The 71,726-nt window shown below is 47.0% G+C and overlaps 1 protein-coding gene across 1 annotated transcript; it reads left to right on the forward strand.

Moving 5' to 3' along the window:
• Positions 1 to 27,097: 27,097 nt before the first annotated feature.
• LOC142741994 (kelch-like protein 35) lies at positions 27,098 to 53,716 on the forward strand. The gene is made up of 7 exons (XM_075851332.1): positions 27,098 to 27,359; positions 36,752 to 37,642; positions 46,345 to 46,529; positions 47,420 to 47,538; positions 47,947 to 48,135; positions 49,739 to 49,927; positions 51,199 to 53,716. Exons 1-7 carry the CDS (start codon positions 27,100 to 27,102, stop codon positions 51,385 to 51,387), a joined length of 2,022 nt encoding a protein of 673 aa, XP_075707447.1. The 5' UTR covers positions 27,098 to 27,099; the 3' UTR covers positions 51,388 to 53,716.
• Positions 53,717 to 71,726: the final 18,010 nt, after the last annotated feature.

Below are 71,726 nucleotides of genomic sequence, written 5' to 3' on the forward strand. Positions count from 1 at the left end.
AACAGTATGGGGGTATTATTCAGTCACTATGTGGTTATGGTGTGGTGGTATTATTCAGTAACAGTATGGGGGTATTATTCAGTCACTATGTGGTTATGGTGTGGGGGTATTATTCAGTAACAGTATGGTGGTATTATTCAGTCACTATGTGGTTATGGTGTGATGGTATTATTCAGTAACAGTATGGGTGTATTATTCAGTCACTATGTGGTTATGGTGTGGAGGTATTATTCAGTAACAGTATGGGGATATTATTCAGTCACTACGTGTTTATGATGTGGTGGTATTATTCATTAACAGTATGGGGATATTATTCAGTCACTATGTGTTTATGGTGTGGCGGTATTATTCAGTAACAGTATGGGGGTATTATTCAGTCACTATGTGTTTATGATGTGGTGGTATTATTCATTAACAGTATGGGGGTATTATTCAGTCACTATGTAGTTATGGTGTGGCGGTATTATTCAGTAACAGTATGGGGATATTATTCAGTCACTACGTGTTTATGATGTGGTGGTATTATTCATTAACAGTATGGGGGTATTATTCAGTCACTATGTAGTTATGGTGTGGCGGTATTATTCAGTAACACTATGGTAATATTATTCAGTAACAGTATGGGGGTATTATTCAGTCACTATGTGGTTATGGTGTGGAGGTATTATTCAGTAACAGTACGGGGGTATTATTCAGTCACTATGTAGTTATTGTGTGGTGGTATTATTATTCAGTAACAGTATGGGGGTATTATTCAGTCACTATGTGGTTATGGTGTGGCGGTATTATTCAGTAACAGTATGGGGGTATTATTCAGTCACTATGTGGTCATGGTGTGGCGGTATTATTCAGTAACAGTATGGAGGTATTATTCAGTCACTATGTGGTTATGGTGTGGGGGTATTATTCAGTAACAGTATGGGGGTATTATTCAGTCACTATGTGGTTATGGTGTGGCGGTATTATTCAGTAACAGTACGGGGGTATTATTCAGTCACTATGTGGTTATGGTGTGGTGGTATTATTCAGTAACAGTATGGGGGTATTATTCAGTCACTATGTGGTTATGGTGTGGCGGTATTATTCAGTAACAGTATGGGGGTATTATTCAGTCACTATGTGGTTATGGTGTGGGGGTATTATTCAGTAACAGTATGGGGGTATTATTCAGTCACTATGTGGTTATGGTGTGGAGGTATTATTCAGTAACAGTATGGGGGTATTATTCAGTCACTATGTGATTATGGTGTGGAGGTATTATTCAGTAACAGTATGGGGGTATTATTCAGTCACTATGTGGTTATGGTGTGGAGGTATTATTCAGTAACAGTATGGGGGTATTATTCAGTCACTATGTGGTTATGGTGTGGAGGTATTATTCAGTAACAGTATGGGGGTATTATTTAGTCACTATGTGGTTATGGTGTGACTGTATTACTCCCTGCTGTACATGCTCCCTGGTTGCTTAAAACCTGACAGTTTCTGCACGGTCTAGTAGCTGCACTGCTACATAGGTTATGATCTGGTGGTATTATTCAGTATCAGTATAGTAATATTATTCAGTCACTATGTGGTTATGGTGTGGCAGTATTAGGCTGGGTTCACACGTGGCGGAATTTCACTTAAATTCCGCTGCGGACACTCCGCAGCGTTAATCCGCAGCGGAGCCGTTTGTCCATTGACTTACACTTTAATTTAGCAGTGTTCGTTTACACGATGCGTACAATTCCGCTGCGGAGCATAGGCTGCGGAGCGGAATTTGGTGTCCGCAGCATGCTCTGTCTGTTGCGGAGCAGTGGCGGACTCATGGCGGAATTTCTCCATTGACTTCAATGGAGATTCTAATTTCCGCAATGAAGTCCGCAGCTGTCATGCACATGTTATGTGTGCTGCGGATCCGTCTTGCTTTTTTAACTTGACATTTCTTCATTCTGGCTGGACCTATGTATTTCTAGGTCTACAGCCAGACTGAGGAAGTCAATGGGGCTCCCGTAATGACGGGAGCGTTGCTAGGAGACGTCAGTAAATAGTCACTGTCCAGGGTGCTGAAAGAGTTAAGCGATCGGCAGTAACTGTTTCTGCACCCGGGACAGTGACTACCGATCCCAATAAACATGTATCTGTAAAAAAAAATGAAGTTCATACTTACCGAGAACTCCCTGCTTCTGTCTCCATTCCGGCCTCCCAGGATGACGTTTCAGTCTAAGTGACGGCTACAGCCAATCACAGGCTAATAACAGGCTGCAGCGGTCACATGGACTGCCGCGTCATCCAGGGAGATCGGGCTGGATGCCGAAGGAGGGACGCGTCACCAAGACAACTGGCGGTAAGTATGAATTTCTTTGACTTTCACAAGGGAAAGTGCTGTCCCTTTTCTCTATCCTGCACTGAATAGGGAGAAGGGAAGTACTTTTACCGCAGTCCGCAGCACCTAGTCCGCATCAATTTACTGCACATTTTGTGCAGATCCGCAGCAGAATCTGCAACGCAGATTCTGTGCGGCATTGATGCGGACAGTTGCGGAGGAAATCCGCCACGTGTGGTCATGCCCTAAATCAGTAACAGTATGGGGGTATTATTCAGTCACTATGTGGTTATGATGTGGAGGTATTATTCAGTAACAGTATGGGGGTATTATTCAGTCACTATGTGATTATGGTGTGGGGGTATTATTCAGTAACAGTTTGGGGGTATTATTCAGTCACTATGTAGTTATGGTGTGGTGGTATTATTCAGTAACAGTTTGGGGGTATTATTCCGTCACTATGTGGTTATGGTGTGGCGGTATTATTCAGTAACAGTATGGTGGTATTATTCAGTCACTATGTGGTTATGGTGTGGAGGTATTATTCAGTAACAGTATGGGGGTATTATTCAGTCACTATGTGGTTATGGTGTGGTGGTATTATTCAGTAACAGTATGGTGATATTATTCAGTCACTATGTGGCTATGGTGTGGCGGTATTATTCAGTAACAGTTTGGGGGTATTATTCCGTCACTATGTGGTTATGGTGTGGTGGTATTATTCAGTAACAGTATGGGGGTATTATTCAGTCACTATGTGGTTATGGTGTGGAGGTATTATTCAGTAACAGTATGGTGGTATTATTCAGTCACTATGTGGTTATGTTGTGGAGGTATTATTCAGTAACAGTATGCTGGTATTATTCAGTCACTATGTGGTTATGGTGTGGTGGTATTATTCAGTAACAGTATGGTGATATTATTCAGTCACTATGTGGCTATGGTGTGGCGGTATTATTCAGTAACAGTATGGGGGTATTATTCAGTAACAGTATGCTGGTATTATTCCGTCACTATGTGGTTATGGTGTAGCGGTATTATTCAGTAACAGTATGGGGGTATTATTCAGTCACTAGGTGGTTATGGTGTGGTGGTATTATTCAGTAACACTACGGGGGTATTATTCAGTCACTATGTGGTTATGGTGTGGCGGTATTATTCAGTAACAGTATGGGGGTATTATTCAGTAACAGTATGCTGGTATTATTCCGTCACTATGTGGTTATGGTGTAGCGGTATTATTCAGTAACAGTATGGGGGTATTATTCAGTCACTAGGTGGTTATGGTGTGGTGGTATTATTCAGTAACACTACGGGGGTATTATTCAGTCACTATGTGGTTATGGTGTGGCGGTATTATTCAGTAACAGTATGGGGGTATTATTCAGTCACTATGTGGCTATGGTGTGGTGGTATTATTCATTAACAGTATGGGGGTATTATTCATTCACTATGTGGTTATGCTGTGGGGGTATTATTCAGTAACAGTATGGGGGTATTATTCAGTCACTATGTGGTTATAGTGTGGTGGTATTATTCATTAACAGTATGGGGGTATTATTCATTCACTATGTGGTTATGCTGTGGGGGTATTATTCAGTAACAGTATGGGGGTATTATTCAGTCACTATGTGGTTATGGTGTGGCGGTATTATTCAGTAACAGTATGGGGGTATTATTCAGTCACTATGTGGTTATGATGTGGTGGTGTTATTCAGTAACAGTATGGGGGTATTATTCAGTCACTATGTGGTTATGGTGTGGTGGTATTATTCAGTAACAGTATGGGGGTATTATTCAGTCACTATGTGGTTATGGTGTGGAGGTATTATTCAGTAACATTATGGGGGTATTATTCAGTCACTATGTGGTTATGGTGTGGCGGTATTATTCAGTAACAGTATGGGGGTATTATTCAGTCACTATGTGGTTATGGTGCGGCAGTATTATTCAGTAACAGTATGGGGGTATTATTCAGTCACTATGTGGTTATGGTGTGGAGGTATTATTCAGTAACAGTATGGGGATATTATTCAGTCACTATGTAGTTATGGTGTGGAGGTATTATTCAGTATCAGTATAGTAATATTATTCAGTCATTATGTGGTTATGGTGTGGCGGTATTATTTAGTAACAGTATGGGGGTATTATTCAGTCACTATATGGTTATGGTGTGGCGGTATTATTCAGAAACAGTATGGGGGTATTATTCAGTCACTATGTGGTTATGGTGTGGCGGTATTATTCAGTAACAGTATTGGGGTATTATTCAGTCACTATGGGGTTATGGTGTGGCGGTATTATTCAGTAACAGTATGGGGGTATTATTCAGTCACTATATTATTATGGTGTGGCGGTATTATTCAGTAACAGTATGGGGGTATTATTCAGTCACTATGTGGTTATGGTGTGGCGGTATTATTCAGTATCAGTATGGGAGTATTATTCTGTTACTATGTGGTTATGGTGTGGCGGTATTATTCAGTAACAGTTAGGGGTATTATTCAGTCACTATGTGTTTATGGTGTGGTGGTATTATTCAGTAACAGTATAGTAATATTATTCAGTCACTACGTGGTTATGGTGTGGCGGTATTATTCAGTAAAAGTATGGGGGTATTATTCAGTCACTATGTGGTTATGGTGTGGAGGTATTATTCAGTAACAGTAAGGGGGTATTATTCAGTCACTATGTGGTTATGGTGTGGCGGTATTATTCAGTAACAGTATGGGGGTATTATTCAGTCACTATGTGGTTATGGTGCGGCAGTATTATTCAGTAACAGTATGGGGGTATTATTCAGTCACTATGTGGTTATGGTGTGGCGGTATTATTCAGTAACAGTATGGGGGTATTATTCAGTCACTATGTGGTTATGATGTGGAGGTATTATTCAGTAACACTATGGGGGTATTATTCAGTCACTATGTGGTTATGGTGCGGCAGTATTATTCAGTAACAGTATGGGGGTATTATTCAGTCACTATGTGGTTATGGTGTGGTGGTATTATTCAGTAACAGTATGGGGGTATTATTCAGTCACTATGTGGTTATGGTGTGGAGGTATTATTCAGTAACAGTATGGTGGTATTATTCAGTCACTACGTGGTTATGGTGTGGAGGTATTATTCAGTAACAGTATGGGGGTATTATTCAGTCACTATGTGGTTATGGTGTGGCGGTATTATTCAGTAACAGTATGGGGATATTATTCAGTCACTATGTAGTTATGGTGTGGAGGTATTATTCAGTCACTATGTGGTTATGGTGTGGTGGTATTATTCAGTATCAGTATAGTAATATTATTCAGTCACTATGTGGTTATGGTGTGGCGGTATTATTCAGTAACAGTATTGGGGTATTATTCAGTCACTATGGGGTTATGGTGTGGCGGTATTATTCAGTAACAGTATGGGGGCATTATTCAGTCACTATATTGTTATGGTGTGGCGGTATTATTCATTAACAGTATGGTGATATTATTCAGTCACTATGTGGTTATGGTGTGGAGGTATTATTCAGTAACAGTATGGGGGTATTATTCAGTCACTATGTGGTTATAGTGTGGAGGTATTATTCAGTAACAGTATGGGGGGTATTATTAAGTCACTATGTGGTTATGGTGTGGTGGTATTATTCAGTAAAAGTATGGGGGTATTATTCAGTCACTATGTGGTAATGGTGTGGTGGTATTATTCAGTAACAGTATGGGGGTATTATTCAGTCACTATGTGGTTATGGTGTGGCGGTATTATTCATTAACAGTATGGTGATATTATTCAGTCACTATGTGGTTATGGTGTGGTGATATTATTCAGTCACTATGTGGTTATGGTGTGGAGGTATTATTCAGTAACAGTATGGGTGTATTATTCAGTCACTATGTGGTTATGGTGTGGTGGTATTATTCAGTAACAGTATGGTGATATTATTCAGTCACTATGTGGTTATGGTGTGGTGATATTATTCAGTCACTATGTGGTTATGGTGTGGGGGTATTATTCAGTCTATTCACCGGGCCCTTACTAAGAGGACCCGGTTTAGTGGGGAAGAGAAGGTGGAACCTCCTGATCAATACCCCAGCGTGAACATCTCGAGCAGGTACCCAAGTCCTCTCCTCCGGCCCGTATCCTCTCCAATGGACCAGGTACTGGAGGGAGCCCTGGATCATCCTACTGTCCACAATCTTGGCCACCTCGAATTCCACCCCCTCAGGGGTGAGAACGGGAACAGGAGGTTTCCTCGAGGGGGACCAGGACGGGGAGCAGCGTTTCAGGAGGGAGGCATGGAAGACGTCGTGTATGCGAAAGGATGGGGGCAGCTCCAGACGGAAGGATACAGGGTTGAGGACTTCAATGACCTTATAAGGTCCAATAAATCGGGGAGCAAACTTCCTGGACGGGACCTTAAGGCGCAAGTTCCTCGACGACAACCACACCAGATCCCCGACGACAAACCGGGGGTTAGCAGAACGTCTACAATCAGCCTGAATCTTTTGTACGCTCTGGGACGCCTCTAGGTTCTTCTGAACCTGGGCCCAGACTGTGCACAGTTCCCGATGAACGTCCTCTACCTCGGGATTATTGGAACAACCAGGGGAAACGGAGGAGAACCTAGGATTAAACCCGAAATTACAGAAAAATGGGGATACCCCTGACGAGTTACTGACCCGGTTATTCAGGGAAAATTCGGCGAGGGGAAGGAATGAGACCCAATCAAATTGACAGTCAGAAATGAAACACCTTAAATATTGTTCCAGGGATTGGTTAGTCCTTTCCGTTTGGCCATTAGTTTCGGGATGGAAGGCGGAGGAGAAGGATAGATCAATCTCCAACTTTTTACAAAAAGCTCTCCAAAATAAGGAAACAAATTGTACCCCTCTGTCCGAAACGATATTGACTGGGGCCCCATGGAGACGCAGAATGTGTTTCACAAACAAGGAAGCTAACGTCTTGGCGTTAGGTAGTTTCTTAAGGGGCACAAAGTGGCACATCTTGCTGAAGCGGTCTACTACCACCCACACCACCGACTTGCCCTGAGATGGAGGCAAATCGGTGATAAAATCCATGGAGATATGGGTCCAAGGTCTCTGGGGAATGGGCAAGGAACGTAGTAAGCCCGCAGGTCGGGACCTAGGGGTCTTGGACCTAGCACAGACCTCACAAGCGGCGACGTAAGCCCTAACGTCTTTAGGCAACCCAGGCCACCAATAGTTTCTGGTAATGAGGAGTTTGGTACCCAAGATGCCAGGATGACCAGATAGAGCGGAGTCATGGTTTTCCCTGAGTACCCTTAGCCGGTATTGCAGGGGGACAAACAGTTTGTCCCCAGGGAGGTTCCCGTGAGCTGAACCTTGATCAGCCGCGATGTCAGAGGCTAAGTCAGAATCAGTGGCAGAAACGATTATACCAGGGGGTAAAATACAAGCAGGATCCTTCTCAGAAGGAGGATTAGCCATGAAACTACGTGACAGTGCATCAGCCTTAATATTTTTGGACCCAGCCCTATAGGTAACCAAGAAATTAAATCTGCTAAAGAATAGTGCCCACCGAGCTTGTCTAGGATTAAGCCTCCGGGCAGATTCTAGGAAAAACAGATTCTTGTGGTCAGTAAGGACCGTTACCTGGTGTCTGGCCTCCTCCAAGAAGTGACTCCACTCTTCAAAAGCCCATTTAATGGCTAAAAGTTCGCGGTTGCCAATATCATAGTTACACTCCGTGGGCGAAAACTTCCTAGAGAAGTAAGCACAGGGGCGGAGATGGGTGAGGGAGCTGGTACCCTGGGACAAGACGGCCCCCACTCCCACCTCGGACGCGTCAACCTCCACAATAAATGGCTCCCTTTGGTTGGGCTGAACCAGCACGGGGGCCGAGATAAAGCACTTCTTGAGGGTCTCAAAAGCCTGGACGGCCTCAGGGGGCCAATGGAGGACATCAGCACCCTTGCGAGTGAGGTCCGTAAGAGGCTTAGCGACGACCGAGAAGTTGGCAATAAATCTCCTGTAATAGTTAGCGAACCCCAAAAAACACTGTAGCGCCTTCAGGGAGGCAGGTTGGACCCATTCCGCCACAGCCTGAACCTTGGCAGGGTCCATGCGGAATTCATGAGGAGTGAGGATTTGACCTAAAAATGGTATCTCCTGTACCCCAAACACACATTTTTCGGTCTTCGCAAACAGATTATTTTCCCGAAGGACCTGGAGGACCTTCCTGACATGCTCCACGTGCGAGGACCAATCCTTGGAAAACACCAGTATGTCATCAAGGTACACTACAAGAAAATTACCCAGGTAATCTCTCAGAATTTCATTAATAAAATTCTGGAAGACGGCAGGGGCATTACACAACCCAAAGGGCATGACTAGGTATTCGAAATGACCTTCGGGTGTGTTGAACGCAGTTTTCCTCTCATCCCCCTCTTTGATGCGGATAAGGTTATATGCCCCCCGTAGATCGAACTTAGAGAACCATTGGGCCCCCTGAACCTGATTAAAAAGATCCGGAATCAAAGTAAGGGGATACTGGTTCCTTACTGTGACCTTATTCAAGTTCCGATAATCAATGCACGGCCTAAGACCACCATCCTTCTTCCCCACGAAGACGAAGCCAGCATCTACAGGAGAAGTCGAGGGGCGAATGAAACCCTTGGCCAGGCATTCTTGGATATACTCCCTCATGGCTTTACGTTCAGGACATGAAAGATTAAATATCCTACCCTTAGGAAGCTTGGCACCAGGCACCAAATCGATAGCGCAATCGTAATCTCTATGGGGGGGCAACACCTCGGAGGCCTCCTTAGAAAACACATCAGCGAAGTCCTGAACAAACTCAGGAAGCGTGTTTACCTCCTCACGGGGAGAAATAGAGTTAACCGAAAGACATGACATCAGGCATTCACTACCCCATTTGGTGAGATCCCCAGTATTCCAATCAAACGTGGGATTATGCAGCTGCAACCAGGGAAGACCTAATACCAGATCAGACGATAATCCCTGCATCACCAGTACAGAGCACTGCTCCAAATGCATGGAGCCAACCAGGAGTTCAAAAACAGGAGTATGCTGAATAAAATAACAATTAGCAAGAGGAGTGGAGTCGATACCCACTACAGGGATAGGATAAGGTAAATCAATAAAAGGCATCTTTAGAGACATAGCAAATTCCACAGACATGATATTAGCAGATGAGCCCGAATCCACGAAGGCACTGCCAGTGGCAGACCGGCCAGCAAACGAGACCTGAAAGGGAAGCAAAATCTTATTGCGTTTAGTATTAACGGGAAATACCTGTGCGCCAAAGTAACCTCCCCGATGATCACTTAGGCGCGGAAGTTTTCCGGCTTTTTATTCTTGCGCCTGGGACAGGTGTTCAGTAGATGCTTGTCGTCCCCACAATAGAAGCAGAGACCATTCTTCCTGCGAAACTCTCTACGTTGTCGAGGGGACATGGAGGCCCCGAGTTGCATAGGTACCTCAGAGTCCTCCGTGGAAGAGCGAGGAGACGGGACCTCGGGGGGAATCGCAGGGCAGTCAGAGGGGAAAACATTGAAACGTTCAAGCTGACGTTCCCTGAGACGTCGGTCAAGTCGTACTGCTAGGGCCATAACCTGGTCTAGGGAGTCAGAAGAGGGGTAGCTAACCAGCAGATCCTTCAGGGCATCAGATAATCCTAACCTAAACTGGCACTTTAGGGCCGGGTCGTTCCACCGAGAAGCTACGCACCACTTTCTAAAATCAGAACAGTATTCCTCAACTGGTCTCCTACCCTGACGTAAGGTCACCAGCTGACTCTCGGCTAAGGCAGTCCTGTCAGTCTCGTCATAAATGAGACCGAGGGCAGAGAAAAACCGATCAACGGAGGAAAGTTCAGGGGCGTCAGGAGCCAAGGAGAAGGCCCACTCTTGGGGCCCTTCCTGGAGTCGGGATATAATGATACCCACCCGCTGGTTCTCGGAACCTGAGGAGTGAGGTCTTAGGCGGAAATAAAGTCTGCAACTCTCCCGGAAGGAGAGAAAAGTCTTACGGTCCCCTGAGAACCGGTCAGGTAACTTGAGGTTGGGTTCTAAAGGTGAGGTGAGGGGTACTACAAAGGCAGCGTCAGACTGATTGACCCTCTGAGCCAGGGCCTGGACCTGTAGGGAGAGGCCCTGCATCTGCTGGGTCAGGGTCTCAAGGGGGTCCATGATAGCGTCAGCGTAGAAGAAATGGTAGACTAGGTAAGGGCTTGTTATTATGTAATGGCAGGAAGGAGGTGAAGGGAACAAGTGAGCCCTAATCTACCCACCGCCCTGTCCCTACCTACTTGCAACGACCCGCCCTAGGCGACGGGGTACAACTTGGCGGCGGTCCCTACGCTGTCTAAGTGCAAGGGAGTACAAACAGGGAACACGCAAGGGAATACAGTAGCCCACGGAACGCCGCGAGGAAACGGAGCGGTGAATGAGCCAGTCAGGATCAGGAAGTAGTGGAGTATACAAACGGGAGCACGGAGCAGAAGCAAGCCAGGGGCAGAGCAACGCAGGATAAGCAGAACAGCAGCAAGGCAGAAGCACGGCAGAAGCAGGCTGGAGCAAGGCAGCAGTGGGGCCAGGAATCCAAGAAGAATAACAAGCACTGAGGAAGAGAAAACGGCAGGTATAAATGGACAGGGGCGGAGCTAACTCTGACTGACCAGGCCGCGATAGGCTCTCCCACTCCTGAGCCTGCCACCCTGATTGGTGGGAGCAGGTGTCAGTCTCAGAGGTCTGGCCTCAGGTGTCGACTGATTAATCCTGGGAGTATCCACAGACGTAGTGCCTGGCAGATCCTTTACAATATTGTTATGGTGTGGCGGTATTATTCAGTAACAGTATGGAGGTATTATTCAGTCACTATGTGGTTATGGTGTGGTGGTATTATTCAGTAACAGTATGGAGGTATTATTCAGTCACTATGTGGTTATGGTGTGGTGGTATTATTCAGTAACAGTATAGGGGTATTATGTGGTTATAGTGTGGAGGTATTATTCAGTAACAGTATGGGGTGTATTATTAAGTCACTATGTGGTAATGGTGTGGTGGTATTATTCAGTAACAGTAAGGGGGTTTTATTCAGTCACTATGTGGTTATGGTGTGGTGGTATTATTCAGTAACAGTATGGAGGTATTATTCAGTAACAGTATGGGGGTATTATTCAGTCACTATGTGGTTATGGTGTGGCGGTATTATTCAGTAACAGTATGGGGGTATTATTCAGTCACTATGTGGTTATGGTGTGGTGGTATTATTCAGTAACAGTATGGGGATATTATTCAGTCACTATGTGGTTATGGTGTGTTGGTATTATTCAGTAACCGTATGGGGGTATTATTCAGTCACTATATTGTTATGGTGTGGCGGTATTATTCAGTAACAGTATGGGGGCATTATTCAGTCACTATGTGGTTATGGTGTGACGGTATTATTTAGTAACAGTATGGGGGTATTATTCAGTCACTATGTGGTTATGGTGTGGCGGTATTATTCAGTAACAGTATGGTGGTATTATTCAGTCACTATGTGGTTCTGGTGTGGCAGTATTATTCAGTAACAGTATGAGGGTATTATTCAGTCACTATGTGGTTATGGTGTGGTGGTATTATGCAGTATCAGTATTGGGGTATTATTCAGTAACAGTATGGGGGGTATTATTAAGTCACTATGTGGTTATGGTGTGGCGGTATTATTCAGTAACTGTATGTGGGTATTATTCAGTCACTACGTGGTTATGGTGTGGCGGTATTATTCAGTAACAGTATGGGGGTATTATACAGTCACTATGTGGTTATGGTGTGGCGGTATTATTCAGTAACAGTATAGGGTATTATTCAGTCACTATGTGGTTATGGTGTGGCGGTATTATTCAGTAACAGTATGGGGGTATTATTCAGTCACTATGTGGTTATGGTGCGGCAGTATTATTCAGTAACAGTATGGGAGTATTATTCAGTCACTATGTGGTTATGGTGTGGTGGTATTATTCAGTAACAGTATGGGGGTATTATTCAGTCACTATGTAGTTATGGTGTGGAGGTATTAGTCAGTAACAGTATGGTGGTATTATTCAGTCACTATGTGGTTATGGTGTGGTGGTATTATTCAGTAACTGTTTGGGGGTATTATTCAGTCACTATGTGGTTATGGTGTGGAGGTATTATTCAGTAACTGTTTGGGGGTATTATTCAGTCACTATGTGGTTATGGTGTGGTGGTATTAATCAGTAACAGTATGGGGGTATCACTCAGTCACTATGTGGTTATGGTGTGGCGGTATTATTCAGTAACAGTATGGGGGGTATTATTCAGTCACTATGTGGTTATGGTGTGGTGGTATTATTCAGTATCAGTATGGGGATATTATTCAGTCACTATGTGGTTATGGTGTGGCGGTATTATTTAGTAAATGTATGGGGGTATTATTCAGTCACTATGTGGTTATGGTGTGGAGGTATTATTCAGTAACAGTATGGGTTGTATTATTTAGTCACTATGTGGTTATGGTGTGGCGGTATTATTCAGTAACATTATGGGGGTATTATTCAGTCACTATATTGTTATGGTGTGGCGGTATTATTCAGTATAAGTATGGAGGTATTATTCAGTCACTATGTGGTTATGGTGTGGTGGTATTATTCAGTAACAGTATGGGGGTATTATTCAGTCACTATGTGGTTATGGTGTGGTGGTATTATTCAGTAACAGTATGGAGGTATTATTCAGTCACTATGTGGTTATGGTGTGGCAGTATTATTCAGTAACAATATAGGGGTATTATTCAGTCACTATGTGGTTATAGTGTGGAGGTATTATTCAGTAACAGTATGGGGGGTATTATTAAGTCACTATGTGGTTATGGTGTGGTGGTATTATTCAGTAACAGTATGGGGGTATTATTCAGTCACTATGTGGTTATGGTGTGGTGGTATTATTCAGTAACAGTATGGGGGTATTATTCAGTCACTATGTGGTTATGGTGTGGAGGTATTATTCAGTAACAGTATGGGGGGTATTATTCAGTCACTATGTGGTTATGGTGTGGTGGTATTATTCAGTAACAGTATGGTGGTATTATTCAGTCACTATGTGGTCATGGTGTGGCGGTATTATTCAGTAACAGTATGGTGGTATTATTCAGTCACTATGTGGTTATGGTGTGGCGGTATTATTCAGTAACAGTATGGGGGCATTATTCAGTCACTATGTGGTTATGGTGTGGCGGTATTATTCAGTAACAGTATGGGGGCATTATTCAGTCACTATGTGGTCATGGTGTGGCGGTATTATTCAGTAACAGTATGGTGGTATTATTCAGTCACTATGTGGTTATGGTGTGGCGGTATTATTCAGTAACAGTATGGGGGCATTATTCAGTCACTATGTGGTTATGGTGTGGCGGTATTATTCAGTAACAGTATGGGGGCATTATTCAGTCACTATGTGGTTATGGTGTGGTGGTATTATGCAGTATCAGTATTGGGGTATTATTCAGTAACAGTATGGGGGGTATTATTAAGTCACTATGTGGTTATGGTGTGGCGGTATTATTCAGTAACTGTATGTGGGTATTATTCAGTCACTACGTGGTTATGGTGTGGCGGTATTATTCAGTAACAGTATGGGGGTATTATACAGTCACTATGTGGTTATGGTGTGGCGGTATTATTCAGTAACAGTATAGGGTATTATTCAGTCACTATGTGGTTATGGTGTGGCGGTATTATTCAGTAACAGTATGGGGGTATTATTCAGTCACTATGTGGTTATGGTGCGGCAGTATTATTCAGTAACAGTATGGGAGTATTATTCAGTCACTATGTGGTTATGGTGTGGTGGTATTATTCAGTAACAGTATGGGGGTATTATTCAGTCACTATGTAGTTATGGTGTGGAGGTATTAGTCAGTAACAGTATGGTGGTATTATTCAGTCACTATGTGGTTATGGTGTGGTGGTATTATTCAGTAACTGTTTGGGGGTATTATTCAGTCACTATGTGGTTATGGTGTGGTGGTATTAATCAGTAACAGTATGGGGGTATCACTCAGTCACTATGTGGTTATGGTGTGGCGGTATTATTCAGTAACAGTATGGGGGGTATTATTCAGTCACTATGTGGTTATGGTGTGGTGGTATTATTCAGTATCAGTATGGGGATATTATTCAGTCACTATGTGGTTATGGTGTGGCGGTATTATTTAGTAACTGTATGGGGGTATTATTCAGTCACTATGTGGTTATGGTGTGGAGGTATTATTCAGTAACAGTATGGGTTGTATTATTTAGTCACTATGTGGTTATGGTGTGGCGGTATTATTCAGTAACATTATGGGGGTATTATTCAGTCACTATATTGTTATGGTGTGGCGGTATTATTCAGTATAAGTATGGAGGTATTATTCAGTCACTATGTGGTTATGGTGTGGTGGTATTATTCAGTAACAGTATGGGGGTATTATTCAGTCACTATGTGGTTATGGTGTGGTGGTATTATTCAGTAACAGTATGGAGGTATTATTCAGTCACTATGTGGTTATGGTGTGGCAGTATTATTCAGTAACAATATAGGGGTATTATTCAGTCACTATGTGGTTATAGTGTGGAGGTATTATTCAGTAACAGTATGGGGGGTATTATTAAGTCACTATGTGGTTATGGTGTGGTGGTATTATTCAGTAACAGTATGGGGGTATTATTCAGTCACTATGTGGTTATGGTGTGGTGGTATTATTCAGTAACAGTATGGGGGTATTATTCAGTCACTATGTGGTTATGGTGTGGAGGTATTATTCAGTAACAGTATGGGGGGTATTATTCAGTCACTATGTGGTTATGGTGTGGTGGTATTATTCAGTAACAGTATGGTGGTATTATTCAGTCACTATGTGGTCATGGTGTGGCGGTATTATTCAGTAACAGTATGGTGGTATTATTCAGTCACTACGTGGTTATGGTGTGGCGGTATTATTCAGTAACAGTATGGGGGCATTATTCAGTCACTATGTGGTTATGGTGTGGCGGTATTATTCAGTAACAGTATGGGGGCATTATTCAGTCACTATGTGGTTATGGTGTGGCGGTATTATTCAGTAACAGTATGGGGGTATTATTCAGTAACAGTATGGGGGTTATTATTCAGTCACTATGTGGTTATGGTGTGGCGGTATTATTCAGTAACAGTATGGGGGCATTATTCAGTCACTATGTGGTTATGGTGTGGCGGTATTATTCAGTAACAGTATGGGGGTATTATTCAGTCACTATGTGGTTATGATGTGGCGGTATTATTCAGTAACAGTATGCTGGTATTATTCAGTCACTATGTGGTTATGATGTGGCGGTATTATTCAGTAACAGTATGCTGGTATTATTCAGTCACTATGTGGTTATGGTGTGGCGGTATTATTCAGTAACAGTATGGGGGTATTATTCAGTCACTATGTGGTTATGGTGTGGCGGTATTATTCAGTAATAGTATGGGGGTATTATTCAGTCTATGTGGTTATGGTGTGGCTGTATTATTTTGACCTGATAATGTATTATTACTGGTAATATTGGTCTTATCATACGGAGTTGTGCTTAGTAACAGTATGCAGGTAATATTTAATCTGGTATAGTGGTGTATATAGTGGTATATATAGTGGTGTATATAGTGGTATGATGTAATAATTGTATATAGATCATTTTTTTGTGTGAGAGGGGGGACATATTCTTTGGGACTTCCAACACTCCTAGACGCACTAGAAATCAGCGATGCAGTTCTCTTTACACCGCCTTCCGAATTGACTTTATTATTGTTATAATAATTCAGCATTTGGGACCCCACTTTTAACTTTTCCCAGGGGCCACACTATGTCTAAAACTGGCCCTACCCATAGGTGACGCACAGCCGCCAGTAACAATTCATGGGCCCGGTAATTTGTTAGCCGGAGCTCCAGGAATGGTGATGATAAAATGACTGGGAATGTCGATGGTTTGTCTGCGCGCACATCCCACTCTGCGGTTTTGCCCGAGCGTTCCGGCCTGGCGTAATATCAAGGAATCTTTTATATTTTCAGTTACCCTCTGCGGCTGTTCTTTATGTGACAAAACATTTTACGCAATGAGGAAGCTGCTTAGTAAATAATTAATATTACTCGGAATCATCTAAGAATCATTTTTCTTATTTACAGTTCTGTAGAAAAAAGTTTTACAAGAAAAAGTTCCTTTCCAGCTCTAGAATTTTTTTTTCATAGTGTTTAGAACTGAGATAGACGTCTGAGTACGGCGCTCGGCTATTGCCGTCAGTCCCATAGACATTGAATGTATCGGCAGGCGCATGCTTCACCGCCACTCATTTCAAGCTTCTCACTGCAAAGTGGGGGCTCAGGACGCCCATTCTAGTGATTGGTGGGGGTTCGATCAGACACTTACCCTGTGAGTACATGATAATTGTCTGGAAAATACCCCTTAACATTTTTGGCATGTATCTTAGGCTCTGTTCACATCTGCGTCGGAGGCTTTGTTAGGCTGGATTCACACGAGCGTGTTCGGTCCGTAATGGACGGAACGTATTTCGGCCGCAAGTCCCGGACTTGGTGGTGGATGTGGTCCCCGAGATGGTGGGGGATGTGGTCCCCGGGAGGGGTGGGGAATGTAGTTCCCAGGAGGGGTGGTGTTTGTGGTCCCTGGGAGGAGTGGTGGATGTGGTCCCGGGAGGGTGGTGGATGTGGTCCCGGGAGGGTGGTGGATGTGGTCCCTGGGAGGAGTGGTGGATGTGGTCCTGGGAGGGTGGTGGATGTGGTCCCGGGAGGGTGGTGTTTGTGGTCCCTGGGAGGAGTGGTGGATGTGGTCCCGGGAGGGTGGTGGATGTGGCCCCGGGAGGGTGGTGGATGTGGCCCCGGGAGGGTGGTGGATGTGGTCCCGGGAGGGTGGTGGATGTGGTCCCCGGGAGATTGGTGGATGTGGTCCCCGGGGGGGTGGTGGATGTGGTCCCCGGGAGGGTGGTGGATGTGGTCCCCGGGAGATTGGTGGATGTGGTCCCCGGGGGGGTGGTGGATGTGGTCCCCGGGAGGGTGCTGTATGTGGTCCTCAGGAGGGTGGTGGATGTGGTCCCCGGGAGGGTGGTGGATGTGGTCCCCGGAAGGGTGGTGGAGCCCCGGGAGGGTGGTGGATGTGGTCCCCGGGAGAGTGGTGGATGTGGTCCCCGGGAGGTTGGTGGATGTGGTCCCTGGGAGGGTGGTGGAGCCCCGGGAGGGTGGTGGATGTGGTCCCCTGGAGGGTGGTGGATGTGGTCCCCGGAAGGTTGGTGGATGTGGTCCCCGGAAGGGTGGTGGATGTGGTCCCGGTGAGGGTGGTGGATGTGGTCCCCGGGAGGGTGGTGGAGCCCTGGGAGGGTGGTGGATGTGGTCCCCGGGAGGGTGGTGGATGTGGTCCCCGGGAGGGTGGTGGAGCCCAGGGAGGGTGGTGGATGTGGTCCCCGGGAGAGTGGTGGATATGGTCCCCGGGAGGGTGGTGGATGTGGTCCCCGGGAGGGTGGTGGAGCCCCGGGAGGGTGCTGTATGTGGTCCTCGGGAGGGTGGTGGAGCCCCGGGAGGATGGTGGATGTGGTCCCCGGGAGGGTGGTGGATGTGGTCCTTGGGAGGGTGGTGGATGGGGTCCCCCGGAGGGTGGTGGATGTGGTCCCCGGGAGGGTGGTGGATGTGGTCTCCGGGAGGGTGGTGGATGTGGTCCCCGGGAGGGTGGTGGAGCCCCGGGAGGGTGGTGGATGTGGCCCCAGGAGGGTGGTGGAGCCCCGGGAGGGTGGTGGATGTGGTCCCTGGGAGGGTGGTGGAGCCCCGGGAGGGTGGTGGATGTGGTCCCCAGGAGGTGGATGTGGTCCCCGGGAGGGTGGTGGATGTGGTCCCCGGGAGGTGGATGTGATCCCCGGGAGGGTGGTGGATGTGGTCCCCGGGAGGGTGGTGGATGTGGTCCCCGGGAGGGTGGTGGAGCCCTGGGAGGGTGGTGGATGTGGTCCCCGGGAGGGTGGTGGATGTGGTCCCCGGGAGGGTGGTGGATGTGGTCCCCGGGAGGGTCGTTGATGTGGTCCCCGGGAGGGTGGTGGATGTGGTCCCCGGGAGGGTGGTGGATGTGGTCCCGGGAGGGTGGTGGATGTGGTCCCTGGTAGGGTGGTGGATGTGGTCCCCGGGAGGGTGGTGGAGCCCCGGGAGGGTGGTGGATGTGGTCCCCTTGAGGGTGGTGGATGTGGTCCCCGGGAGGGTGGTGGATGTGGTCCCCGGGAGGGTGGTGGATGTGGTCCCCGGGAGGGTGGTGGAGCCCCGGGAGGGTGGTGGATGTGGTCCCCGGGAGGGTGGTGGATGTGGTCCCCGGGAGGTTGGTGGATGTGGTCCCGGGGAGGGTGGTGGATGTGGTCCCCGGGAGGGTGGTGGAGCCCCGGGAGGGTGGTGGATGTGGTCCCCGGGAGGGTGGTGGATGTGGTCCCCGGGAGGGTGGTGGAGCCCCGGGAGGGTGGTGGATGTGGTCCCCGGGAGAGTGGTGGATATGGTCCCCGGGAGGGTGGTGGATGTGGTCCCCGGGAGGGTGGTGGAGCCCCGGGAGGGTGCTGTATGTGGTCCTCGGGAGGGTGGTGGAGCCCCGGGAGGATGGTGGATGTGGTCCCCGGGAGGGTGGTGGATGTGGTCCTTGGGAGGGTGGTGGATGTGGTCCCCCGGAGGGTGGTGGATGTGGTCCCCGGGAGGGTGGTGGATGTGGTCTCCGGGAGGGTGGTGGATGTGGTCCCCGGGAGGGTGGTGGAGCCCCCGGGAGGGTGGTGGATGTGGCCCCAGGAGGGTGGTGGAGCCCCGGGAGGGTGGTGGATGTGGTCCCTGGGAGGGTGGTGGAGCCCCGGGAGGGTGGTGGATGTGGTCCCCGGGAGGTGGATGTGGTCCCCGGGAGGGTGGTGGATGTGGTCCCCGGGAGGGTGGTGGATGTGGTCCCCGGGAGGGTGGTGGATGTGGTCCCTGGGAGGGTGGTGGATGTGGTCCCCGGGAGGGTGGTGGATGTGGTCCCCGGGAGGGTGGTTGATGTGGTCCCTGGGAGGGTGGGGGATGTGGTCCCCGGGAGGGTGGTGGATGTGGTCCCCGGGAGGGTGGTGGATGTGGTCCCCGGGAGGTTGGTGGATGTGGTCCCCGGGAGGGTGGTGGAGCCCCGGGAGGGTGGTGGATGTGGTCCCCGGGAGGGTGGTGGATGTGGTCCCCGGGAGGGTGGTGGATGTGGTCCCCGGGAGGGTGGTGGATGTGGTCCCCAGGAGGGTGGTGGAGCCCCGGGAGGGTGGTGGATGTGGTCCCCGGGAGGGTGGTGGATGTGGTCCCCGGGAGGGTGGTGGATGTGGTCCCCGGGAGAGTGGTGGATGTGGTCCCCGGGAGGGTGGTGGATGTGGTCCCCGGGAGGGTGGTGGAGCCCCGGGAGGGTGGTGGATGTGGTCCCCGGGAGGGTGGTGGATGTGGTCCCCGGGAGATTGGTGGATGTGGTCCCCGGGGGGGTGGTGGATGTGGTCCCCGGGAGGGTGGTGGATGTGGTCCCCGGGAGATTGGTGGATGTGGTCCCCGGGGGGGTGGTGGATGTGGTCCCCGGGAGGGTGCTGTATGTGGTCCTCAGGAGGGTGGTGGATGTGGTCCCAGATAGGGTGGTGGAGCCCCGGGAGGGTGGTGGATGTGGTCCCCGGGAGGGTGGTGGATGTGGTCCCCGGGGGGGTGGTGGATGTGGTCCCCGGGAGGGTGCTGTATGTGGTCCTCAGGAGGGTGGTGGATGTGGTCCCCGATAGGGTGGTGGAGCCCCGGGAGGGTGGTGGATGTGGTCCCCGGGAGGGTGGTGGATGTGGTCTCCGGGAGGGTGGTGGAGCCCCGGGAGGGTGCTGGATGTTGTCCGCGGGAGGGTGGTGGATGTGGTCCCCGGGAGGGTGGTGGATGTGGTCCCCGGGAGGGTGGTGGATGTTGTCCCCGGGAGGGTGCTGGATGTGGTCCCCGGGAGGGTGCTGTATGTGGTCTTCGGGAGGGTGGTGGAGCCCCGGGAGGGTGGTGGAGCCCCTGGAGGGTGGTGCATGTGGTCCCCGGGAGGGTGGTGGAGCCCCGGGAGGGTGGTGGATGTGGTCCCCGAAAGGGTGGTGGATGTGGTCCCCGGGAGGGTGGTTGCTGTGGTCCCCGGGATGGTGGTGGATGTGGTCCCCCGGGAGGGTGTATGTGGTCCCCGGGAGGGTGGTGGATGTGGTCCCCGGGAGAGTGGTGGATGTGGTCCCCGGGAGGGTGGTGGATGTGGTCCTTGGGAGGGTGGTGGATGTGGTCCCCCGGAGGGTGGTGGATGTGGTCCCCCGGAGGGTGGTGGATGTGGTCCCCGGGAGAGTGGTGGATGTGGTCCCCGGGAGGGTGGTGGATGTGGTCCCTGGGAGGGTGGTGGAGCCCCGGGAGGGTGGTGGATGTGGTCCCCCGGAGGGTGGTGGATGTGGTCCCCGGGAGGTTGGTGGATGTGGTCCCCGGGAGGGTGGTGGATGTGGTCCCAGGGAGGGTGGTGGATGTGGTCCCCGGGAGGGTGGTGGATGTGGTCCCCGGGAGGGTGGTGGAGCCCCGGGAGGGTGGTGGATGTGGTCCCCGGGAGAGTGGTGGATATGGTCCCCGGGAGGGTGGTGGATGTGGTCCCCGGGAGGGTGGTGGAGCCCCGGGAGGGTGCTGTACGTGGTCCTCGGGAGGGTGGTGGAGCCCCGGGAGGATGGTGGATGTGGTCCCCGGGAGGGTGGTGGATGTGGTCCTTGGGAGGGTGGTGGATGGGGTCCCCCGGAGGGTGGTGGATGTGGTCCCCGGGAGGGTGGTGGATGTGGTCTCCGGGAGGGTGGTGGAGCCCCAGGAGGGTGGTGGATGTGGCCCCAGGAGGGTGGTGGAGCCCCGGGAGGGTGGTGGATGTGGTCCCTGGGAGGGTGGTGGAGCCCCGGGAGGGTGGTGGATGTGGTCCCCAGGAGGTGGATGTGGTCCCCGGGAGGGTGGTGGATGTGGTCCCCGGGAGGTGGATGTGATCCCCGGGAGGGTGGTGGATGTGGTCCCCGGGAGGGTGGTGGATGTGGTCCCCGGGAGGGTGGTGGAGCCCCGGGAGGGTGGTGGATGTGGTCCCCGGGAGGGTGGTGGATGTGGTCCCCGGGAGGGTCGTTGATGTGGTCCCCGGGAGGGTGGTGGATGTGGTCCCCGGGAGGGTGGTGGATGTGGTCCCGGGAGAGTGGTGGATGTGGTCCCTGGGAGGGTGGTGGATGTGGTCCCCGGGAGGGTGGTGGAGCCCCGGGAGGGTGGTGGATGTGGTCCCCTGGAGGGTGGTGGATGTGGTCCCCGGGAGGGTGGTGGATGTGGTCCCCGTGAGGGTGGTGGAGCCCCGGGAGGGTGGTGGATGTGGTCCCCGGGAGGGTGGTGGATGTGGTCCCCGGGAGATTGGTGGATGTGGTCCCCGGGGGGGTGGTGGATGTGGTCCCCGAGAGGGTGGTGGATGTGGTCCCCGGGAGATTGGTGGATGTGGTCCCCGGGGGGGTGGTGGATGTGGTCCCCGGGAGGGTGCTGTATGTGGTCCTCAGGAAAGTGGTGGATGTGGTCCCCGATAGGGTGGTGGATGTGGTCCCCGGGAGGGTGGTGGATGTGGTCTCCGGGAGGGTGGTGGAGCCCCGGGAGGGTGCTGGATGTGGTCCGCGGGAGGGTGGTGGATGTGGTCCCCGGGAGGGTGGTGGATGTGGTCCCCGGGAGGGTGGTGGATGTTGTCCCCGGGAGGGTGCTGGATGTGGTCCCCGGGAGGGTGCTGTATGTGGTCTTCGGGAGGGTGGTGGATGTGGTCTCCGGGAGGGTGGTGGAGCCCCGGGAGGGTGGTGGAGCCCCTGGAGGGTGGTGCATGTGGTCCCCGGGAGGGTGGTGGAGCCCCGGGAGGGTGGTGGATGTGGTCCCCGAAAGGGTGGTGGATGTGGTCCCCGGGAGGGTGGTTGCTGTGGTCCCCGGGATGGTGGTGGATGTGGTCCCCCGGGAGGGTGTATGTGGTCCCCGGGAGGGTGGTGGATGTGGTCCCCGGGAGAGTGGTGGATGTGGTCCCCGGGAGGGTGGTGGATGTGGTCCTTGGGAGGGTGGTGGATGTGGTCCCCCGGAGGGTGGTGGATGTGGTCCCCCGGAGGGTGGTGGATGTGGTCCCCGGGAGAGTGGTGGATGTGGTCCCCGGGAGGGTGGTGGATGTGGTCCCTGGGAGGGTGGTGGAGCCCCGGGAGGGTGGTGGATGTGGTCCCCCGGAGGGTGGTGGATGTGGTCCCCGGGAGGTTGGTGGATGTGGTCCCCGGGAGGGTGTTGGATGTGGTCCCAGGGAGGGTGGTGGATGTGGTCCCCGGGAGGGTGGTGGATGTGGTCCCCGGGAGGGTGGTGGAGCCCCGGGAGGGTGGTGGATGTGGTCCCCGGGAGAGTGGTGGATATGGTCCCCGGGAGGGTGGTGGATGTGGTCCCCGGGAGGGTGGTGGAGCCCCGGGAGGGTGCTGTACGTGGTCCTCGGGAGGGTGGTGGAGCCCCGGGAGGATGGTGGATGTGGTCCCCGGGAGGGTGGTGGATGTGGTCCTTGGGAGGGTGGTGGATGGGGTCCCCCGGAGGGTGGTGGAGCCCCGGGAGGGTGGTGGATGTGGTCCCCGGGAGGGTGGTGGATGTGGTCCCCGGGAGATTGGTGGATGTGGTCCCCGGGGGGGTGGTGGATGTGGTCCCCGAGAGGGTGGTGGATGTGGTCCCCGGGAGATTGGTGGATGTGGTCCCCGGGGGGGTGGTGGATGTGGTCCCCGGGAGGGTGCTGTATGTGGTCCCCGGGAGATTGGTGGATGTGGTCCCCGGGAGGGTGGTGGATGTTGTCCCCGGGAGGGTGCTGGATGTGGTCCCCGGGAGGGTGCTGTATGTGGTCTTCGGGAGGGTGGTGGATGTGGTCTCCGGGAGGGTGGTGGAGCCCCGGGAGGGTGGTGGAGCCCCTGGAGGGTGGTGCATGTGGTCCCCGGGAGGGTGGTGGAGCCCCGGGAGGGTGGTGGATGTGGTCCCCGAAAGGGTGGTGGATGTGGTCCCCGGGAGGGTGGTTGCTGTGGTCCCCGGGATGGTGGTGGATGTGGTCCCCCGGGAGGGTGTATGTGGTCCCCGGGAGGGTGGTGGATGTGGTCCCCGGGAGAGTGGTGGATGTGGTCCCCGGGAGGGTGGTGGATGTGGTCCTTGGGAGGGTGGTGGATGTGGTCCCCCGGAGGGTGGTGGATGTGGTCCCCCGGAGGGTGGTGGATGTGGTCCCCCGGAGAGTGGTGGATGTGGTCCCCGGGAGGGTGGTGGATGTGGTCCCTGGGAGGGTGGTGGAGCCCCGGGAGGGTGGTGGATGTGGTCCCCCGGAGGGTGGTGGATGTGGTCCCCGGGAGGTTGGTGGATGTGGTCCCCGGGAGGGTGGTGGATGTGGTCCCAGGGAGGGTGGTGGATGTGGTCCCCGGGAGGGTGGTGGATGTGGTCCCCGGGAGGGTGGTGGAGCCCCGGGAGGGTGGTGGATGTGGTCCCCGGGAGAGTGGTGGATATGGTCCCCGGGAGGGTGGTGGATGTGGTCCCCGGGAGGGTGGTGGAGCCCCGGGAGGGTGCTGTACGTGGTCCTCGGGAGGGTGGTGGAGCCCCGGGAGGATGGTGGATGTGGTCCCCGGGAGGGTGGTGGATGTGGTCCTTGGGAGGGTGGTGGATGGGGTCCCCCGGAGGGTGGTGGATGTGGTCCCCGGGAGGGTGGTGGATGTGGTCTCCGGGAGGGTGGTGGAGCCCCAGGAGGGTGGTGGATGTGGCCCCAGGAGGGTGGTGGAGCCCCGGGAGGGTGGTGGATGTGGTCCCTGGGAGGGTGGTGGAGCCCCGGGAGGGTGGTGGATGTGGTCCCCAGGAGGTGGATGTGGTCCCCGGGAGGGTGGTGGATGTGGTCCCCGGGAGGTGGATGTGATCCCCGGGAGGGTGGTGGATGTGGTCCCCGGGAGGGTGGTGGATGTGGTCCCCGGGAGGGTGGTGGAGCCCCGGGAGGGTGGTGGATGTGGTCCCCGGGAGGGTGGTGGATGTGGTCCCCGGGAGGGTCGTTGATGTGGTCCCCGGGAGGGTGGTGGATGTGGTCCCCGGGAGGGTGGTGGATGTGGTCCCGGGAGAGTGGTGGATGTGGTCCCTGGGAGGGTGGTGGATGTGGTCCCCGGGAGGGTGGTGGAGCCCCGGGAGGGTGGTGGATGTGGTCCCCTGGAGGGTGGTGGATGTGGTCCCCGGGAGGGTGGTGGATGTGGTCCCCGTGAGGGTGGTGGAGCCCCGGGAGGGTGGTGGATGTGGTCCCCGGGAGGGTGGTGGATGTGGTCCCCGGGAGATTGGTGGATGTGGTCCCCGGGGGGGTGGTGGATGTGGTCCCCGAGAGGGTGGTGGATGTGGTCCCCGGGAGATTGGTGGATGTGGTCCCCGGGGGGGTGGTGGATGTGGTCCCCGGGAGGGTGCTGTATGTGGTCCTCAGGAAAGTGGTGGATGTGGTCCCCGATAGGGTGGTGGATGTGGTCCCCGGGAGGGTGGTGGATGTGGTCTCCGGGAGGGTGGTGGAGCCCCGGGAGGGTGCTGGATGTGGTCCGCGGGAGGGTGCTGGATGTGGTCCGCGGGAGGGTGGTGGATGTGGTCCCCGGGAGGGTGCTGGATGTGGTCCCCGGGAGGGTGCTGGATGTGGTCCCCGGGAGGGTGCTGTATGTGGTCCTCGGGAGGGTGGTGGATGTGGTCTCCGGGAGGGTGGTGGAGCCCCAAGAGGGTGGTGGAGCCCCTGGAGGGTGGTGCATGTGGTCCCCGGGAGGGTGGTGGATGTGGTCTCCGGGAGGGTGGTGGAGCCCCGGGAGGGTGGTGGATGTGGTCCCCGAAAGGGTGGTGGATGTGGTCCCCGGGAGGGTGGTGGCTGTGGTCCCCGGGAGGGTGGTGGCTGTGGTCCCCGGGAGGGTGGTGGATGTGGTCCCCGGGAGGGTGTATGTGGTCCCCGGGAGAGTGGTGGATGTGGTCCCCGGGAGGGTGGTGGATGTGGTCCTTGGGAGGGTGGTGGATGTGGTCCCCCGGAGGGTGGTGGATGTGGTCCCCCGGAGGGTGGTGGATGTGGTCCCCGGGAGGGTGGTGAATGTGGTCTCCGGGAGGGTGGTGAATGTGGTCCCCGGGAGGGTGGTGGAGCCCCGGGAGGGTGGTGGATGTGGTCCCCAGGAGGGTGGTGGAGCCCCAGGAGGGTGGTGGATGTGGTCCCTGGGAAGGTGGTGGAGCCCCGGGAGGGTGGTGGATGTGGTCCCCGGGAGGGTGGTGGATGTGGTCCCCGGGAGGGTGGTGGAGCCCCGGGAGGGTGGTGGATGTGGTCCCCGGGAGGGTGGTGGATGTGGTCCCCGGGAGGGTGGTTGATGTGGTCCCCGGGAGGGTGGTGGATGTGGTCCCCGGGAGGGTGGCGGATGTGGTCCCCGGGAGGGTGCTGTATGTGGTCCTCGGGAGGGTGGTGGATGTGGTCTCCGGGAGGGTGGTGGATGTGGTCCCCGGGAGGGTGGTGGATGTGGTCCCCGGGAGGGTGGTGGAGCCCCGGGAGGGTGGTGGATGTGGTCCCCGGGAGAGTGGTGGATGTGGTCCCCGGGAGGGTGGTGGATGTGGTCCCCGGGAGGGTGGTGGATGTGGTCCCCGGGAGGGTGGTGAATGTGGTCCCCGGTAGGGTGGTGGAGCCCTGGAGGGTGGTGGATGTGGTCCCAGGGAGGGTGGTGGATGTGGTCTCCGGGAGGGTGGTGGAGCCCCGGGAGGGTGCTGGATGTGGTCCGCGGGAGGGTGGTGGATGTGGTCCCCGGGAGGGTGGTGGATGTGGTCCCCGGGAGGGTGCTGGATGTGGTCCCCGGGAGGGTGCTGTATGTGGTCCTCGGGAGGGTGGTGGAGCCCCGGGAGGGTGGTGGAGCCCCGGGAGGGTGGTGCATGTGGTCCCCGGGAGGCTGGTGGATGTGGTCTCCGGGAGGGTGGTGGAGCCCCGGGAGGGTGGTGGATGTGGTCCCCGAAAGGGTGGTGGATGTGGTCCCCGGGAGGATGGTGGATGTGGTCTCCGGGAGGGTGGTGGAGCCCCGGGAGGGTGGTGGATGTGGTCCCCGGAAGGGTGGTGGATGTGGTCCCCGGGAGGGTGTTGGCTGTGGTCCCCGGGAGGGTGTTGGCTGTGGTCCCCGGGAGGGTGGTGGATGTGGTCCCCGGGAGGGTGCTGTATGTGGTCCTCGGGAGGGTGGTGGATGTGGTCCCCGGGAGGGTGGTGGATGTGGTCCACGGGAGGGTGGTGGATGTGGTCCCCGGGAGGGTGGTGGATGTGGTCCACGGGAGGGTGGTGGATGTGGTCCCCGGGAGGGTGGTGGATGTGGTCCCCGGGAGGGTGGTGGCTGTGGTCCCCGGAAGGGTGGTGGATGTGGTCCCCGGGAGGGTGGTGGAGCCCCGGGAGGGTGGTGGATGTGGTCCCCGGGAGGGTGGTGGATGTGGTCCCCGGGAGGGTGGTGGATGTGGTCCCTGGGAGGGTGCTGGATGTAGTCCCCGGAAGGGTGCTGTATGTGGTCCTTGGGAGGGTGGTGGATGTGGTCCCCGGGAGGGTGGTGGATGTGGTCCCCGGGAGGGTGGTGGATGTGGTCCCCGGGAGGGTGGTGGATGTGGTCCCCGGGAGGGTGGTGGATGTGGTCCCCGGGAGGGTGGTGGATCCTCGGGAGGGTGGTGGATGTGGTCCCCGGGAGGGTGCTGTATGTGGTCCTCGGGAGGGTGGTGGATGTGGTCCCCGGGAGGGTGGTGGATGTGGTCCCCGGGAGGGTGGTGGAGCCCTCTGTCCTTTGTATGGAGCAGTCTCCTCCTTCTCTGCTCACAGCTGAGGCAGCAGAGCATTTCACCCAGCACTGGAGGAAGAGTCTGCAGAGAGATCTCAGGTCCCACCTCCTGCCCGGTCTGTACATATAGCAGAGCTGACACAACAGCTGCACCGGAGCGCTGTACAGGGGTCATGCCAGAGACCGAGCGCCCCCCGGAGACCGAGCGCCCCCGGGCCGCCCCCGCCAGGTAATGACATCGTGTCTTTGTCTCAGCAGCCGGAGAGATGATTGTGTCCTCCCCAGTGATACCCGGAGCAGCCCCGTCATATTACACCTGTCCTGTCCATGATATATGAGTGTGTGTGTGTGTGTGTGTGTGTGTGTGTATATTTGTGTGTGTGTGTGTGTGTGTGTGTGTGTGTGTGTGTGTGTGTGTGTGTGTGTGTGTGTATATGTATTTGTGTGTGTGTGTGTGTGTGTATATGTATTTGTGTATACTGTATGTATTACTGAATTTCATAGTTGGATACATTTATCTATATATTCAGGGACTGTTGACAATGGTTAACCCAGATGTAAACACAGAAATAGTGTGATAATTTGTATCTAATCCTATCATGTGTGATACTGTCTGCTGAGCTGTGTATCTAATCCTATCATGTGTGATACTGTCTGCTGAGCTGTGTATCTAATCCTATCATGTGTGACACTGTCTGCTGAGCTGCTGTATCTAATCCTATCGTGTGATACTGTCTGCTGAGCCATGTATCTAATCCTATCATGTGTGATACTGTCTGCTGAGCTGTGTATCTAATCCTATCATGTGTGATACTGTCTGCTGAGCTGTGTATCTAATCCTATCATGTGTGATACTGTCTGCTGAGCTGTGTATCTAATCCTATCATGTGTGACACTGTCTGCTGAGCTGCTGTATCTAATCCTATCGTGTGATACTGTCTGCTGAGCCATGTATCTAATCCTATCATGTGTGATACTGTCTGCTGAGCTGTGTATCTAATCCTATCATGTGTGATACTGTCTGCTGAGCTGTGTATCTAATCCTATCATGTGTGATACTGTCTGCTGAGCCGTGTATCTAATCCTAGCATGTGTGATACTGTGTGCAGAGCTGTGTATCTAATCCTATCATGTGTGATACTGTCTGCTGAGCTGTGTATCTAATCCTATCATGTGTGATACTGTCTGCTGAGCTGTGTATCTAATCCTATCATGTGTGACACTGTCTGCTGAGCTGCTGTATCTAATCCTATCATGTGTGATACTGTCTGCTGAGCCATGTATCTAATCCTATTATGTGTGATACTGTCTGCTGAGCTGTGTATCTAATCCTATCATGTGTGATACTGTCTGCTGAGCTGTGTATCTAATCCTATCATGTGTGATACTGTCTGCTGAGCCGTGTATCTAATCCTATCATGTGTGATACTGTGTGCAGAGCTGTGTATCTAATCCTATCATGTGTGATACTGTCTGCTGAGCTGTGTATCTAATCCTATCATGTGTGATACTGTCTGCTGAGCTGTGTATCTAATCCTATCATGTGTGATACTGTGCAGAGCTGTGTATCTAATCCTATCATGTGTGATACTGTCTGCTGAGCTGTGTATCTAATCCTATCATGTGTGATACTGTCTGCTGAGCTGTGTATCTAATCCTATCATGTGTGATACTGTGTGCAGAGCTGTGTATCTAATCCTATCATGTGGGATACTGTCTGCTGAGCTGTGTATCTAATCCTATCATGTGGGATACTGTCTGCTGAGCTGTGTATCTAATCCTATCATGTGGGAAACTGTCTGCTGAGCTGTGTATCTAATCCTATCATGTGTGATACTGTCTGCTGAGCCGTGTATCTAATCCTAGCATTTGTGATACTGTGTGCAGAGCTGTGTATCTAATCCTATCATGTGTGATACTGTCTGCTGAGCTGTGTATCTAATCCTATCATGTGTGATACTGTGTGCAGAGCTGTGTATCTAATCCTATCATGTGTGATACTGTCTGCTGAGCTGTGTATCTAATACTATCATGTGTGATACTGTGTGCAGAGCTGTGTATCTAATCCTATCATGTGTGATACTGTCTGCTGAGCTGTGTATCTAATCCTATCATGTGTGATACTGTCTGCTGAGCTGTGTATCTAATCCTATCATGTGTGATACTGTGCAGAGCTGTGTATCTAATCCTATCATGTGTGATACTGTCTGCTGAGCTGTGTATCTAATCCTATCATGTGTGATACTGTCTGCTGAGCTGTGTATCTAATCCTATCATGTGTTATACTGTCTGCTGAGCTGTGTATCTAATCCTATCATGTGTGATACTGTGTGCAGAGCTGTGTATCTAATCCTATCATGTGGGATACTGTCTGCTGAGCTGTGTATCTAATCTTATCATGTGGGATACTGTCTGCTGAGCTGTGTATCTAATCCTATCATGTGGGAAACTGTCTGCTGAGCTGTGTATCTAATCCTATCATGTGGGATACTGTCTTATGAGCTGTGTATCTATTCCTATCATGTGTGATACTGCCTGCTGAGCTGTGTATCTAATCCTATCATGTGTGATACTGTCTGCTGAGCTGTGTATCTAATCCTATCATGTGTGATACTGTCTGCTGAGCTGTGTATCTAATCCTATCATGTGTGATACTGTCTGCTGAGCTGTGTATCTAATCCTATCATGTGGGATACTGTCTGCTGAGCTGTGTATCTAATCCTATCATGTGGGATACTGTATGCTGAGCTGTGTATCTAATCCTGTCATGGGTGATACTGTCTGCTGAGCCTTATATCTAATCCTATCATGTGTGATACTGTCTGCTGAGCTGTGTATCTAATCCTATCATGTGTGATACTGTGTGCAGAGCTGTGTATCTAATCCTATCATGTGTGATACTGTCTGCTGAGCTGTGTATCTAATCCTATCATGTGTGATACTGTCTACAGAGCTGTGTATCTAATCCTATAATGTGGGATACTGTCTGCTGAGCTGTGTATCTAAGCCTATCATGTGTGATACTGTCTGCTGAGCTGTGTATCTAATCCTATCATGTGTGATTCTGTCTACAGAGCTGTGTATCTAATCCTATAATGTGGGATACTGTCTGCTGAGCAGTGTATCTAAGCCTATCATGTGTGATACTGTCTGCTGAGTTGTGTATCTAATCCTATCATGTGTGATACTGTCTACTGAGACACTGTATCTAATCCTATTATGTGTGATACTGTCTGCTGTGCCGTGTATCTAATCCTATCATGTGTGATACTGTGTGCTGAGCTGTGTATCTAATCCTATCATGTGTGATACTGTCTGCTGAGCCACTGTATCTAATCCTATCATGTGTGATACTGTCTGCTGAGCTGTGTATCTAATCCTATCATGTGTGATACTGTCTGCTGAGCTGTGTATCTAATCCTATCATGTGTGATACTGTCTGCTGAGCTGTGTATCTAATCCTATCATGTGTGATACTGTCTGCTGAGCTGTGTATCTAATCCTATCATGTGTGATACTGTCTGCTGAGCTGTGTATCTAATCCTATCATGTGTGATACTGTCTGCTGAGCTGTGTATCTAATCCTATCATGTGTGATACTGTGTGCTGAGCTGTATATCTAATCCTATCATGTGTGATACTGTCTGCTGAGCTGTGTATCTAATCCTATCATGTGTGATACTGTCTGCTGAGCCGTGTATCTAATCCTATCATGTGTGATACTGTCTGCTGAGCTGTGTATCTAATCCTATCATGTGTGATACTGTCTGCTGAGCTGTGTATCTAATCCTATCATGTGTGATACTGTCTGCTGAGCTGTGTATCTAATCCTATCATGTGTGATACTGTCTGCTGAGCTGTGTATCTAATCCTATCATGTGTGATACTGTCTGCTGAGCTGTGTATCTAATCCTATCATGTGTGATACTGTGTGCTGAGCTGTATATCTAATCCTATCATGTGTGATACTGTCTGCTGAGCTGTGTATCTAATCCTATCATGTGTGATACTGTCTGCTGAGCCGTGTATCTAATCCTATCATGTGTGATACTGTCTGCTGAGCTGTGTATCTAATCCTATCATGTGTGATACTGTCTGCTGAGCCACTGTATCTAATCCTATCATGTGTGATACTGTCTGCTGAGCTGTGTATCTAATCCTATCATGTGTGATACTGTCTGCTGAGCTGTGTATCTAATCCTATGATGTGTGATACTGTCTGCTGAGCTGTGTATCTAATCCTATCATGTGTGATACTGTCTGCTGAGCTGTGTATCTAATCCTATCATGTGTGATACTGTCTACAGAGCTGTGTATCTAATCCTATAATGTGGGATACTGTCTGCTGAGCTGTGTATCTAAGCCTATCATGTGTGATACTGTCTGCTGAGCTGTGTATCTAATCCTATCATGTGTGATTCTGTCTACAGAGCTGTGTATCTAATCCTATAATGTGGGATACTGTCTGCTGAGCAGTGTATCTAAGCCTATCATGTGTGATACTGTCTGCTGAGTTGTGTATCTAATCCTATCATGTGTGATACTGTCTACTGAGACACTGTATCTAATCCTATTATGTGTGATACTGTCTGCTGTGCCGTGTATCTAATCCTATCATGTGTGATACTGTCTGCTGAGCTGTGTATCTAATCCTATCATGTGTGATACTGTCTGCTGAGCCACTGTATCTAATCCTATCATGTGTGATACTGTCTGCTGAGCTGTGTATCTAATCCTATCATGTGTGATACTGTCTGCTGAGCTGCGTATCTAACCCTATCATGTGTGATACTGTCTGCTGAGCTGTGTATCTAATCCTATCATGTGTGATACTGTGTGCTGAGCTGTATATCTAATCCTATCATGTGTGATACTGTCTGCTGAGCTGTGTATCTAATCCTATCATGTGTGATACTGTCTGCTGAGCTGTGTATCTAATCCTATCATGTGTGATACTGTGTGCTGAGCTGTGTATCTAATCCTATCATGTGTGATACTGTCTGCTGAGCCACTGTATCTAATCCTATCATGTGTGATACTGTCTGCTGAGCTGTGTATCTAATCCTATCATGTGTGATACTGTCTGCTGAGCTGTGTATCTAATCCTATCATGTGTGATACTGTCTGCTGAGCTGTGTATCTAATCCTATCATGTGTGATACTGTCTGCTGAGCTGTGTATCTAATCCTATCATGTGTGATACTGTCTGCTGAGCTGTGTATCTAATCCTATCATGTGTGATACTGTCTGCTGAGCTGTGTATCTAATCCTATCATGTGTGATACTGTGTGCTGAGCTGTATATCTAATCCTATCATGTGTGATACTGTCTGCTGAGCTGTGTATCTAATCCTATCATGTGTGATACTGTCTGCTGAGCCGTGTATCTAATCCTATCATGTGTGATACTGTCTGCTGAGCTGTGTATCTAATCCTATCATGTGTGATACTGTCTGCTGAGCTGTGTATCTAATCCTATCATGTGTGATACTGTCTGCTGAGCTGTGTATCTAATCCTATCATGTGTGATACCGTCTGCTGAGCTGTGTATCTAATCCTATCATGTGTGATACTGTCTGCTGAGCTGTGTATCTAATCCTATCATGTGTGATACTGTGTGCTGAGCTGTATATCTAATCCTATCATGTGTGATACTGTCTGCTGAGCTGTGTATCTAATCCTATCATGTGTGATACTGTCTGCTGAGCCGTGTATCTAATCCTATCATGTGTGATACTGTCTGCTGAGCTGTGTATCTAATCCTATCATGTGTGATACTGTCTGCTGAGCCACTGTATCTAATCCTATCATGTGTGATACTGTCTGCTGAGCTGTGTATCTAATCCTATCATGTGTGATACTGTCTGCTGAGCTGTGTATCTAATCCTATGATGTGTGATACTGTCTGCTGAGCTGTGTATCTAATCCTATCATGTGTGATACTGTCTGCTGAGCTGTGTATCTAATCCTATGATGTGTGATACAGTATTAGAGAACCCTATATTACCCTAATCTCCATTTCTGGTCAGATCATGAGTTATTTTTTCCTGTGTGGCCTCCTTTGTCCTGGCAGCAGATCTGGAGGACTATAACCCGTTGCTGTCTGGGTCCATATATACAGCTATAAATATGAACTACAGGTATAAGGAGACCAATGGTTTACATGTGGCATTCCGATGGTTAACCCACAGCATATTAATCTATCAATAGGAACCTCAGCAGGACTACAGGGCAACTTTGGCTCCATCCAAAGACGGCTGTTTCGCGTTCATCGCAGTCATGTTACCGAACTGGGCCACGTTGCGACCCGCAATTTGTGCAGCATGACACGCGACCGTATAGCCCTCTGAGATGTCCACCTCTGAACACTATCTACCACATTACATACAAATTGGTTCCAATGGTCCTTTTGGAAACAGTCAGCAAGCTTGTTGTCAAATACTCACCTAACAGCTGGGCTCCTATAATGCGGGGGGAGGGGCGGTAGTTAGTTTTTGCTACATCACATGACTGTACGGTGTCTGGTGTAAAGTGAACAGTTCACAGAATTCAAATCAATGGAACAAACTCTCTGCAGCTACTGAACAAGCAGGGGCTGCCGGGAGATTTCAGCTCTGAAGAGAAATCTACTGTTTAAGTATGAAACAGATGGCACATTCAGCTCTGCTACATGTGTTATATGGGTAGACAAGCTTCTATGTTGAGATATCCATGAGAATTCTTGTATGTTGCCACGTGGCTATAAAAATATTGGGGGTTGTTACCTCTACATGAACTCAGAAAAAAACATTTCCCTCTTTCGGCAGCGGAGACAACACGATGTCTCGTTTCATAACCTAAGAAAGACACAACTTCCCCTCTTGGCCTTTTCTCAGCAACATCTTAAACCACATGTGTCTGAAATGAAATTGTGTGTTTGACAGACGACATTTCTGGGAAGAAAAACGCACAAAGTTGTATCCGCGGAGATCAATGTGAAGGAGTAAGAACAACAACGGTAACAATCGCTGCACAGCGCAGCGGAAGATGTTGCTGCTATATAAGACATAGAAGAAATAGGCGCTAAAATACGAATTATATCCGGATACATTGTTACAAAATAAAGTAACATAAAACACAAAATAAATAAATACATGTGCAATAAATAAATAAATAATACATGTAAAACAAAAACCACACATGTGAACACTAAAACAAGACATAAATAATGGAGGAACATTGGCTCAGTATAAGGGCACGTTCAGACGTGGCGGAATTGCAGTGGAAAACAGCCCCTGATTTTTAGCCGTTTCTTATGCATCAAGCGTTTATTTGTGGCCGTTTTTGTAGCTGTTTTTCTAATGAGACCATGAAAAACGGCTCAAGAAGTGACCTGCACTTCTTTCTACGGGGCATTTTTTTACACACCGTTTTTACAAACGGCCGCGTAAAAAAACGCCCCGTCAGAACGAAACGCCGCTTTTCCCATTGAAATCGTTGGGCAGATGTTTAGAGGCGTTTGGCCTCCGTTTTTTAGCTGTTTTTCAGGGCATTTACGACCCTGAAAAACGGCTGAAAATAGGCTGTGTGAACATATCCTGAAGCATCGGAATAAATAAACAAATTACCGACGAAAATCAATACATCACCATCAGAAAAACACAAAGAAACATAAAAAATGTTCTGTGTTGTCTTTGGGGTTTATCTGATAGGAGAGGCCAGTCACAGACCCTCTACTGGACAGAAGACCCTTTAGGAGTGCAGGACAGGGCTGGATTAAGGGGTTTTACAAGCTGGGTAATTGCCCAGTGTTTCAATCTCCTAAGGGCTCCCCTGAGGATGGAACCAACAGGAGCAACTGCATTTACTATTGACCCCTTCATTACCCTAGACCACCAGGGAATGTAATTTGTATCCTTTTACTGCCTTAGACCACCAGAGAATATAAAATGTATCCTTTCACCACTCTAAACCAATAGGGAATCTCATTTGTATCCTTTTGCTACGCTAGACCACCAGGGAATGTACAATGTTTCCTTTCACTACTCTAGACCACCAGGGAACGTACAATGTTTCCTTTCACTACTCTAGACCACCAGGGAAAGTAAAATGTATCATTCCACTACCCTAGACCACCAGGGAATGTACAATGTTTCCTTTCACTGTAATAGCCCACCAGGGAAAGTAAAATTAATCATTCCACTACCCTAGACCACCAGGGAATGTACAATGTTTCCTTTCACTACTCTAGACCACCAGGGAAAGTAATATGAATCATTCCACTACCCTAGACCACCAGGGAATGTACAATGTTTCCTTTCACTACTCTAGACCACCAGGGATTTTGAGTTTGCTTTTCTATGAATCTGGCCTTTTCCTTACTCCACCTCATGGCTGGAGTTCATACAGATCAATATTTTGCTCCTAAAATGGTGTACGTCATTTTATGGCTCCTCTTTCTCTCGAAATTTCAGAATTATCAAGGTAGAAAGTGTCAAAAACACATAATATATCAGGACCGCGCTGTTCTTCATTTTTGGCGCTTAGTAAATCTCCCCCGTTATTTTTATCCTGTCGTTGATAGTCGCCGTGTTCTATTGCGGAGCCTTTTCGTTGGCCTCCAACTGTAGTTTTAATAGTGGCCATTAAAGAGCGGAGATGTTCCCCCTTTAGGCCCCTGATTGTTTTGCCCTTATTAACCCTTACAGGGCTCTTCATCAAACCAGACGTGGCGGGGGATTGTGGGTAGGAGCAGCGGAGCATGAAATGATATCATCAGTCGCACTGCCCGGTCACCTGAGAGTAAATCCTCCTTATTGATTTTCGGATAAACATGGTGTAAACTTCTACACATTCACACGAGCATATCAGATTCACGCACGCGAAAAACGCGCGTGAATCTGGTCGTGAGCGTTGCGTTATTCATCAGTGTGCTTTGCGAGTGGCATGTGTTTTTCATGCGCTCGCAAAGCACATCTATTTTTTCAATTGCGCAAGTCCAGGATGTGTGACCGTGTGCGGTGCGCGATTTTCACGCACCCATTGACTTCAATGGGCTCTTGCTGCGTGCAAACTCACGCATGTTTGAACGGCGCAGCACACGGACGTTCTTCACGTTCTTGTGAATGGGCCCTAACTTCCGTCTTCTCTCCTGGCATTGTCCCCTCTGAGCCTCTGTAGCTAGTGAGGTAAGTCAACATTCTCTCGCGAAAAACGGTCGAAAATAAGCCGTGTGAACATATCCTAAAAGTTGCCGGACACATAATAATTGGTGGGAGGTCTATGATGACATCGTTCTTTTTATCCAATGGAAAGACAAATTTCTTTCATTTATTGTACATACAGTGAATCGGAGAGTCTGCTGAGAGATTTGGAGGTCCGAAGACCTCAGGAGAAGTGCTGGAGCCCTCTTATTCTAGCAAATTGTGAGGGTCACAGACCCCCCCCCCACCAATGACATCTTCTGGCATGTCTCAATAACATGTCAGATGATGTTCAGAGGTGAACCTTCCCTTTAAGGACATAGGCCTGGAAGGAAACTAGTGATGAGACCAAGCATGTTGTCCTAGGCCGATCCTTTTCCCCAAGAACGCTAATTCAGGAATGAGTTCCTCTCTAATGCTTTTTATATTGTTTGATTCAGGTTTCAAAAAGTCACGAATGAGGAAATGGAATATAAGACCTTCCGTCTCGAAAACTCAATTCAAGAACCACGGACAAACCAAGTTCAAGCGAGGTCATGTGGTGGGGCATGTCATGCCAAGGAGATCCTACAGAACTTAAACATTTGCAGACAAAGTGGAATTTTTACAGATGTTGTTCTCCTCATAGAAGATCAGATGTTTCCCTGTCATCGAGGGGTCTTGTCTGCCAATAGTTCTTATTTCAGAGCCATGTTTGGTGGTAAACTCAAGGAGAGCAATCTTAGTGTTGTGAAAATTGAGAAAATCTCAGCTCGAATTATGGGTATTCTACTGGATTTCATGTACGGTGGTAGTCCTATGATAGAAGAAGACAATGTAGAGGACATCTTGCAAGCTTCGGACCTGCTCCATATCATCAGTCTACGAGAAGAGTGCGTGAAGTTTCTTGACGGCCAACTTGACCCGTCCAACTGCGTAGGCATCATGAAGTTTGCAGATATGTTGTCCATCACTTCATTGACTGAGAAAAGTAAGAAGCTGATGTTGGAAGGTTTTGAGGAGGTCTCCTGCCATGAGGAGTTCTTGGAGTTGACCAAAGAGGAACTGATTGAGTATTTGTCGAATGATGACCTAGTGGTGGCCAAGGAAGAAATTGTCTATGAAGCCGTCATGAGGTGGGTGAAGGAAAATAAAATCAAAGGAAGAGAAGCTCTGAAGGATCTTCTGGAACATGTAAGATTACCCTTAATGGATCCGGCTTATTTTCTGGAGAAGGTGGAAATGGACAAGACCATTCAAGAACGTCCTGAATGTTTCCCTCTACTTCATGAGGCTCGGAGATACCTTATTCTGGGAAATCCACTGAATTCCCTCAGAGTGAGACCACGAAGGTAATCAACAATCAATTATTATATACAATATAACGTTCTTGTGAAAGATATATCTTAATCTAATATGATATTCCATAATAGTCCCATTTTTTGTTGGGTCTTCAGGTCCCTAGATGGAGCATCCATGATTTCTGTGATTATATCTTTCCATCTTCTTGCTGGTCATCCTCCTCTTCTTCATTTTCTTCGAGTTTCTTCAGCCATATAAGTATTTTGTCCTGGATCATCTCATATGTCTAGAATAAGATAAAGCTTCAGTCTGGACATTTGTGGTTCCACCTTCGACTTCATTTGGTCAAAGATCTTCTGTTCTATCATGTCGTATAGGCCAATTACTAGAAAAAGATTTCTAGATTGATATGTTGCCACATTTCATCCAGTTTTAGGAGACCTTTACGAGTAATTTACCTGAATTTAAGCCCTTCATCTTGTTGGTGGTCGTCCACATTGTTCCATTCTTCTCTTCGGAGCTTCTTGTCTTGTCCGATGATCTTGGTGTTTTCTCAGTAAATCCAGAAGAAAGTTTCTGTGTGGTCTTTCGAGTCTTAGCTGGAAGGTTGGCCATGAACTTATCACGGATTCACTGGTCTGTTTCCTTCTCTACTCATAGTCATCTAGGGCATCTTTTCCAAAACCAAAGTCAAAAGGTGCCAATACTCTTCCTGTGCCACATCCTAAAAAAAACACCAAAAAATACCATTGCCAATTTGTCCACGAATGAAAACTCCTTAAAATTTTTTAAAAGGTCATATGTCGACTGGTGCCATCGAGTTTCATGAATTTATTTGTCTTTCCCGTCCTTGGTCTTCTCACAACCTGGACAATTCTTATGATTATGCTTCAAATAGGAAGTGTTTTTGAGACCGTGTAAATCTCACTCATCTTTTACTTCTGTCATTTGTGTCCAGTTTCTTTTTCCTTCCACCTCTGCCCCTCCCCCTTTGTGTCATTAATTTATATTGAATATATAAAGCTTTAGATGAATTATACTATTAGATCATTTCTACTATTGTACAGTACTGATATACTATACATTATTATTATTTGAGCGCCGTACGGCAGTATTATCTGGGCAGTTAATGGCAGTATTATTTGAGCTCTGTATGCTGGTATTAATTGAGCACTGTATGGTGGTATTATTTGATCACTGTATGATGGTATTATTTGTGCACTGTATGGTGGTATTATTTGAGCCCTGTATGGTGGTATTTGAGCACTGTATGGTGGTATTATTTGAGCACTGTATGGGGGTATTATTTGTGCACTGTACGGTGGTATTATTTGAGCACTGTATGGTGGTATTATTTGAGCACTATATGGTGGTATTATATGAGCACTGTATGGTGGTATTATATGAGCACTGTATGGTGGTATTATTTGTGCACTGGATGTTGGTATTATTTGTGCACTGTATGGTGGTATTATTTGTGGCACTGTATGTTGGTATTATTTGAGCACTGTATGGTGGTATTATTTGAGCACTGTATGGTGGTATTATTTGAGCACTGTATGGTGGTATTATTTGAGCACTGTATGGTGGTATTATTTGTGCACTGTATGTTGGTATTATTTGAGTACTGTATGGTGGTATTATTTGTGCACTGTATGATGGTATTATTTAAGCACTGTATGTTGGTATTATTTGAGCACTGTATGATGGTATTATTTGAGCTCTGTATGATGGTATTATTTGAGTACTGTATGATGGTATTATTTGAGCTCTGTATGATGGTATTATTTGAGTACTGTATGATGGTATTATTTGAGTACTGTATGATGGTATTATTTGAGCACTGTATGATGGTATTATTTGAGAACTGTATGGTGGTATTATTTGAGCACTGTATGGTGGTATTATTTGTGCACTGTATGTTGGTATTATTTGAGCACTGTATGGTGGTATTATTTGAGCACTGTATGGTGGTATTATTTGAGCACTATATGGTGGTATTATTTGAGCACTGTATGGTGGTATTATTTGAGCACTGTATGTTGGTATTATATGAGCACCGTATGGTGGTATTATTTGAGTACTGTATGGTGGTATTATTTGTGCACTGTATGATGGTATTATTTAAGCCCTGTATGTTGGTATTATTTGAGCACTGTATGGTGGTATTATTTGTGCACTGTATGGTGGTATTATTTGTGCACTGTATGATGGTATTATTTGAGCACTGTATGGTGGTATTATTTGAGCACTGTATGGTGGTATTATTTGTGCACTGTATGTTGGTATTATTTGAGCACTGTATGGTGGTATTATTTGTGCACTGTATGGTGGTATTATTTGAGCACTGTATGTTGGTATTATTTGAGCACTGTATGTTGGTATTATTTGAGCACTGTATGGTGGTATTATTTGAGCACTGTATGGTGGTATTATTTGAGCACTGTATGGCAGTATTGAGCACTGTATGGTGTTATTATTTGAGCACTGTATGGTGGTATTATTTGAGCACTATATGGTGGTATTATTTGAGCACTATATGGTGGTATTATTTGAGCACTGTATGGTGGTATTATTTGAGCACTGTATGGTGGTATTATTTGAGCACTGTATGGTGCTATTATTTGAGCACTGTATGGTGGTATTATTTGTGCACTGTATGGTGGTATTATTTGTGCACTGTATGATGGTATTATTTGAGCACTGTATGGTGGTATTATTTGAGCACTGTATGGTGGTATTATTTGAGCACTATATGGTGGTATTATTTGAGCACTGTATGGTGGTATTATTTAAACACTGTTTGTTGGTATTATATGAGCACCGTATGGTGGTATTATTTGAGTACTGTATGGTGGTATTATTTGTGCACTGTATGATGGTATTATTTAAGCACTGTATGTTGGTATTATTTGAGTACTGTATGGTGGTATTATTTGAGCACTGTATGGTGGTATTATTTGAGCACTGTATGGTGGTATTATTTGTGCACTGTATGTTGGTATTATTTGAGTACTGTATGGTGGTATTATTTGTGCACTGTATGATGGTATTATTTAAGCACTGTATGTTGGTATTATTTGAGCACTGTATGATGGTATTATTTGAGCTCTGTATGATGGTATTATTTGAGTACTGTATGATGGTATTATTTGAGTACTGTATGATGGTATTATTTGAGCACTGTATGATGGTATTATTTGAGTACTGTATGGTGGTATTATTTGAGCACTGTATGATGGTATTATTTGAGCTCTGTATGATGGTATTATTTGAGTACTGTATGATGGTATTATTTGAGTACTGTATGATGGTATTATTTGAGCACTGTATGATGGTATTATTTGAGTACTGTATGGTGGTATTATTTGAGCACTGTATGGTGGTATTATTTGTGCACTGTATGTTGGTATTATTTGAGCACTGTATGGTGGTATTATTTGAGCACTGTATGGTGGTATTATTTGAGCACTATATGGTGGTATTATTTGAGCACTGTATGGTGGTATTATTTGAGCACTGTATGGTGGTATTATTTGAGCACTGTATGTTGGTATTATATGAGCACCGTATGGTGGTATTATTTGAGTACTGTATGGTGGTATTATTTGTGCACTGTATGATGGTATTATTTAAGCCCTGTATGTTGGTATTATTTGAGCACTGTATGGTGGTATTATTTGTGCACTGTATGGTGGTATTATTTGTGCACTGTATGATGGTATTATTTGAGCACTGTATGGTGGTATTATTTGAGCACTGTATGGTGGTATTATTTGTGCACTGTATGTTGGTATTATTTGAGCACTGTATGGTGGTATTATTTGTGCACTGTATGGTGGTATTATTTGAGCACTGTATGTTGGTATTATTTGAGCACTGTATGTTGGTATTATTTGAGCACTGTATGGTGGTATTATTTGAGCACTGTATGGTGGTATTATTTGAGCACTGTATGGTGGTATTATTTGAGCACTGTATGGCAGTATTGAGCACTGTATGGTGTTATTATTTGAGCACTGTATGGTGGTATTATTTGAGCACTATATGGTGGTATTATTTGAGCACTATATGGTGGTATTATTTGAGCACTGTATGGTGGTATTATTTGAGCACTGTATGGTGGTATTATTTGAGCACTGTATGGTGCTATTATTTGAGCACTGTATGGTGGTATTATTTGTGCACTGTATGGTGGTATTATTTGTGCACTGTATGATGGTATTATTTGAGCACTGTATGGTGGTATTATTTGAGCACTGTATGGTGGTATTATTTGAGCACTGTATGGTGGTATTATTTGAGCACTATATGGTGGTATTATTTGAGCACTGTATGGTGGTATTATTTAAACACTGTTTGTTGGTATTATATGAGCACCGTATGGTGGTATTATTTGAGTACTGTATGGTGGTATTATTTGTGCACTGTATGATGGTATTATTTAAGCACTGTATGTTGGTATTATTTGAGCACTGTATGGTGGTATTATTTGTGCACTGTATGGTGTTATTATTTGTGCACTGTATGATGGTATTATTTGAGCACTGTATGGTGGTATTATTTGAGCACTGTATGGTGGTATTATTTGAGCACTGTATGGTGGTATTATTTGTGCACTGTATGTTGGTATTATTTGAGCACTGTATGGTGGTATTATGTGTGCACTGTATGATGATATTATATGAGCAGTTAATGGCAGTATTATTTGAGCACTCTATGGTGGTATTATTTGAGCACTGTATGGTGGTATTATTTGAGCACTGAATGGTGGTATTTGAACACTGTATGTTGGTATTATTTGAGCACTGTATGTTGGTATTATTTGAGCACTGAATGTTGGTATTATTTGAGTACTGTATGGTGGTATTATATGAGCACTGTATGTTGGTATTATATGAGCACTGTATGGTGGTATTATTTGAGCACTATATGGTGGTATTATTTGAGCACTGTATGGTGGTATTATTTGAGCACTGTATGTTGGTATTATATGAGCACCGTATGGTGGTATTATTTGAGTACTGTATGGTGGTATTATTTGTGCACTGTATGATGGTATTATTTAAGCCCTGTATGTTGGTATTATTTGAGCACTGTATGGTGGTATTATTTGTGCACTGTATGGTGGTATTATTTGTGCACTGTATGATGGTATTATTTGAGCACTGTATGGTGGTATTATTTGAGCACTGTATGGTGGTATTATTTGTGCACTGTATGTTGGTATTATTTGAGCACTGTATGGTGGTATTATTTGTGCACTGTATGGTGGTATTATTTGAGCACTGTATGTTGGTATTATTTGAGCACTGTATGTTGGTATTATTTGAGCACTGTATGGTGGTATTATTTGAGCACTGTATGGTGGTATTATTTGAGCACTGTATGGCAGTATTGAGCACTGTATGGTGTTATTATTTGAGCACTGTATGGTGGTATTATTTGAGCACTATATGGTGGTATTATTTGAGCACTATATGGTGGTATTATTTGAGCACTGTATGGTGGTATTATTTGAGCACTGTATGGTGGTATTATTTGAGCACTGTATGGTGCTATTATTTGAGCACTGTATGGTGGTATTATTTGTGCACTGTATGGTGGTATTATTTGTGCACTGTATGATGGTATTATTTGAGCACTGTATGGTGGTATTATTTGAGCACTGTATGGTGGTATTATTTGAGCACTGTATGGTGGTATTATTTGAGCACTATATGGTGGTATTATTTGAGCACTGTATGGTGGTATTATTTAAACACTGTTTGTTGGTATTATATGAGCACCGTATGGTGGTATTATTTGAGTACTGTATGGTGGTATTATTTGTGCACTGTATGATGGTATTATTTAAGCACTGTATGTTGGTATTATTTGAGTACTGTATGGTGGTATTATTTGAGCACTGTATGGTGGTATTATTTGAGCACTGTATGGTGGTATTATTTGTGCACTGTATGTTGGTATTATTTGAGTACTGTATGGTGGTATTATTTGTGCACTGTATGATGGTATTATTTAAGCACTGTATGTTGGTATTATTTGAGCACTGTATGATGGTATTATTTGAGCTCTGTATGATGGTATTATTTGAGTACTGTATGATGGTATTATTTGAGTACTGTATGATGGTATTATTTGAGCACTGTATGATGGTATTATTTGAGTACTGTATGGTGGTATTATTTGAGCACTGTATGATGGTATTATTTGAGCTCTGTATGATGGTATTATTTGAGTACTGTATGATGGTATTATTTGAGTACTGTATGATGGTATTATTTGAGCACTGTATGATGGTATTATTTGAGTACTGTATGGTGGTATTATTTGAGCACTGTATGGTGGTATTATTTGTGCACTGTATGTTGGTATTATTTGAGCACTGTATGGTGGTATTATTTGAGCACTGTATGTTGGTATTATTTGAGCACTATATGGTGGTATTATTTGAGCACTGTATGGTGGTATTATTTGAGCACTGTATGGTGGTATTATTTGAGCACTGTATGTTGGTATTATATGAGCACCGTATGGTGGTATTATTTGAGTACTGTATGGTGGTATTATTTGTGCACTGTATGATGGTATTATTTAAGCCCTGTATGTTGGTATTATTTGAGCACTGTATGGTGGTATTATTTGTGCACTGTATGGTGGTATTATTTGTGCACTGTATGATGGTATTATTTGAGCACTGTATGGTGGTATTATTTGAGCACTGTATGGTGGTATTATTTGTGCACTGTATGTTGGTATTATTTGAGCACTGTATGGTGGTATTATTTGTGCACTGTATGGTGGTATTATTTGAGCACTGTATGTTGGTATTATTTGAGCACTGTATGTTGGTATTATTTGAGCACTGTATGGTGGTATTATTTGAGCACTGTATGGTGGTATTATTTGAGCACTGTATGGTGGTATTATTTGAGCACTGTATGGCAGTATTGAGCACTGTATGGTGTTATTATTTGAGCACTGTATGGTGGTATTATTTGAGCACTATATGGTGGTATTATTTGAGCACTATATGGTGGTATTATTTGAGCACTGTATGGTGGTATTATTTGAGCACTGTATGGTGGTATTATTTGAGCACTGTATGGTGCTATTATTTGAGCACTGTATGGTGGTATTATTTGTGCACTGTATGGTGGTATTATTTGTGCACTGTATGATGGTATTATTTGAGCACTGTATGGTGGTATTATTTGAGCACTGTATGGTGGTATTATTTGAGCACTGTATGGTGGTATTATTTGAGCACTATATGGTGGTATTATTTGAGCACTGTATGGTGGTATTATTTAAACACTGTTTGTTGGTATTATATGAGCACCGTATGGTGGTATTATTTGAGTACTGTATGGTGGTATTATTTGTGCACTGTATGATGGTATTATTTAAGCACTGTATGTTGGTATTATTTGAGCACTGTATGGTGGTATTATTTGTGCACTGTATGGTGTTATTATTTGTGCACTGTATGATGGTATTATTTGAGCACTGTATGGTGGTATTATTTGAGCACTGTATGGTGGTATTATTTGAGCACTGTATGGTGGTATTATTTGTGCACTGTATGTTGGTATTATTTGAGCACTGTATGGTGGTATTATGTGTGCACTGTATGATGATATTATATGAGCAGTTAATGGCAGTATTATTTGAGCACTCTATGGTGGTATTATTTGAGCACTGTATGGTGGTATTATTTGAGCACTGAATGGTGGTATTTGAACACTGTATGTTGGTATTATTTGAGCACTGTATGTTGGTATTATTTGAGCACTGAATGTTGGTATTATTTGAGTACTGTATGGTGGTATTATATGAGCACTGTATGTTGGTATTATTTGAGCACTGTATAGTGGTATTATTTGAGCACTGTATAGTGGTATTATTTGAGCACTGTATGGCAGTATTAGTTGAGTACTGTATGGGGGTATTATTTGAGCAATGTATGTTGGTATTATTTGAGCACTGTATGTTGGTATTATTTGAGCACTGTATAGTGGTATTATTTGAGCACTGTATGGTGGTATTTTTTTGAGCACTATATGGTGGTATTATTTGAGCACTGTATGGTGTTATTATTTGAGCACTGTATGGTGGTATTATTTGAGCACTGTATAGTGGTATTATTTGAGCACTGTATGGCAGTATTAGTTGAGTACTGTATGGTGGTATTATTTGGTAATTGTATGGTGGTATTATCTGAGCACTGTATGGTGGTATTTTTTTGAGCACTATATGGTGGTATTATTTGAGCACTGTATGGTGGTATTATTTGAGCACTGTATGGTGGTATTATTTCATCATTCTATGGCACTATTATTTGGGCTGTGTATTGCACTAGGAGCACTCTATGGCAACATTATGCTGACATTATATGACAGTAATATTTGGGTACTGTAAGTTAGTATTATGTGTGCATTGCATTATGGTATTATTTGAGCACTGTATTGTTGTATTATTTGCATACTATAAGGCATCATTATTTTTGGGCACAAGGCACTATTATATGGGCGCTATATGGCAATATTATTTTTATATAGTATCTTATTTATATTGTGTTCTTCAGTATAAGCTTTACTTTGCTTCCATTATTCGTCACTTCTCCCCCATTCTATTACTGTTTTATTTATTCATATGCGGATTTCGAATCTTTTTGCTTTCTGGCATTAATTTCTTTGAGGTTTTGCTGGATTTATTAATTCTTTAGTGTCGGTATAATTCATTGCAGGTTCATGAACTTGTCGGAAGTCATAGTTATCATTGGCGGTTGTGATAAAAAGGGCCTCTTAAAACTGCCCTTTACTGAATGTTACCAACCAAAGAGCGGGCAATGGATGACGCTTGCCAGTATGCCGGGCTACACTAAGTCTGAGTTTTCTTCCACCACACTGAAGAATAATATCTATATCTCAGGTAATGTACTAACTGGAAACACTGACATCCGAAGAAGAGTCTATAGATGGTTAATGGACATAATAAGTGACCTTCTGAACACGAGAAATCCTATTAATACGGTAACTCTTAGCCACAGGGGCGTAACTAGGAAAGACTGGCCCCTATAGCAAACTTTTAACTGGGCCACCCCTCCCCTAGGTGCCCCCCTTGTAGATAGTCCCCCATGTAGATAGTACCCCCTGTAGATTGTGCCATACAGCCCCCCCGTAGACAGTGCCCCCACCTCCCCCTTGTAGATAGTGCCATACAGCCCACCTGTAGATGGCAACATACAGCCCCCTCCTGTAGATAGCCCCATATAGCGGCCCCCCTCCTGTAGATAGCGCCATATAGCGACTCCCAAACAAATAAAAAAAAAAAAGTCAGCAAATTAACGCCTACAGTGTCCTTGCGTAGGCTGGAGTGATCCAGTGACGTCATCACGCCGGCCTGCGCAGTCATCCCGTCCCTGCGCCTGATTGGCTGCAGGGCGAACGTGGCCTGTAGCCTAGTAAATGGCAGAGTAGGGAGCTACCTCCCTGCTCTGCCGTAGTGTTCAATAGTATCTGCGTCCTAACGACGCAGATACTAATGAATGTGGCGTCGCTACCGCCATAGCAGCTGCTAGCGGTGCCACCGGGCATGGGTGGGCCGTGACGCGGGCCCGTAGCAGCCTCTATGGCTGCTACAGTGCTAGTTACGCCACTGCTTAGCCATGATACAAATCAGTGCTTGCCCCTATTCTTTCCCTTTGGGTCTATTGTAACTTTTCACTTGAAATGTATCTTGATCCTGATCTTACAACTTTACCTTTGCACCTACTGTAATGATATAAAATATTATCAATTATTTGCCTTTCTCTTCTCCAGGCGGTCACATTAACAGCAGTGATGTTTGGATGTTCAGTCCTCAGCTAAACTCCTGGATCAAGATCGCCCCCCTGAATAAGGGTCGCTGGAGACATAAGATGGCGGTCCTTAATGGAGAGGTAAGTCATTTGAAACCTTTTTCAGGCTCCCATTACTCACACCCCTTCATCTCTACATTTTTCAGAAATTACATAATAAATTTGGCATATGCCATGAAAACCCAAAACGTGATATGATCTAATCCTGCTCACACAGGTGCAGGGTTTGCTATAATGCGTCAGGACTCTGTCTTTTAGTCAGTCCCGTACCTTTGGTAATCAGGGTAAGGATTTTAGCTTCTGAATGTAAATAATGCTTGTTCATATTCACTGACAGCAAGCAGAGATATTGAAATTTTGAGGATTTTTAACGCAACGGTATATTAGAAAGTTGCAGCAATGTTCATGATACAATTATTTTCATAAAACTGGATGAGATGAATATTGATATATAGGAATGGCATTATAATATATAACGATGTCGTCCAGATTTACGCTGTCGGCGGATTTGACGGTCTGAAGCGGTTATCTTCGGTGGAACGCTACAACTGTTTCACTAACTCCTGGTCTCCTGTGACCCCCATGCTGGAAGCAGTGAGTTCGGCAGCAGTGGTCTCCTGCATGAACGAGTTGTATGTGATTGGCGGCGCGGTGGAGGATTATGGGAACACCAATAAGGTATTTAGTCGTTTATGTCCGAAAATACAGAGGTCAATGAACAAAACGTTCTTTGCGTCAAGAATGATAAAAAAAATTATGTAGACACAATTTTTTGGGGTGGTTTGTGCCGTATTCTCCAATAAGAAACATGCCTGATGGGAAATATGGCGCCAACTGTTCAGAAAAACGGCGGTGACCTCCATGTGATTGGTGAAACTGGAAAGCCATTTAGTATTTGAAACCGGCTCCAACACCGGGAGGTCCAAAATTCTGCTCTGTCTTTAGGCTACGTTCACACAGGGTGGATATGGATATGCTGCGTAAAAGTACACAGCGTATACGCCCTGAGCGCCACAGGGAATTCCGGCTGAAAAACCGCACCAAATTGTGGTGCTGTTTTGTGGCCGGAATGTCAGCTGCGGAAAGCTGCACGTTCTGCATACCGGCCTCCTGGGATGACGTTTCGTCCAATGTGACCGCTGCAGCCTGTGATTGGCCTGTGATTGGCTGCAGCGGTCACATGGGATGAAAAGTCATCCAATTCTGGGTAAGTATAAGTTTCTTATTTTTCTGAGTTGCGTTTTTTCGGTGGAATCCTTACTTTTCTGCCGCAAAAAAAACCACAACATCTGCTATTTGTTGCGGGTTTTACCTCCTCATTGAATTCAATGGGCAAAACGCACCGCAAAAGCAGAGATTGCGCAAAAACATTTGACACGGTGCGGATTAAAAAACCGCGCCACAGGTCAATTTCTGAGCGTTTTTTCCGCTCATCATTTACGCAGCACGTGGATGAGGTTTGCTCAAATCTCATCCGTTCTGCTGCTACTGTATTATGATGCCGATTTTTCGCAACAATATCCGTTGCGGAAAATCTTCCGTTACGCGTGAACTTAACCTTATAGCATTTATACTTGCACTTTTCTGATACATAGTTCCAAAACCTCTCCACACCAACAGAGGGAAATGATAAAAATCTGTTTTTCACTATTGTATATTCTTTACATTAAGATCAATAGTAACACAGTATACAGTGAGCTCCCCCTAGTGGTGACTGCAGGCAGACAGAATTTTATTATTTATCTCTATGTCTATGCAGGGGATTTGGCGCTCTGTAAAAATGGATCTTCAACTGTTTATTAATGCAGTCACCCTGGCGATCAGCTGATAAAGCCCAGAAGACGCTGCTGGAGTAAAAACATACCCCCTGCAGGCAAATACAGTATCACATGGCCCCCCATTCAAATGAACGGGTGACCGTGTTGCTTCCTCCAATGCGGGACCCCATTAAATGTCCTAGAAGGGTATTTGGAAACGGTTGTCCAGTTGAAGTCTGCCTTGTGACTAATAACAGTAGAGGCAACAGACAAACTAATATGAGAGTTGAACTAACATTTGGATATCAGTTCCAAAAAATACCCAATAAGATCCTCGTCATTGTAAAGGATTGGGAAAAAATGTCCAGAAACAGCGCCACATCTGACCATAGGTTGTGCATGGTACTACAGCTCAGCTCCATTAAATTTAATGTAGCTGAGCTGCAATACCACACACAACCTGTGGACAGGTGTGGCGCTGTTTTTATAAGAAAGATCATCCCATCATTTGTGACCTATTCCAGGTGCAGTGCTACGATCCAGAAGCTGACACATGGACCTATAAGACCCCGTCGCCTTTCTCCCAGAGATGCATTAATGCTGTAGAACTGGATGGCAACGTTTACGTGGTCGGTGGTCTGCTGAGCACAATCTTCAGTTACAACCCAAAGGCAGACGCGTGGAGTGAGGTGGCGTCACTGCCAGGAGCTCTGGTGAGTTTTATGTGCCAACGTATATCATTTATGACCCTAAAGAAGGAGGGCCCCATAGAAAAATCAAAACAGTGGCCCATCCGGGTATGTGTCTCACCCCATGGCACCATCCCTGAGATCGGAAGTTCTATTGAGTATGTGTAGGATCAATTCACTGTAGGTCCTCATCTAAAGGACCACCCTCCGAGTCTAGAATCTGGAATCTTGGGGTGAATTGGGGTTCAGTACCAGCCTCCTCACCCCTTATGCCCCGTGCCATCATACAACCATGCCCACGGCACCCTCTACAGCAAGTTCTCCGCTACTGCTAGATACATAGAGAGGGACTGTTGACGTATTCCCATTTTTTTTAAGTCAATACCACAAACGTGTTTCTCTTTTCTTACTTAGAAGTGACTATTCTCCAAATCCTGCCCCCCATAGATGACATTTCCCCCGTGTCAATCCCCCCCCATGTCTAATTGTCCACAATATAACATTGAGCTGCTCTATATGTAAAAGTGCCAAAATAAAACGCACCAATCAGATACCAAATAGAGGAGGGCAGAAACTGTTCTACTTTATATATATATAAATAGTGGCCTAAAAAATATTTGCCCCGTTTCTGATTCCTCCTGTTTCTATGTTTCTCATTTAAAGGGAGTCTCCTCTTTGCACAATCCCTACTTGTTAGAAGTTTCCCTTGACAATATGAAGATCACAAAGTGTCCCCCTGCTGGGACCCCCAGCGATCAGCTGTGATCTGTGGGGAAATCTGGCAGTAGGTGTTCAGTTTCCCTGCAGCGCCACCACAGGGGAAATGAAGTATTACACAGTGTCCATTCATATCAATGTGTTGTGTGTGTAATACAGGACGGGTCCTCCAGAGAGAAAGACTCTCTATGTAACCGCTCTCCACTCTGACCAAGGGATAAGGATCCTGAACAGGGGAACCCCCTCTATTACCCCAGAATTCCCTAATAGGGTGTAGGGCAATGGGTTTTCTAAACAGAACAATGGTAGTTAATTAGATAATTTGCATATTCATGTGTTAATGAGCAGGAGAAATGTAAAAAACAGGGTGGTCTGGTTATTAATATATCATAGAATTAGGTGAAAATCCATAGCTGCAGCTACCCTGCTTGTTGATGGTTTCCATCTCGACTTTTTATTCACCCCTTCCAGTCTGCTGTGGTTGTGATCCGCACAGTCGGCATATTTAGCTGTGTAAACCTGTGACATAACATTGTTGCCTTCTCCCTAATTCTTACAACCGGATTGTCTGCGTACAGGAAAGCTGCGGCGTGACCGTTTGCGGAGGTAAAATGTACATATTGGGCGGAAGAGATGAAAACGGTGAAGGAACAGAAAACGCTTTTGTGTTTGACCCCAAAACTGGGAAGGTGGATGAAGAGCCCCCTCTGCAGCGCTCCACCAGCTATCACGGCTGCGTCACCATCTTGCACCGGCCGGCAGCGTGACGCCGCAATTCCGGAAAACGACGACATTTTTGGGACCATGAACTTGATGACTGTGAACAAATGAATATTTTTGTCATTTCCTAAAGCTGGGATAGTGGATGTTGACGTAGCTGAGCTGGATATGTTTGTAGCGTGGTGTTTTATATTCTGTGTATTGTTTTGTAGATTGTTGTAGTGTCAGAACTTGTATGTTGTGAAATATTTATTATAGTCACGTGGGGGACAAATACAAGAAAATGGCGCCATGATCGCTGAGAATCGTCTTCAGGGAGAAGCGCAGCACTTTTTTTTTTTTACACATAAGCCCCGCCCTTATTTTTGGCCCCACCCCCAGAGTGTCCCTTTGACAATTCCCTATGACCCAATAAACAGTGTTTAGTCCCCCCGTAATCCTTGCCAGTGAGAGCGCGCCCTCATTAACAGTGCCAAAGTGCCCACTTAGCAGTGGAGGACCTCTATGGACGGCGTCAGAGTGCTCCCACAGTCAGGACCAATCATTATAGTGCCAGCAATAGTGCCCCCATCAACAGTGCCAAAGTTCCCCCATAAATACTGCCAGTCATAGAGTGCCATGATAAACAATGCCAGAGTAACAGTGTCAGAGGACCTTCATGGACAGTGCCAGACTAATGCCACAGAGAGTTACAGAGTGCCCCCATTACTAGTGCCGACCAGTGAGTCCCCATTAAAAGTACCAGAGTGCCCTATAGACAGTACTGGCACAACAGTGCCCAAACAATGCCAGAGTACCCCTATTACTAGTGCCAAAGTGCCCTCATTACAGTGCCAAAGTGCCCTCATTACCAGTGCCAGAGAGCCCTCATTACTAGTGCCAGAGTGATCACTGCCCTCATTACTAGTGCCAGAGTGATCACTGCCCACATTACTAGTGCCAGAGTGCCCCCATTACTAGTGCCAGAGTGCCCTCATTACTAGTGCCAGAGTGATCACTGCCCTCATTACTAGTGCCAGAGTGATCACTGCCCACATTACTAGTGCCAGAGTGATCACTGCCCACATTACTAGTGCCAGAGTGCCCCCATTACTAGCACTAGAGAAGCACCCGTTATAGTGCCAGTCAAAGAGTGCCCCTATAAACAGTACAGGTCAAAACGTGCCCCAACAAGCAATGCCAGAGTGTGCCCATTACTAGTGCCAAAGTGCCCTCATTACTAGTGCCAGAGTCCCCACTGCCCACATTACTAATGCCAGAGTGCCCCTATTACTAATGTCAGAGAATCACCCGTTATAGTGCCAGTCAGAGTGTGCCCCCATTGCTGATGTGTTTAGCTCACAGAGGATTTACTAGACTCAATACATTGGAATAAATCCTGGGTTGTGTGAGCAGGACTAGGTCAGGACAGATTTTTTAACCTCTGAATATGAACATGAATGTTCCCATTCACTGACTGCAAGCAGAGATCTTAAAATTGATGAGGAATTTAAAAAGAAAGTCTATTAAGAAGTTGCAGAAACCTTTATTATAAAATGATTGAGCTTTAATAAAATAAAATTGGACAAGCTCTTTATAATATCCCGAGGGCGAGATCCTGCATAGGGGAACCTACAAAATTAAAGGGGGTGTCCAAACTGGATAAAACCAGGTGTCATCCCATCATATCATCTTCTATATGAAGTCCCTAATGGGGCAAACTAGTGGGCACTACAAGCACAAACTGTATCCTGCGCCTGGCACCCTTCTGAAAAGGACCTATGGACAGACAACCAGCACTTTGGGTGCTGCTGACATATAGGGTGCTGTATAGAGCGCCCCAATTCTTGAACCCTTTATTAGGTAGAGGCTCTTTAAGACTAGATACGATGGAATTTCTGGTATTTTCCGTGTTCTCTCACTTTTTTATTGCGTCTTTTGTGGAAATGTCGTTTGTTTTTTCCTTTTTTTTTACTATTTTTATACGTTTGGTTAAATGTCGACCTTCCCCTCCCCCGTACAGTAATCTTTGCCCGGAGATAGAGTAATAATGTTATGTGATCTTGTGCGCGCCGCCGGGGCCGGACTGTAGGGTGTCTGGAGGATGTTCAGAGCTCAGGTTTGGAGGTCGTAGGATTAGAAGATATTTCAAGTGCCCGGGATCCAATACATAAAAAATCCTTTAATCCAGAATAAAGGGGAATTGGTCGGTGCCGGATCATCAGATGGACAGACCGGTATAGACACCAGTCTCCACTAAGTGCTCATAATATATAGGTGACTGCGTGGTTTTCCTATAGCTTTATTTATTTATGCCCCTGTTCCTCAGCTCTGCACTTATTATGTTTTCTATGGATTTTATGTGTTTTGTGACCTTGGTAAAAATCTGAAGAAAAATATGTTTCGATCTGGGATTTATTTATTGAGCGACTGCAACGTACCACGTAGTGCTGAGTGGCGTTCATTTTGTTTTAAAATTAATAAATGCCGAAAACGACGTGGGGTCCCCCCATTTTCATATCCAGCCAGATACAACACAGCAGCAACAGCCTAGTATTACCGGGGTGGGGAGGGCCACGGTTTTCGGTCTCATAATACCAGCCTGCGGCTGCCCCAGTGCCCGACCATCACTACAGATGGTCAGGTACTGGATCGTACCCGGCTCTTCCCGATACCCCTGGTGGCGGTGGGTACCGGGTAATCAGGGGGGCTTAGTTGCCCCGCCTTAGTAATGGACACTGTCAATCAGAAAACTGCCATTACTAAGGCGCTAATAAAGTATTAAAAAACACAGCTGTTTTTCGTGGCGTTTTTGCCCATGATTCCTGCATCAGCTTTGGTGGCCGCAGGCGAAAACTGCGGAAAAAAAGTTTAAAATCGGCTTCAAAATCCCTGAAGGAATTCCGAGGCAGATTTTTTTTCTGCCTGCAAAAAAACTCTGTGTGAACAGGGCCTAAGAGCGTTTTCCCCGCGTGGCCCAAAACCACATCGAATAGCATATGCATTTTTTCGATGCGGTTTTAGGCTGCGTGGCGAAAACGCTGCAAAACTGCATGAATACTCCCTAAGAAAATATTTTTTTATACAAATAAAATCTCCCCCGTGCAACCCTCGTTAACCATTTTTTTTTTTTAAACTGTAGATCATCGCAGTAGTCCAACGTATCTACCACGTAGTCCAAATGGTCGAGCAGAACCTGCAAAATATTAAAATAAAGTTAGTAATATAAAAAATAAAAATCTTCTCACCTGCAGCGTCTTCTGTCTTCTTCCCTCCATAGACTATGGGAACATTTGGCGCGCTTTATGTGCCAAAGAATTGACTAGACGCTTCTTTTTTTCCGCCACGCGTTTTGTAAAAATGCTCATGTAAAAAATCATGTTGTATGTACTAACGGCGCTCTTTCCCATTTATGTAAATGGGAAGCTTAATCGAGTGTTTGGTGTGTTTTTTGGCGTTTAAAATGCGCCATAAACTGCATCAAATACACGCCGTGTCAACCTGTCAACTGAAAAGTCATTCATCACAGAGTCTTCCCCCTTGACTTTCATCATTCTTAGCCTTTTGGCGTGTCCTGTAGCTTCTGCCAAAAACACTCCCAAAATGGAAGCTGGACACTGCTTAGCAATTTGAAGACACCTTTTCCTGGCTTGTAGCCGAAAATAGGGAGGGGGTAAGTCTCTCCCACATTTACAGCAGCTGTGAGTCAGGTTGCTTTACCTTATTCACCTTGCTGTAATTCTGGGAAGTGCTCCCTCTGGTGGCCAACATAGCAAAAAAACTTAAAGAATATAATAAAAATAAGTAACTTACTTTAAAACATTTTGAATTCACAACACATTCAATTTAAAACTTGCGAAAGAGACATAAAGAAAAAAAAAAATCACAACTTTTTTTTGTATGCCAGAAAACTGGCCAAAATGGCATAATTAATCTCTCCTATTATATCTGCCTCGTATACTGTGGAACTTTGGATACAGATAAACTGGGTTACGGTTTATAGATGTCACGTTGGGTATGTGGACCCACTGGGCCGTACCGCCTTGATGGTATGGCAGCTGGCCAACAGGACACAGGTCACAGTCTATAGTTCGTATGGGTGTACCTGTGATAGCTCAGACAGTTGCAAGACAGGCCCGGCTGGGACTCGGCAGCAGGCAGGCGCCAGGCGTGGTGTAGCAGGACAGGCGTGGAACACAGAACAGCACGACTTCAGCTCAACACGGCACTTGACCGGGATACAGGTTACAGGTAGCAGGAATGGGGAACACTGGGAACTGGAAAACACTTAGGAGACCATTAGTAGACATACTAGGATAACGACAACAAGGCTCAGGCATTGGAGGAAGGGTCACAGCCCTCCTTATAGTCCAGGTGCTCTGGAAGCAATCAGCTCAATCTCCCACCTGTGTGCGACCTGGCTCCTTGTCTGGACTGAGCTCGCGAGCGCACCCTGGTGGTCACTGTGGAACAGGACGGCCGCATGTGCAGACATGTCTGGAGAGAAGGGCATGGACCGGATGGAAGGAGTTGACATTGCTACTAATGATCTTGAATTTTAAGGGTGTTATCGCCATCTAGTGGTGAAGTGTTTAAATGCAGCAGATTATAATCTGTAGGTGGAGGCAGCTGTTACACACTGTGAATTGATTTCTGCTCTTATATTGATGACTGATGATGGAATATTTTGTTCTTTAGTATTTTTCTGCCAGCAGATTTCTACTCCTCCTCCTTTGATGTATACGCTCTTCTCTGGTTGCTAGGGGGTTGCTTGGAAACACAATCAAATGGTCTGCAAAGTGGAACACTTGACATAACAGACTCAGGGGGTTTATGGTAACACAATATTTGCAGAGGATTTCCTAGGATTACCTAGACTGATACATTGTAACAAACCTTCAGTTGTATGAGGACAGGATAAGGATTGGTTTCTGGCCTTGGGATGTGAAGAAGAATGCTCTCATTCACCGACAGCAAGCAGAGATCTTGAAAATGGTGAGGCATTTAAACAGAAAGTATATTAGATAGTCACAGAACTTTTCATTATATGATGATTTAACGCTATATACAGGACCGGCCCTTTAAGAACGTCGTCCATCACTGATCTTTGCTTGTTTTTCATCTCTTTAGACCATTAGACAGTCCGGATGTATTAATATCAGGACGTCTCATCATACATAATATTTTATAATCACCAGATACTTTCAGCGGAATTGAAACGGCTTCCCCAAGGAATATTCAGTCGGGAAGGTGATTCAGAGATGTCTTAGGCTATGTTCACACGGAGTATTTTGGGGGAGGAATATCTGCCTCAAAATTCCGTTTGGAACTTTGAGGCAGATATTCCTCTCCCTGCACGCCGATTTTCGCGGCGATTATCGCGCCGTTTTACGCCCGTGGCCATTGAGCGCCGCGGGCATAAAACAGCGAGAAATACGCTTTCTCCTGCCTCCCATTGAAGTCAATGGGAGGTCAGAGGCGGAAGCGCCCGAAGATAGGGCATGTCGCTTCTTTTTCCCGCGAGGCAGTTTTTCTGCTCGCGGGAAAAAGACGCCGACGCCTCCCATTGAAATCAATGGGAGGCGTTCTCGGGCCGTTTTTGCCGAGTTTTGCGACGCGGTTTCCGCGTCAAAAAACTCGGCAAAATACCCCGTGTGAACATGGCCTTAAGTGGTTTTTGCGACTTGTATTCCTCGCCAGTTATGTGGATGAAATGAAGCCAGGAGAGACATTTTAAGTAAAACCTTCCAGTAAAGGTAACATAAAGTGTAATGCTGTGAAATCTCCCGCTATAATTAATTGTGCAGTGTCAGTGTAAAGTATGGTGGATTGATCTTCATCTCCCTTTGCTGCACATTATCTCCCACAATCCTCTCTCTCATTACATAGATAACACATACTTTTCTTTTGTTCTTGTTCTTGCACCTTTTTACCCTCATCATGTCTGTTTTTATCATGAAGCAACTAAAGCAACTGAAGGAATTAGAACAAGTCTGTGCAGGATAGAGAGGCAGTGTACTGTATAGCAGACCGAGCTCCGTGTGACTATTTCAGCCAGGGGTGGACACACACATCTGTGGGCCCCTGTGCAGGAACAGTGTGATAGTCTTCTGCCGGCATACCTGTAACGTAATGGGAATATCCCTGGTTCTCTAGGGCAGTGAAAGGGTTAATAATATCCCTGGTGCTCTAGGACAGTGAAAGGGTTAATAATAATATCCCTGGTGCTCTAGGACAGTGAAAGGGTTAATAATAATATCCCTGGTGCTCTAGGACAGTGAAAGTGTTAATAATAATATCCCTGGTGCTCTAGGGCAGTGAAAGGGTTAATAATAACATCCCTGGTGGTCTAGAGCCTGTTCTCCTGCAATGTTGATCTAGAAGAAGGCAAAAACCCCATGAGAGAGAAACCAATTCTCAGATGAAATCCCTGAATCAACAACCCTTCTAAGTAAAATAATTTCTTTCAAGACAGGGATCCAGGCCCCTTGCACCTCTTGGGGTAGATCCATAGTGACCGCTATTACAGTATAGGTTCCATAGTGTAACTGCTCTTACAGTATAGGTTCCATAGTGTGACTGCTCTTACAGTAGAGGTTCCATAGTGTGACAGCTCTTACAGTATAGGTTCCATAGTGTGACTGCTCTTACAGTAGAGGTTCCATAGTGTGACTGCTCTTACAGTAGAGATCCATAGTGTGACTGCTCTTACAGTAGAGGTTCCATAGTGTGACTGATCTTACAGTAGAGGTTCCATAGTGTGACTGATCTTACAGTAGAGGTTCCATAGTGTGACTGTTCTTACAGTAGAGGTTCCATAGTGTAACTGCTCTTACAGTATAGGTTCCATAGTGTGACTGCTCTTACAGTAGAGGTTCCATAGTGTGACTGCTATTACAGTAGAGGTTCCATAGTATAACTGCTCTTACAGTAGAGGTTCCATAGTGTGACTGCTATTACAGTAGAGGTTCCATAGTGTAACTGCTCTTACAGTAGAGGTTCCATAGTGTGACTGCTCTTACAGTAGAGGTTCCATAGTGTGACTGCTCTTACAGTAGAGGTTCCATAGTGTGACTGATCTTACAGTAGAGGTTCCATAGTGTGACTGCTCTTACAGTAGAGGTTCCATAGTGTGACTGCTCTTATAGTAGAGGTTCCATAGTGTGTCTGCTCTTACAGTAGAGGTTCCATAGTGTGACTGATCTTACAGTAGAGAGTTCCATAGTGTGACTGCTCTTACAGTAGAGGTTCCATAGTGTGTCTGCTCTTACAGTAGAGGTTCTATAGTGTGACTGATCTTACAGTAGAAGTTCCATAGTGTGACTGTTCTTATGGTAAATCATTTTTTATAGTGTGACTGCTCTTACAGTAGAGGTTCCATAGTGTGACTGCTCTTACAGTAGAGGTTCCATAGTGTGACTGCTCTTACAGTAGAGGTTCCACAGTGTGACTGCTCTTATAGTAGAGGTTCCATAGTGTGTCTGCTCTTACAGTAGAGGTTCTATAGTGTGACTGATCTTACAGTAGAGAGTTCCATAGTGTGACTGCTCTTACAGTAGAGGTTCCATAGTGTGTCTGCTCTTACAGTAGAGGTTCTATAGTGTGACTGATCTTACAGTAGAAGTTCCATAGTGTGACTGTTCTTATGGTAAATCATTTTTTATAGTGTGACTGCTCTTACAGTAGAGAGTTCCATAGTGTGACTGCTCTTACAGTAGAGGTTCCATAGTGTGTCTGCTCTTACAGTAGAGGTTCTATAGTGTGACTGATCTTACAGTAGAGAGTTCCATAGTGTGACTGTTCTTACAGTAGAGGTTCCATAGTGTGACTGCTCTTACAGTAGAGGTTCCATAGTGTGACTGCTCTTACAGTAGAGGTTCCATAGTGTGACTGCTCTTACAGTAGAGGTTCCATAGTGTGACTGCTCTTACAGTAGAGGTTCCATAGTGTGACTGCTCTTACAGTAGAGGTTCCATAGTGTGACTGCTCTTACAGTAGAGGTTCCATAGTGTGACTGCTCTTACAGTAGAGGTTCCATAGTGTGACTGCTCTTACAGTAGAGGTTCCATAGTGTGACTGCTCTTACAGTAGAGAGCTCCATAGTGTGACTGCTCTTACAGTAGAGGTTCCATAGTGTGACTGCTCTTACAGTAGAGGCTCCATAGTGTGACTGCTCTTACAGTAGAGGTTCCATAGTGTGACTGCTCTTACAGTAGAGGCTCCATAGTGTGACTGCTCTTACAGTAGAGGTTCCATAGTGTGACTGTTCTTACAGTAGAGGTTCCATAGTGTGACTGCTCTTACAGTAGAGGTTCCATAGTGTGACTGCTCTTACTAAGTAGAGGTTCCATAGTGTGACTGCTCTTACAGTAGAGGTTCCATAGTGTGACTGCTCTTACAGTAGAGGTTCCATAGTGTGACTGCTCTTACAGTAGAGGTTCCATAGTGTGACTGTTCTTACAGTAGAGAGTTCCATAGTGTGACTGCTCTTACAGTAGAGGTTCCATAGTGTGACTGTTCTTACAGTAGAGGTTCCATAGTGTGACTGCTCTTACAGTAGAGGTTCCATAGTGTGACTGCTCTTACAGTAGAGAGTTCTATAGTGTGACTGCTCTTACAGTAGAGAGTTCTATAGTGTGACTGCTCTTACAGTAGAGGTTCCATAGTGTGACTGCACTTACAGTAGAGGTTCCATAGTGTGACTGATCTTACAGTAGAGGTTCCATAGTGTGATTGCTCTTACAGTAGAGGTTCCATAGTGTGACTGCTCTTACAGTAGAGGTTCCATAGTGTGACTGATCTTACAGTAGAGGTTCCATAGTGTGACTGCTCTTACAGTAGAGGTTCCATAGTGTGACTGATCTTACAGTAGAGGTTCCATAGTGTGATTGCTCTTACAGTAGAGGTTCCATAGTGTGACTGCTCTTACAGTAGAGGTTCCATAATGTGACTGCTCTTACAGTAGAGGCTCCATAGTGTGACTGCTCTTACAGTAGAGAGTTCTATAGTGTGACTGCTCTTACAGTAGAGGCTCCATAGTGTGACTGCTCTTACAGTAGAGGTTCCATAGTGTGACTGCTCTTACAGTAGAGGCTCCATAGTGTGACTGCTCTTACAGTAGAGGTTCCATAGTGTGACTGCTCTTACAGTAGAGGTTCCATAGTGTGACTGCTCTTACAATAGAGGCTCCATAGTGTGACTGCTCTTACAGTAGAGGTTCCATAGTGTGACTGCTCTTACAGTAGAGGTTCCATAGTGTGACTGCTCTTACAGTAGAGGGTTCCATAGTGTGACTGATCTTACAGTATAGGTTCCATAGTGTGACTGATCTTACAGTAGAGGCTCTATAGTGTGACTGTTCTTACAGTAGAGGTTCCATAGTGTGACTGCTCTTACAGTAGAGGTTCCATAGTGTGACTGTTCTTACAGTAGAGAGTTCCATAGTGTGACTGCTCTTACAGTAGAGGTTCCATAGTGTGACTGCTCTTACAGTAGAGGTTCCATAGTGTGACTGTTCTTACAGTAGAGAGTTCCATAGTGTGACTGCTCTTACAGTAGAGGTTCCATAGTGTAACTGTTCTTACAGTAGAGGTTCCATAGTGTGACTGCTCTTACAGTAGAGGTTCCATAGTGTGACTGCTCTTACAGTAGAGGTTCCATAGTGTGACTGCTCTTACAGTAGAGGTTCCATAGTGTGACTGTTCTTACAGTAGAGAGTTCCATAGTGTGACTGCTCTTACAGTAGAGGTTCCATAGTGTGACTGTTCTTACAGTAGAGAGTTCCATAGTGTGACTGCTCTTACAGTAGAGGTTCCATAGTGTGACTGCTCTTACAGTAAAGGTTGCATAGTGTGACTGCTCTTACAGTAGAGAGTTCTATAGTGTGACTGCTCTTACAGTAGAGGTTCCATAGTGTGACTGCACTTACAGTAGAGGTTCCATAGTGTGACTGCTCTTACAGGAGAGGTTCCATAGTGTGACTGCTCTTACAGTAGAGGCATAGTGTGACTGCTCTTACAGTAGTGGCTCCATAGTGTGACTGCTCTTACAGTAGAGGCTCCATAGTGTGACTGTTCTTATGGTAAATTATTTTTTATAGTGTGACTGCTCTTACAGTAGAGGTTCCATAGTGTGACTGCTCTTACAGTAGAGGTTCCATAGTGTGACTGATCTTACAGTAGAGGTTCCATAGTGTGACTGCTCTTACAGTAGAGGTTCCATAGTGTGACTGCTCTTACAGTAGAGGTTCCATAGTGTGACTGCTCTTACAGTAGAGGCTCCATAGTGTGACTGCTCTTACAGTAGAGGTTCCATAGTGTGACTGATCTTACAGTAGAGGTTCCATAGTGTGACTGCTCTTACAGTAGAGGCTCCATAGTGTGACTGCTCTTACAGTAGAGGTTCCATAGTGTAACTGATCTTACAGTAGAGGTTCCATATTGTGACTGTTCTTACAGTAGAGGTTCCATAGTGTGATTGCTCTTACAGTAGAGGTTCCATAGTGTGACTGCTCTTACAGTAGAGGTTCCATAGTGTGACTGCTCTTACAGTAGAGGCTCCATAGTGTGACTGCTCTTACAGTAGAGGTTCCATAGTGTGACTGATCTTACAGTAGAGGTTCCATATTGTGACTGTTCTTACAGTAGAGGTTCCATAGTGTGATTGCTCTTACAGTAGAGGTTCCATAGTGTGACTGCTCTTACAGGAGAGGTTCCATAGTGTGACTGCTCTTACAATAGAGGCTCCATAGTGTGACTGCTCTTACAGTAGAGGTTCCATAGTGTGACTGCTCTTACAGTAGAGAGTTCTATAGTGTGACTGCTCTTACAGTAGAGGCTCCATAGTGTGACTGCTCTTACAGTAGAGGTTCCATAGTGTGACTGCTCTTACAGTAGAGGCTCCATAGTGTGACTGCTCTTACAGTAGAGGTTCCATAGTGTGACTGCTCTTACAATAGAGGCTCCATAGTGTGACTGCTCTTACAGTAGAGGTTCCATAGTGTGATTGCTCTTACAGTAGAGGTTCCATAGTGTGACTGTTCTTACAGTAGAGGTTCCATAGTGTGACTGCTCTTACAGTAGAGGTTCCATAGTGTGACTGCTCTTACAGTAGAGGTTCCATAGTGTGACTGCTCTTACAGTAGAGAGTTCTATAGTGTGACTGCTCTTACAGTAGAGGTTCCATAGTATGACTGCACTTACAGTAGAGGTTCCATAGTGTGACTGTTCTTATGGTAAATCATTTTTTATAGTGTGACTGGTCTTACAGTAGAGAGTTCTATAGTGTGACTGCTCTTACAGTAGAGGCTCCATAGTGTGACTGCTCTTACAGTAGATGTTCCATAGTGTGACTGCTCTTACAGTAGAGGCTCCATAGTGTGACTGCTCTTACAGTAGAGGTTCCATAGTGTGACTGCTCTTACAATAGAGGCTCCATAGTGTGACTGCTCTTACAGTAGAGGTTCCATAGTGTGACTGCTCTTACAGTAGAGGTTCCATAGTGTGACTGTTCTTACAGTAGAGGTTCCATAGTGTGACTGCTCTTACAGTAGAGGTTCCATAGTGTGACTGCTCTTACAGTAGAGGTTCCATAGTGTGACTGCTCTTACAGTAGAGGTTCCATAGTGTGACTGCTCTTACAGTAGAGGTTCCATAGTGTGACTGTTCTTACAGTAGAGAGTTCCATAGTGTTACTGCTCTTACAGTAGAGGTTCCATAGTGTGACTGTTCTTACAGTAGAGGTTCCATAGTGTGACTGCTCTTACAGTAGAGGTTCCATAGTGTGACTGCTCTTACAGTAGAGAGTTCCATAGTGTGACTGCTCTTACAGTAGTGGCTCCATAGTGTGACTGCTCTTACAGTAGAGGCTCCATAGTGTGACTGTTCTTATGGTAAATTATTTTTTATAGTGTGACTGCTCTTACAGTAGAGGTTCCATAGTGTGACTGCTCTTACAGTAGAGGTTCCATAGTGTGACTGATCTTACAGTAGAGGTTCCATAGTGTGACTGCTCTTACAGTAGAGGTTCCATAGTGTGACTGCTCTTACAGTAGAGGTTCCATAGTGTGACTGCTCTTACAGTAGAGGCTCCATAGTGTGACTGCTCTTACAGTAGAGGTTCCATAGTGTGACTGATCTTACAGTAGAGGTTCCATATTGTGACTGTTCTTACAGTAGAGGTTCCACAGTGTGATTGCTCTTACAGTAGAGGTTCCATAGTGTGACTGCTCTTACAGTAGAGAGTTCTATAGTGTGACTGCTCTTACAGTAGAGGCTCCATAGTGTTACTGCTCTTACAGTAGAGGTTCCATAGTGTGACTGCTCTTACAGTAGAGGCTCCATAGTGTGACTGCTCTTACAGTAGAGGTTCCATAGTGTGACTGCTCTTACAGTAGAGGTTCCATAGTGTGACTGCTCTTACAATAGAGGCTCCATAGTGTGACTGCTCTTACAGTAGAGGTTCCATAGTGTGATTGCTCTTACAGTAGAGGTTCCATAGTGTGACTGTTCTTACAGTAGAGGTTCCATAGTGTGACTGCTCTTACAGTAGAGGTTCCATAGTGTGACTGCTCTTACAGTAGAGGCTCCATAGTGTGACTGCTCTTACAGTAGATGTTCCATAGTGTGACTGCTCTTACAGTAGAGGCTCCATAGTGTGACTGCTCTTACAGTAGAGGTTCCATAGTGTGACTGCTCTTACAATAGAGGCTCCATAGTGTGACTGCTCTTACAGTAGAGGTTCCATAGTGTGACTGCTCTTACAGTAGAGGTTCCATAGTGTGACTGTTCTTACAGTAGAGGTTCCATAGTGTGACTGCTCTTACAGTAGAGGTTCCATAGTGTGACTGCTCTTACAGTAGAGGTTCCATAGTGTGACTGCTCTTACAGTAGAGGTTCCATAGTGTGACTGCTCTTACAGTAGAGGTTCCATAGTGTGACTGTTCTTACAGTAGAGAGTTCCATAGTGTTACTGCTCTTACAGTAGAGGTTCCATAGTGTGACTGTTCTTACAGTAGAGGTTCCATAGTGTGACTGCTCTTACAGTAGAGGTTCCATAGTGTGACTGCTCTTACAGTAGAGAGTTCTATAGTGTGACTGCTCTTACAGTAGAGAGTTCTATAGTGTGACTGCTCTTACAGTAGAGGTTCCATAGTGTTACTGCACTTACAGTAGAGGTTCCATAGTGTGAATATTCATATGGTAAATCATTTTTTATAGTGTGACTGCTCTTACAGTAGAGGTTCCATAGTGTGACTGATCTTACAGTAGAGGTTCCATAGTGTGATTGCTCTTACAGTAGAGGTTCCATAGTGTGACTGCTCTTACAGTAGAGGTTCCATAGTGTGACTGCTCTTACAGTAGAGGTTCCATAGTGTGACTGCTCTTACAGTAGAGGCTCCATAGTGTGACTGCTCTTACAGTAGAGAGTTCTATAGTGTGACTGCTCTTACAGTAGAGGCTCCATAGTGTGACTGCTCTTACAGTAGAGGTTCCATAGTGTGACTGCTCTTACAGTAGAGGCTCCATAGTGTGACTGCTCTTACAATAGAGGTTCCATAGTGTGACTGCTCTTACAGTAGAGGTTCCATAGTGTGACTGCTCTTACAATAGAGGCTCCATAGTGTGACTGCTCTTACAGTAGAGGTTCCATAGTGTGACTGCTCTTACAGTAGAGGTTCCATAGTGTGACTGCTCTTACAGTAGAGGTTCCATAGTGTGACTGTTCTTACAGTAGAGGTTCCATAGTGTGACTGCTCTTACAGTAGAGGTTCCATAGTGTGACTGTTCTTACAGTAGAGAGTTCCATAGTGTGACTGCTCTTACAGTAGAGGTTCCATAGTGTGACTGCTCTTACAGTAGAGGTTCCATAGTGTGACTGTTCTTACAGTAGAGAGTTCCATAGTGTGACTGCTCTTACAGTAGAGGTTCCATAGTGTGACTGCTCTTACAGTAGAGGTTCCATAGTGTGACTGCTCTTACAGTAGAGAGTTCTATAGTGTGACTGCTCTTACAGTAGAGAGTTCTATAGTGTGACTGCTCTTACAGTAGAGGTTCCATAGTGTGACTGTTCTTACAGTAGAGGCTCCATAGTGTGACTGCTCTTACAGTAGAGGTTCCATAGTGTGACTGCTCTTACAGTAGAGGTTCCATAGTGTGACTGATCTTACAGTAGAGGGTTCCATAGTGTGACTGCTCTTACAGTACAGGTTCCATAGTGTGACTGCTCTTACAGTAGAGGTTCCATAGTGTGACTGCTCTTACAGTAGAGGTTCCATAGTGTGACTGCTCTTACAGTAGAGGTTCCATAGTGTGACTGCTCTTACAGTAGAGAGTTCTATAGTGTGACTGCTCTTACAGTAGAGGCTCCATAGTGTGACTGCTCTTACAGTAGAGGTTCCATAGTGTGACTGCTCTTACAGTAGAGGCTCCATAGTGTGACTGCTCTTACAGTAGAGGTTCCATAGTGTGACTGCTCTTACAGTAGAGGTTCCATAGTGTGACTGCTCTTACAATAGAGTCTCCATAGTGTGACTGCTCTTACAGTAGAGGTTCCATAGTGTGACTGCTCTTACAGTAGAGGTTCCATAGTGTGACTGTTCTTACAGTAGAGGTTCCATAGTGTGACTGCTCTTACAGTAGAGGTTCCCATAGTGTGACTGCTCTTACAGTAGAGGTTCCATAGTGTGACTGTTCTTACAGTAGAGAGTTCCATAGTGTGACTGCTCTTACAGTAGAGGTTCCATAGTGTGACTGCTCTTACAGTAGAGGTTCCATAGTGTGACTGCTCTTACAGTAGAGGTTCTATAGTGTGACTGCTCTTATAGTAGAGAGTTCCATAGTGTGACTGCTCTTACAGTAGAGAGTGGTAGATTTATGCTCTCGTCATCTGCATCTTTGCTCTTTTTGATGTATCCCATGCTCTTATTTGGCTTGGCAGCAGCTGCCTGACACTGGTTGCTACATGTCAGTTTTCTTTTGACTAATAATACTGAATCCTTTTCTATGTCAGTGTTTCCCGATGTTCTACTGTTTTCCCGGTGTTTCCTGGTGTTCTCCTGTTTTCCCGGTGTCCTGTTTCCCCGATGTTCTGTTTTCCTGATGTTTCCTAGTGTTCTCCTGTTTTCCCAGTGTTTCCCGGCATTCTCCTGTTTTCCCGGCGTTCTCCTGTTTTCCAGGTGTTTCCCGGCATTCTCCTGTTTTCCCGGTGTTTCCCGGTGTTCTCCTATTTTCCCGGTGTTTCTCTGTGTTTTCCTGTTATCCTGGTGTTCTCCTGTTTTCCCGGTGTTCTTGTTATGGCAGGAAGGAGGTGAAGGGAACAAGTGAGCCCTAATCTACCCACCGCCCTGTCCCTGCCTACTTGCAACGACCCGCCCTAGGCGACGGGGTACAACTTGGCGGCGGTCCCTACGCTGACTAAGTGCAAGGGGATACAAACAGGGAACAAGCAAGGGAAGGGGCGGTAGCCCACGGAACACCGTGAGGAAACGGAGTGGTGAACGAGCCAGTCAGGATCAGGATGTAGTGGAGTATACAAACGCAGAGCACGGAGCAGGAAGCAAGCCAGGGGCAGAGCGAAGCAGGATAAGCGGGAACTGAAGCAAGGCAGAAGCACGGCTGGAGCAAGGCAGCAGTGGGGCCAGGAATCCAAGAAGAATAACAAGCACTGAGGAAGAGAAAACGTCAGGTATAAATGGACAGGGGGCGGAGCTAACTCCGACTAACCAGGCCGCGATAGGCTCTCCCACTCCTGAGCCTGCCACCCTGATTGGTGGGAGCCGGTGTCAGTCTAAGAGGTCTGGCCTCAGGTGTCGACTGATTAATCCTGGGAGTATCCACAGACGTAGTGCCTGGCAGATCCTTTACAGTACTCCCCCTTTTTTGAGGGGCCACCGGACCCTTACTAAGAGGACCCGGTTTAGTGGGGAAGAGAAGGTGGAACCTCCTGACCAATACCCCAGCGTGAACATCTTGAGCAGGTACCCAAGTCCTCTCCTCCGGCCCGTATCCTCTCCAATGGACCAGGTACTGGAGGGAGCCCTGGATCATCCTACTGTCCACAATCTTGGCCACCTCGAATTCCACCCCCTCAGGGGTGAGGACGGGAACAGGAGGTTTCCTCGAGGGGGACCAGGACGGGGAGCAGCGTTTAAGGAGGGAGGCATGAAAGACGTCGTGTATGCGAAAGGATGGGGGCAGCTCCAGACGGAATGATACAGGGTTGAGGACTTCAATGACCTTATAAGGCCCAATAAATCGGGGAGCAAACTTCCTGGACGGGACCTTAAGGCGCAAGTTCCTCGACGACAACCACACCAGATCCCCGACGACAAACCGGGGGTTAGCAGAACGTCTTGTATCAGCCTGAATCTTTTGTACGCTCTGGGACGCCTCTAGGTTCTTCTGAACCTGGGCCCAGACTGTGCACAGTTCCCGATGAACGTCCTCTACCTCGGGATTATTGGAACAACCAGGAGAAACGGAGGAGAACCTTGGATTAAACCCGAAATTACAGAAAAACGGGGAGACCCCTGACGAGTTACTGACCCGGTTATTCAGGGAAAATTCGGCGAGGGGAAGGAATGAGACCCAATCAAATTGACAGTCAGAGATGAAACACCTTAAATATTGTTCCAGGGATTGATTAGTCCTTTCCGTTTGGCCATTAGTTTCGGGATGGAAGGCGGAGGAGAAGGACAGATCAATCTCCAACTTTTTACAAAAAGCTCTCCAAAATAAGGAAACAAATTGTACCCCTCTGTCAGAAACGATATTGACTGGGGCCCCATGGAGACGCAAAATGTGTTTAACAAACAAAGAAGCTAACGTCTTGGCGTTAGGTAGTTTCTTAAGGGGCACAAAGTGGCACATCTTGCTGAAGCAGTCTACTACCACCCACACCACCGACTTGCCCTGAGATGGAGGCAAATCGGTGATAAAATCCATGGAGATATGGGTCCAAGGTCTCTGGGGAATGGGCAAAGAACGTAATAAGCCCGCAGGTCGGGACCTAGGGGTCTTGGACCTAGCACAAACCTCACAAGCGGCGACGTAAGCCCTAACGTCTTTAGGCAACCCAGGCCACCAATAGTTTCTGGTAATGAGGTGTTTGGTACCCAAGATGCCAGGATGACCAGATAGTGCGGAGTCATGGTTTTCCCTGAGTACCCTTAGCCGGTATTGCAGGGGGACAAACAGCTTGTCCTCAGGAAGGTTCCCGGGAGCTGAACCTTGATCAGCCGCAATGTTCAGAGGCTAAATCAGAATCAGTGGCAGAAACGATTATACCAGGGGGTAAAATACAAGCAGGATCCTTCTCAGAAGGAGGATTGGCCATGAAACTACGTGACAGTGCATCAGCCTTAATATTTTTGGACCCAGCCCTATAGGTAACCAAGAAGTTAAATCTGGTAAAGAATAGCGCCCATCGAGCTTGTCTAGGATTAAGCCTCCGGGCAGATTCTAGGAAAACCAGATTCTTGTGGTCAGTAAGGACCGTTACCTGGTGTCTGGCCCCCTCCAGGAAGTGACGCCACTCTTCAAATGCCCATTTAATGGCTAAAAGTTCGCGGTTGCCAATATCATAGTTACTCTCCGTGGGCGAAAACTTCTGTGAGGGATCTGCCAGGTACTACGTCTAGGTATACTCCTGGGATTAATCAATCCACACCTGAGGCCAGACCTGTTAGACTGACACCGTCTCCCACCAACCAGGGTGGCAGGCTCAGGAGTGGGAGAGCCTATCGCGGCCTGGTCAGTCGGAGTTAGCTCCGCCCCCTGTCCTTTATTACCTGCCGTGTTCTCTTCCTCAGTGCTTGTAATTCTTCTGGATTCCTGGCCCCACTGCTGCTTGCTCCAGCCTGCTTCTGCCGTGCTTCTGCCTTGCTGCAGTTCCGCTTAACCTGCTTCGCTTTGCCCCTAGCTTGCTTCCTTCTCCGTGCTCACGTTGGTATACTCCACTTCATCCTGGTCCTGACTACTCATTCACCGCTCCGTTTCCTCGCGGCGTTCCGTGGGCTACTGCCCCTTCCCTTGCGTGTTCCCTGTTTGTTCTCCCGTGCACTTAGACAGCGTAGGGACCGCCGCCCAGTTGTACCCCGTCGCCTAGGGCGGGTCGTTGCAAGTAGGCAGGGACAGGGCGGTGGGTAGATTAGGGCTCACTTTCCCTTCACCTCCTTCCTGCCATTACAACTTCCTAGAGAAGTAAGCACAGGGGCGGAGATGGGTGAGGGAGCTGGTACCCTGGGACAAGACGGCCCCCACTCCCACCTCGGACGCGTCAACCTCCACAATAAATGGCTCCCTTTGGTTGGGCTGAACCAGCACGGGGGCCGAGATAAAGCACTTCTTGAGGGTCTCAAAAGCCTGGACGGCCTCAGGAGGCCAGTGGAGGACATCAGCACCCTTGCGAGTGAGGTCCGTAAGAGGCTTAGCGACGACCGAGAAGTTGGCAATAAATCTACTCTAATAGTTAGCGAACCCCAAAAAACACTGTAGCGCCTTCAGGGAGGCAGGTTGGACCCATTCCGCCACAGCCTGAACCTTGGCAGGGTCCATGCGGAATTCATGAGGAGTGAGGATTTGACCCAAAAATGGTATCTCCTGTACCCCAAACACACATTTTTCGGTTTTCGCAAACAGATTATTTTCCCGGAGGACCTGGAGCACCTTCCTGACATGCTCAATGTGGGAGGACCAGTCCTTGGAAAACACCAGTATGTCATCAAGGTACACTACAAGAAAATTTCCCAGGTAATCTCTCAGAATTTCATTAATAAAATTCTGGAAGACGGCAGGGGCATTACACAACCCAAAGGGCATGACCAGGTAATCGAAATGACCTTCGGGCGTGTTGAACGCAGTCTTCCACTCATCCCCCTCTTTGATGCGGATAAGGTTATATGCCCCCCGTAGATCGAACTTAGAGAACCATTGGGCCCCCTGAACCTGATTAAAAAGATCCGGAATCAAAGGAAGGGGATACTGGTTCCTTACTGTGACCTTATTCAAGTTCCGATAGTCAATGCACGGCCTAAGACCACCATCCTTCTTCCCCACGAAGAAGAAGCCAGCACCTACAGGAGAAGTCGAGGGGTGAATGAAACCCTTGGCCAGACATTCTTGGATATATTCCCTCATAGCTTCACGTTCAGGACATGAAAGATTAAATATCCTACCCTTAGGAAGCTTAGCACCAGGTACCAAATCGATGGCGCAATCGTAATCTCTATGAGGGGGCAACACCTCGGAGGCCTCCTTAGAAAACACATCAGCGAAGTCCTGAACAAACTCAGGTATCGTGTTTACCTCCTCACGGGGAGAAATAGAGTTAACCGAAAGACATGACATAAGACATTCGCTACCCCATTTGGTGAGATCCCCAGTATTCCAATCAAACGTGGGATTATGCAGCTGCAACCAGGGAAGACCTAATACCAGATCGGACGATAATCCCTGCATCACCAGTACAGAGCACTGCTCCAAATGCATGGAGCCAACCAGGAGTTCAAAAACAGGAGTATGCTGAGTAAAATAACCATTAGCAAGAGTGGAGTCGATACCCACTACCGGGATAGGATAAGGTAAATCAATAAAAGGCATTTTTAGAGACATAGCAAATTCCACAGACATGATATTAGCAGATGAGCCAGAATCCACGAAGGCACTGCCGGTGGCAGACCGCCCAGCAAACGAGACCTGAAAGGGAAGCAAAATTTTATTGCGTTTCATATTAACGGGAAATACCTGTGCGCCCAAGTGACCTCCCCGATGATCACTAGGGCGCGGAAGTTTTCCGGCTGCTTATTCTTGCGCCTGGGACAGGTGTTCAGTAGATGCTTGTCATCCCCACAGTAGAAGCAGAGACCATTCATTCTGCGAAACTCCCTACGTTGTCGAGGGGACATGGAGGCCCCGAGTTGCATAGGTACCTCCGAGTCTTCCGTGGAAGAGCGAGGAGACGGGACCTCGGGGGGAATCGCAGGGAAGTCAGAGGGGAAAACATTGAAACGTTCAAGCTGACGTTCCCTGAGACGTCGGTCAAGTCGTACTGCTAGGGCCATAACCTGGTCTAGGGAGTCAGAAGAGGGGTAGCTAACAAGCAGATCCTTCAGGGCGTCAGATAATCCTAACCTAAACTGGCACCTTAGGGCTGGGTCGTTCCACCGAGAAGCTACGCACCACTTTCTAAAATCAGAACAGTATTCCTCAACAGGTCCCCTACCCTGACGTAAAGTCACCAGCTGACTCTCGGCTAAGGCAGTCCTGTCAGTCTCGTCGTAAATGAGTCTGAGGGCAATGAAAAAACGATCGACGGAGGAAAGTTCAGGGGCGTCAGGAGCCAAGGAGAAGGCCCACTCTTGGGGCCCTTCCTGGAGTCGGGATATAATGATACCCACCCGCTGGTTCTC

The sequence above is a fragment of the Rhinoderma darwinii genome, chromosome 2 (genome assembly GCF_050947455.1).
Source record: "Rhinoderma darwinii isolate aRhiDar2 chromosome 2, aRhiDar2.hap1, whole genome shotgun sequence".
NCBI lineage: Eukaryota > Metazoa > Chordata > Amphibia > Anura > Rhinodermatidae > Rhinoderma > Rhinoderma darwinii.

Excerpts from the sequence above, each read along its gene's own strand:
- LOC142741994 (XM_075851332.1), top strand. The coding sequence starts at position 27,100 with ATGTGGTCCCCGGGAGGGTGGTGGAGCCCTCTGTCCTTTGTATGGAGC. Across the intron at positions 37,643-46,344 it reads CTCAGAGTGAGACCACGAAG|GTTCATGAACTTGTCGGAAG; the intron begins GTAATCAACAAT and ends AATTCATTGCAG. Across the intron at positions 47,539-47,946 it reads TGGCGGTCCTTAATGGAGAG|ATTTACGCTGTCGGCGGATT; the intron begins GTAAGTCATTTG and ends GATGTCGTCCAG.